This window comes from Humulus lupulus, chromosome 5, assembly GCF_963169125.1.
Source record: "Humulus lupulus chromosome 5, drHumLupu1.1, whole genome shotgun sequence".
NCBI classification, from domain to species: domain Eukaryota; kingdom Viridiplantae; phylum Streptophyta; class Magnoliopsida; order Rosales; family Cannabaceae; genus Humulus; species Humulus lupulus.
Genome location: NC_084797.1, coordinates 191,794,632 through 191,866,720, shown reverse-complemented (window position 1 = coordinate 191,866,720; position 72,089 = coordinate 191,794,632). Strand labels below are relative to the sequence as shown.

Below are 72,089 nucleotides of genomic sequence, written 5' to 3'. Positions count from 1 at the left end.
CATAGGTTTGATAGTGGGCTCGGGAAGTATGACACCATGTATACTTCGGACAAGGTGTGGAACGAGATAGCTGTCCAATACGGAACCAACGATTATAGGGACCTTTCGAGGTTGACACCCACCTATAGGGAAGGTACTCCCCCCGCTTCTTCTGAAGATGGGGGAATTTCATGGTCCCCGAGCACTAGTTCGAGGAAGAGTTCCAGTTAGGTCTTTTCTTTACTTGGTTTTTTTTTTCTTTTTCTTTCCAAGCTTATTATCATTATGTCTAACTTAGATTGGAACTGCGCAGGTGCCATGGATCCCGATCTCGACGTTGTGCTTTTTAGTGATGAGGGAGCTGGAGCTCAGAAGAGTAAACGTCCGAGAATCCCGCGGAGGTCCGACCGACCGTCCAAGATCCCCAGACGCCACAAGAAGACCCCGAGGGCCCAGACTACTATGAGCACAACCGAGGAACCGATTGTCCAGGTTGATGCGTCTGGCTCAACCGCGCCCATCTCGCTTCCTCCGACCGACACTCAAATAACAGTCGGTCGGCCCCCGAATAAACCTTCTGTCTCCAAGGTTCAGCTGCCGACGGCCCGACCTCATATTGAGGAGTTCGTGCTTGATGGCGCCGCTGGGACCCAAGGGGCTGTGCTCAGCTCGGATGTCCTCTCTCGAGTGGGTCAGAGTTTTTCAGGCTTCGGCGCCGACCATTGGGACCTTGTGCACAAGGCCTCGGACTGCAATACTCTTTATGATAAGAGTATCGAACTCACTGCTACGGTAGCCTTCGCAACTCTCCTTTAAATGTTTGTGTCTCAGCTCGCGATCTAATTCATTCTTTGTATTTCAGGCCCTTGTCATTTCAGCACAGCTTAACTATAAGCTGACCAACGAGGTGCACATGAGCATGTCTCTGGCCCAAAAGTCGAAGGATCTCCAGCTTAAGATGGCTGACGAACTCAAGGACTCGAAGACCGATCTTGAAAAAATGAAGACCCGTCTCGAGGAGCTGGAGAAGACGAAAGCCGAGCTTGAACAGGCAAAGACTCGTCTTGAGAAGGCTAATGCTAAGCTCGAAGAGGAGAAATCTGCTACCTTCGACATCATGGAGAGCGAGAAGGCCCACCTCCTGGACGAGTTTAAAGAGCAGAAGGAGAAAGCGGTCGACCAGGCCATGTACAAGATTTGGGTTGATAATGCCGACCTTGATACCAGCTTCCTGGGTCCTCTCGAGGCCAAGTATGTTGAGCGGTGGAATGCCCGTCTTGAGGCAAGTGAAGCTGCTCGAGAGGCTGCTCAGAAGGATAGTCATGCTATTCGTCTTGGGGGGTCCGGTACTACTGATGCTGAGAAGGCCAAGGAGACTCCTCCTTCTTAAATTTGATCTCGGGGAAATCATTTATTGGGGCTGCGTCCCCTTATTTTTGTAATTATTTTAATTTATGCCCACGGGGCTGATACAATTTCTTTTATGCTTTACATTTCTCAGCTCGAAATATTTTGCACATTTTATATTGATGAATCATTTATGTTTATTTATTCATACAAACATAGTGTGGATTTAGGCTCGAAACTCGATGCATTCATGCATAGTTTGTTCAAATTATCCGCTCCCGACCTCGTTATTCATCAAAATCGGATATTACTTTAACCATGAACCCGAAGGTACTTGTATGGTATGTAACGTGAATGGTTTGGTTATATCTTTTTTGCTTAGTCACTTTTCCTCGTCCTCGGTCTTTTTCCAAGGTTAAGAGTTCGAAACTATTTTTCTTTAAGATATTCCAGCCTTGATCTCGACTTACCCCGAAGTAGGTTTAGGTTCCTTCTTATCGTCGATTAATTTTTTTTTTGCTGGTTTGTTCCAAACCTGTTAAGTTTGCACATCTGGTTAACTCCAAACGTTTTCTGTTTTTTGATAATTCGGTTATGTCCGAACTATCTAAGCTCGTGTATCTGGTTATATCCATATACTTTATGTTTTTGATCATTCGGTTATGTCCGAACTATCTAAGCTCGCATATCTGGTTATATCCAAATACTTTATGTTTTTGATAATTCGGTTATGTCCGAACTATCTAAGCTCGCATATCTGGTTATATCCAAATACTTTTATATATTTTTTATTTTTCAAGCTGATGGTATATATACCAATGATGCCCCCTTAATATCTTATGAGTGTGACCATAGGTTATTAAATTAAGAGAGATTGCAAAAATAAAAAGAGATAGCATACTGAACGAAATAGATCTTTTATTTGATGGAATTCAAAAGCAAACAAACTAATACAAATAGAAAATCATGGTTACAGGCAACACTTTTCCTACACTACTGATAGTAAGGTCTAAGGTGTTCACCATTCCATGCTCGCGGTACCAGGCTCCCATCCAATCTCACAAGTTTGTACACACCGGGACGGATGACTGACTCTATCTGGTACGGTCCTTCCCAATTCGGCCCGAGCACTCCAACTGCTGGATCTTGAGTTGCCAAGAATACGCGTCTCAACACCAGATCTCCCATTCCGAACTTTCGATCTCGAACCTTCTTGTTGAAATATCTGGTAGTTCGTTGCTGGTAAGAAGCATTTCTCAGCTGAGCCTCTTCTCTTTTTTCTTCAATCAAGTCTAAGGTTTCCTCGAGCTGAGTGTGGTTTGAACTTTGATCGTAAATCTGAGTTCGGATCGTTGGGATTTCCACCTCGATGGGCAACATTGCCTCGCAGCCGTATGCTAGAGAGAACGAGGTATGCCCTGTTGATGTTCGAGCTGTGGTCTTGTATCCCCAAAGGACTTGGGGAAATTCTTCGGGCCACCGTCCCTTTGCTTCCTCCAACTTTTTCTTTAAAGAACTTTTGAGAGTTTTGTTCACAGCTTCGACCTGGCCATTCGCTTGAGGGTGAGCTACTGATGAAAAACTCTTTATTATGCCGTTCTTTTCACAAAAGTTAGTGAACAAGTCGCAATCGAACTGGGTTCCGTTGTTGGATACGATCTTCCTCGGCACCCCATACCGGCACACGATGCTTTTTACTACGAAATCAAGGATCTTTTTCAAAGTTATGGTTGCCAGTGGTTTAGCCTTCGTCCACTTTGTGAAGTAATCCACGGCGACCACAGCATATTTTACTCCGCCCTTACCAGTCGGGAGAGAGCCTATGAGGTCGATGCCCCATACCGCGAAAGGCCGTGGGGAAGTCAACATGGTCAGCTCGGATGGTGGAGCTCGGGGTATCGTGGCGAATCTCTGGCATTTATCGCATTTTTTTACGTACTCGAAAGAATCCATTTTAATGGTTGGCTAGAAATATCCTTGGCGTATGATCTTCTTGGACAGGCTATGCCCCCCGGTGTGATCTCCGCAGAACCCTTCATGAATTTCTTCAATGATTTTCTTAGCTTCGGGAGGGGTTACGCACCTAAGTAACGGCATGGAATATCCCCTTCGGTATAGCTTTCCATCCAAAACTGTGTAACGGGGAAGTTGATACATCAACTTTCGAGCCTGGTTCCGATCTTTTGGAAGGACTCCGTTTTCGAGATAATCAACTATTGGGGTCATCCAGGTTGGCTCTGTTTCGATCATACACACATCTTCCTCTTCTGGCTCGTTAATGCTAGGTGCTGATAGGTGTTCTATGGGTACAACATTCAGTTCTTCATTTTCGGTGGATGTGGCGAGTCGAGCTAAGGCATCTGCATTAGAGTTCTGCTCACGGGGAACCTATTCGATTGTATAGAATTCGAAACACTCTAACGCGGATTTTGCCTTCTCCAAATAAGCTGCCATTCTCGTGCCACGAGCCTGGTACTCTTCCAAGATTTGATTAACCACGAGCTGGGAGTCACTGTAGCAATGTATAGCTCTAGCTTTGATCTCCTTTGCTATACGAAGTCCCGCGAGTAAAGCCTCGTATTCAACCTCATTATTCGACGCTTTGAAGCTAAATCTTAAGGCAGAATGAAATCTGCTCCCTGCGGGGGTAACCAAAATGACCCTTCCCCCGCTCCATTTTCATTTGACGAGTCGTCGACATAAAGTTTCCACAGCTCGTGGGCCGTGGTTATTACCTCGTCGTCGGCTATTCCAGTGCATTCCACTATAAAGTCCGCCAATGCATGTGCCTTTATGGTCATTCTCGTGTGGTAGGTGATCTCGAACTGTCCGAGCTCAACAGCCCATTTAAGAAGTCGACCTGAAGCTTCTGGTTTAGACAAGACTTGCCTAAGTGGTTGATCAGTCAGCACATGGATGGGATGCGCCTGAAAATAGGGGCGAAGCTTGCGAGACGAATGAATTAAACTGAGCGCGAGTTTCTCCATCAATGGGTATCTTGACTCTGCCCCCAGTAATCTTTTACTGATGTAGTAAACGAGTCTTTGCACCTTCTCTTCTTCTCGAACGAGCACTGCGCTTATCGCGTGTTCGGTGGTTGAAAGGGATAGGTACAGTACTTCTCCCATTTCAGGTTTTGACAGGATGGGTGGTTCCGCAAGGTGCTTTTTGAGCTCCTGAAAGGCCAGCTCGCATTCCTCCGCCATTCAAACTTCTTACTTCCTCTCAATAAGTTGAAAAATGGGAGACCACGATCCGTAGATTTCGAGATGAATCTGCTTAGGGCTGCCATCCTGCCAGTCAAACTTTGGACATCTTTGTACCTTCGAGGTGAGGGCATGTCAATTAGGGCCTTGATCTTGTCAGGGTTAGCCTCGATTCCACGAGAGTTCACAATAAAGCCCAGAAATTTTCCTGAAGATACCCCAAAAGTGCACTTCTGAGGATTTAGCTTCATGTTATACTTTCGGAGCACGCCGAAGCACTCTTCGAGGTCATCAACATGGTTCTTGTTGAGTTGAGACTTAACAAGCATGTCATCAACATAAACCTCCATGTTGTTCCCTATCTGCTCCGAAAACAACATGTTTACGAGCCGCTGGTATGTGGCCCCAGCATTCTTGAGTCCGAATGGCATGACATTATAGCAGTATAGCCCCTTATCCGTTATAAAGCTCGTATGTTCTTGGTCGGGGGCATGCATGGGAATCTGGTTGTATCCAGAGTAGGCATCCATGAACGACATCAGGCCGTGCCCCGCCGTGGCATCCACGAGCTGGTCAATCCTCGGTAACGGAAAACAGTCTTTTGGGCAGGCTTTGTTGAGATCTGAGTAGTCAATACAGGTTCGCCACGTCCCATTGGGCTTTGGGACCAAAATCGGATTGGCTACCCAGTCAGGGTAAAAGGCATCCCTAATGAATCGGTTTGCCTTTAACCTGTCAACCTCCTCCTTTAGTGCTTTCTTTCTATCTTCGTCCAGCTATCTTCGCTTTTGTTGCTTCGGAGGGAAGCTTTTGTATATGTTCAGTGCGTGGCTTGCTATATTCGGGCTTATCCCCACCATGTTTGAGTGTGACCACGCGAAGACATCCTGGTTTTTCCTCCAAAAGCAAATTAATTGCTATTTTGTCTCATCTTGGAGGTGTTTTCCAACCTTCACCTTTTTTGAGGGATCAGCTTCCTCGAGCTGAATTTCTTCGAGCTCCTCTAAAGGTTCGAGGTCAACTTTCTCTTCAATTCTTGGATCAATCTCTTCGTCAATCTCTAAGACCGTTCCGTCTTTATTTTGTATGATGACGAGTGCTTGTGCGTTCTTCTGTTTCTTTCCCCTCAAGGAGATGCTGTAGCATTCCCTCCCTGCTAATTGGTCTCCTTTCAATGTCCCGACTCCGCTGGGGGTTGGGAACTTAAGGGCCAGATGCCTTACTGATGAAACTGCCCCCAGCCCGACCAGGACGGGTCTTCCGAGCAGCAAATTGTAGGCAGATGGTAAGTCTACTACCACGAACTCCATTATCTTGGTTACCGAGACTGGGTAGTCTCCCAAGGTCACGAGGAGCTCAATGGATCCCATGCAGGCGGTTCCTTCTCCTGAAAAGCCGTACAACGTAGTTGCACACACTTTCAGGTCGCGAAGGGAGAGTCCCATTTTCTCGAGGGTTGCTTTGTAAAGAATGTTGACTGAGCTCCCATTATCTATGAGAACTCGGTGGACCCTTTTGTTGGCCAGCTGAAGAGTAATGACCAGCGGATCATGGTGAGGAAACTGGACATGAGATGCGTCTTCCTCAGTGAAGGTTATTGGTTGTGTCTCAATCCTCTGGCTTTTTGGAGCCCTAGGTTCGGGTTCATAAGGAGACCCGTCCCCAGTCTTCAGCTCATTAACATATCCCTTTTGGGCATTCATGCCCACTCCTGCGAGATGAGGCCCTCCCGAGATGGTTATTACATCCTCTCCATCTATCGGCGGGGACCTGTCTTCTTCCCGAGCTCGGGAATTATTGTTTTGTGTCGTCGGAGGCGCGACTACTCTCTGGCTCGCGGCCGCCTGACTAGTACTCTGGTTTTTGACATATTGCCGGAAGTAACCTCTCGAGATCAATCCTTCGATCTCGTCTTTCAGTTGTCGACATTCATCAGTTGTATGGTCGGTGTCTCTGTGAAATCGGCAATACTTACTGGAGTCCCTCTTGGATTTTTGATTTCTCATCAGGTCCGGACGCCTAAAGGGGACCTGGTCTTCATTAGCCAGGTATATGTTCTCCCGAGACTCATTGAGGTCGGTGTATACTCTATACACGGAGAAATATCTCTCCCCTTTCTTTTTCTTTCCTCCCTCTGCTTCGGGGTTACTCCCTTCGTTCTTTTTCCTCTTGGAGGGGTTCTCCGTGACAGGCTTTGGAGCTACTGGGTCCGCCGAGGTTGAGGCAGAGTTGACGTTTATCGTTGTAGTTTCGGGCTGGGAAGTCGCATTGAGCGTCGACCTCGCTTCCTCTACATTGACAAACCTCTACGCTCGTCTGTTAAACTCGGTTATAGACCTTACTGGTTTTCTTTGCATGTCATCCCAGAGGGCACTTCCCAGAATTACGCCGGCTCGAATAGCCATTAGGTGCCCACTGTCATCCACATCCTGAGCTCGGGCAACTTCCAGATTAAACCTTGTTAAATAACTTTTTAGTGTTTCGCATGGCTGTTGTCGGACGTTAGTTAAGGTTGATGCCTCTGGTCTGACCCCCATCATTGCTCTGAACTGCTTCTTAAAATCTTTAGACAACTGCTCCCAAGAAGTTATTGAGTGTCTCTTATATTTTTCGAACCAACTTTTGGCAGGTCCTGTCAATGATGCTGGAAACAACATGCACCTGAGCTCGTAACCCACGTTACTGGCTCTCATTATGGTGTTGAACGTGCTCAGATGACTATACGGGTCGGTCTTTCCTTCGAACGTTGGGACGTGAGGGATCCAAAACCCTTGAGGAAATGGAGTATTGGAAATATGGGGAGCAAACGGTTCGAGCTCCTCGTCAGAGTCCTCATATCGACCATTTTCTCGTTCATTCTTCAAAAGCCTAAAGGCTTTTTCAAGCTGATCGATTCTTTCTTGGACTGGGTCCGTAAGAGGTACTGTCTGGAATTGATTGTCATTGATCGCAATCTCAGGTTCGCGCCTCCGCAAGGGATCTCTACGCCTATTCAAACGATCCCTCAAGTCCGGATTTGTTTGGTCTCCATTACCCCGACTCTGATTCAGGTGATTTCGCAGGTCGGGACGATTCCTGCGGCTTCCTGTATTCTTACGACCTCGGTCATGCTTACTGACCGACCTGGTGTCTCCGGAATCATCACTGGTAAAACTCGTTGCTTGGTTATTTCATGATGGATTCTTCCCGCGTCGCCTCGTCTCCGCCGTGCGAGACCGAGACGTTTGAATTTTCTCAGATGGGGCGGCTCTCCGCTCCTGGAAAGCCTCCCCATTTCCTTGTCTTCCCCCCGCACGCCCTGATCTCGAACGGGTTGAGCGTTCCTGCGGGGGGGCGAAGGATATCTTATGGGTGATGGAGGGAACCGTATAGGCGACGGTGGCTGCCACCCATGTCGTGGCCAAGAGGGTCCAGAATTTGCCCGAGATGGGTCGGTCGCATTTGGTGCGTTCCCAGGTACCTGAGTCCGAGCCTCTGCAGGGGTTCGGTTATTCTCAGTTTCTGCAGGCACTTCCACAGGCGGGTTAGCCGGGGCCCGAGCCCGAGTACTCCTCTGGGGCCTAGGTGGAGCGGATGGCTCTGCTGGTGCCGGAGGTTGAGTTGGCCTCCTTGTGGCAGCGTCTTTTCGTGGACGCCCACGGGGTCTACGGGGAGGAACATGCACGTCTCTTGGAGGAGGGGCTTGGTTTTCGCGCGGAGGCGGGGGCTGAGCCACCTGCGCCTCTGCAGCTATCCTTGCCAACTCCTCATTCCGTCTGTTGGCCTCTGCCAACTGTTGCTTCAATTGCCGGTTCTCAAGTTCCACAATAGGAACATACCGCTCAGGATTGTAGTACATATCCTCATCTCTTGGTGGAGGAGGTGGTCCCCGGGAATCAGAAGACCCACTTCTCTCCTCAACATCCGGGTTCTCCATTGGCTATTTTCCAGGACGTCTTGGGTAATTTTCTTCAGGTGTGTTCTGATTGTTAGTGGCCATGACTTTTTCAGGGATGAATGCTTAAGGCTCTCAATGAAAGCACCAAACTGTTGACGCCGTTTTTCGTCAACAGTGAAAGAAGAGCACGTAAACAATTACTAGTAATGACCAATTAAAATATAACAATACAAAACACGATTTTTACGTGGTTCAGCAGTTAAATCTGCCTAGTCCACGAGTCTCTATTATTAAACTCAAGATTATCTCTGAAAATTCTTAAGCATGAATTCTTCAGAGTTTTCTCTCAAGGTTCAGAATTTCGGTCCATTACAATGGTGCATGACCTCTCTATTTATAGAGAAGGATGCAGAATACTATTCCACATATTTTGGGTAGTTACTCTTTTTGTGTAAATAAAATAAATGGCTTTAAATGCCTGCGATCCGATATAAAAGGAAACGTCCCCTGAAGACCAGGGGGCGTATAACTAATCGAATAATATCCCATGATTTTAGGAGATTTACAATAATAAATGCAGAACACGCCCCTTATAAACAACACTTATAGATATTCAAGGTCATCATCATATATCTCCAAGGCCTTAGTCTTCCAGGTTTCTCATCAGCTTTCGAGCTAATGACATCTCCCGAGGTCACATGGCTTCGAGATCGTACGTGTGTCAGGCTCGGCACCCTTGATTCGAGGTCTTCCCTGAGGATAGATACGTCTCGGGAGCTACCCTTCGAGATCATGAATATTTCAAGGCCACCACATTCGAGGTCGTCTCAGTCTTGCAAGCTCGATATTTAGTCCTGGAGCATACTTTGAACTTTATGAGTTCATTCGTTGCGAATCCAGCTTTCGAGGTCACATTTAACATGGCTCGAAATCTGGGTATAACAGAAGGGTCCAAGGCCCAAAGTGCACACAAAGTGGGCTGGAGGGAGGCTGAGGCAGATGGAGCTTTGACCCAGCCGCAACTAATGGGAGAGTGACATGTGGCGCAACTGGGCATGGGAAAAAAGGCAGCAGGTGGGCAGGCGGATTGGACAAGTCAGGCGAGCGGGGCTCCGGGTCAGCACGCGAGTCGAAGGGGGCAGCTAGCCTAGACGCATAGCAGCATGAGGCAACGCCAAGTGGCGCGTTGGGGAACTGCTGGTGAAGCAGGCGGGCCAAATTTGGGCCGCAAGTCTGGGCCTATTTTTGGGCTGAGGGCTTTCAAAAATGACAAATTTTTATTCTTTTTTTCAGCTTTAAATCTTTTTTTTATTCTTTCTTTTTCTTTATGCCAAAATACAACTTTAAATCCTACAAAATAACAATAAATTAAATCATAATCAAATATTTTCATTTATAAAATAAATGATATTAATTCCATGAAAATATTAATTAAACTTAATTTATTTTGACTAATAAAATCAATAAATATGCATTTTTCTCCACTAATCACTAACCTACATCAAAAGTTAAAAAAAAAAAAAAAAAAGTTAAGTTTTTCAAATTTTTCATAGATTTTTTATTATTTAAAGTTTATTATTATTTTATTTATAATAACTTTTAAGGCCATGTTAAATGGGATCTCTTCAAAAGTTTGTATTTTTTTTCAATTTTATAGTACTATTATTTTTTTTTAAAAAGTGTATCTTCATTTTTTTTTTAATAAAAAACATGTTTATGAAGTGTGCATACTTTTGGAACACCAAAAACAACATTAAATTTCCTGCGAGTAGGAGAAAAATAATCAATGTTTTACTAGAAGAAAGACACCCACTTACTCAAATAAGAACAAGACCAATCCAAGCATCAAAATCCCAACAAAGTGGTCACAACGTGAGGGATATATTAAAAATAAACAAATATGAGCATTATATTCCACAACAATCAAAACAATAATCACAATAATACTCATAAAAAACAATCTAAGATCAAAGTATTTATTTAGAGCATTAATGATGATAAGACATACCTCCCATAGCCATATTCTCCATTTGAGTCATATTGCACTATAAATCTCCAAATTGATCAATAGAAACACAAAATTTATGAGTGATTAAATTGAGAGAAACCAATGAAGAGCAACCCCTCTTTCTATCACCACACCATCAATTAAACACCCATTTAATCTTAATATATCACACACCCATCTAACCCTAAGGGATTATTGGGCTTATTGGGCTAATACACATTATTAATGGTGGACCATAATTTAATGGGCCAATTATAGTCATAAGGGTGCTCTCATGTGTCTCTAACACAATTAGTAACTATTAACCATCCCATTATGGTTATTGATATTATTAGGCACTCTTATATTAATGATTGTGGTTATGATATTATACTTATGATTATATTAGTCCACGTAATATTCTAACATTCTCCCACTTGGACAATATAATCTGCCATCATAACATTCTCCAACTCATAAAGCAATCAACTAAATCATACACAATATCATATCGATAGGATACGTATATTACATATGACTTGGCTTTGAATACAATAACAATCATTAATATTTGTCATACCAGACATACATGAGGTATAGTAAATTGAGACTATGCGCATTCATCTCTCTTTATACCTATCACTTCAATAAACAACATATATACAAATATGTCAATAACAATATGAAGTGACTTCAACATCTTTATGCATGTTCAGAACACAAGTCATAAGCATTCCATACAAAATACTAGCATGTTCAATACATAAATAACAAAACTCTAACTGAGCTCAACAAGCTAGGCTCCTGACAATCCCATTCGGGCAACGTGCTCCAAAAATACACATATAGGTAAGCCTTTCGTTAGTGGGTCTACTAACATGCTAGCGGTAGGTGTGTACTCAATAGAAATGAGGGACTCAGGGACTTTCTCTTTAACAAAATAGTAATTTATATCAATATGATTTGAGTGAGAAGTACTCCTAGTGTTCTTAGAGAAAGCTACTGCTACGGAGTTGTCACAATACAATTTCAGCGGCCTCGAAATAGAGTCTACAACACTCAATGCTAAAATGAAATTCCGCAGCCATATTGCTTGACAAGTAGCCTCATAACATGCCATATACTCTGCCTCCATCATAGAAGAAGCTGTGAGTGTCTGTTTGACACTTTTCCATGAAACAGCCCCTCCAGCCATCATATAAATGTAGGCTGAAGTGGACTTTTTATCATCCACGCATCCTGCATAATAAGCATCACTGAACCCAACTATATCAAGAGTGTCAGCTCGCCAGTAAGTCAACATATGATCCTTAGTACCCTGAAGATACCTCATGACTTTCTTAGCCGCTTTCCAATGGCTAAGTCCAGGATCACTCAAGTATCTACCCAACACACCGACAACAAAAGCAATATCAGGGCGTGTGCATACTTGAGCATACATCAAGCTACCAACTAATGATGCATAAGGAACGACTTTCATTTCATCTCTCTCTTTATCATTTTGTGGACATTGAGCCTTTGAGAACTTGTCACCCTTCACTATTGGTGCCTTCCCTGGAGAACATGCATGCATGTTGAACCTTTTCAAGATCTAATCAATGTAAGTCTTCTAAGACAAACGAAGAATACCATTAGCCCTATCCCGAAGAATCTGAATCCCAAACACATAGGAAGCCTCACCAAGATCCTTCATATCAAAATGGCTGAACAAAAGTTGTTTTGTCTCAGACAACAGGTCAAAATTATTAGATGCAAGTAGGATGTCGTCAACATACAATATTAGAAAAATAAAAATGCTCCCACTAACCTTCATGTATATACATTGATCTACTACATTCTCCTTGAAGCCATTTGCAGTGACAATCATATCAAACTTGAGATACCACTGCCTTGATACTTGTTTAAGTCCATAGATAGACTTCTTGAGCTTGCAAACCATGTCTTCTTTGCCAGACATCTCAAACCAATAGGTTGAGTCATGTAAACATCTTCAAATAGATCTCCATTCAAGAAGGCGGTCTTCACATCCATTTGATTGAGTTCTAGTTCAAAATGAGCCACTATAGCCATAATGATTCTCAACAACTCTTTGGTAGAAACAGGCGAAAATGTTTCTTTGAAATCAATACCTTCTCTCTGGCTATAGCCCTTAGCCACAAGCCTAGCCTTATACATTTCCACTTGCCCATTCGAGTCACGTTTGATCTTATACACCCATTTGTATCCAATGGTTTTGCAACCTTTGGGTAGTTCAACCAACTCCCAAACTTCATTTTGTGGCATAGAACTTAATTCTTCTTTCATTACATCCATCCACAACACAGATTTAGGACTACTCATGGCTTCTTGATAAGTGACTGGCTCAGAATTATCTCCCACATCAAACTCATGTTCCTGCAAATAGACAAGGTAGTCATTAGGAATAGCAGGCCTGCGGGCTTTCTGTGATCTTTTCACCATAACTTCATCATCCCCAACATCAAGATTTTCACCTTGTTCTTGATTTTGAGGTTCATCATGAGTTTCTAATGAAATCTGTTCAATCATAGGATCATCAATAGGAGTGGAAGCGACAGGTACAGGGAAAAAAATGCGTTCTTCCCTGAAAACAATTTCTCTTGACCCTTGACTTGAACCAAATTCATCTTCAAAATAGACAGCTCTATCTGATTCTATCACTCTGGTGGTGTGAGAAGGGCAGTAGAACTAGAACCCCTCGATCCAATAGTGTAACCTACAAAGTAGCCACTGATAGTTTTCGGATCAAGTTTCTTAGATTGTGGGTTATAGGGCCTTACTTCAGCTTTACATCCCCAAACATGAAAATGATGCAAACTCGGTTTCTTACCCAACCACAACTCGTATGGTGTCTTTAGGACAGACTTACTAGGAACTTGATTCAAGATATAAGCAGCAGTCCTCAATGCCTCACCCCATAAAAACTCTGGCAAGCTAGAATGAATTAGCATACATCACACCATGTCAAGAAGTGTGCGATTTCTCCTTTCAGTGATTCCATTTTGTTGGGGTGTCCTTGGCATTGTATATCTTGCATCAATACCACATTCCTGTAAGTATTTGGCAAAAGGCCTGGGGTTCCTTCCATTTTCATCATAATGTCCATAATAATCTCCACCTCTATCAGAGTTGACAGCTTTGATCACTTTTCCCTTTTGAAGCTCAACATTCGTCTTGAAAATCTTAAAACCATCCAAAGATTTAGATTTTTCACGAATGAGCTCAACATGTCCATACCAGGAAAAGTCATCAATGAAGGTGATAAAGTATTTATAACCACCCATAGCAGGCGGAACAAAAGGCTCACAAATATCAGTATGAATAAGTTGTAATACATCTGTGCACCTGTCTGACTTGCTCTTTCTAACCTTGACAGTCAACTTCCCTTTTATACAATCAACACAGGCAGTGAAATCGGAGAAATCAAGATCTTGAAGTATGCCATCCTTCACAAATCTCTCCATTCTGTCTCTAGAAATATGGCCTAAACATTAGTGCCAAAGCATAGAAGATTTCAAATCCGATCTTGAATGTTTAGAACCAACAACAGTATTAAGAGAAGAAGAACAAGAAGAAGAAGCAACAGGAACATCATGTAAATCAAGTTTATATAAGTTTCCACGTAAAGTTCCATTTCCAACCAACATAGAGTCATGATACAAAGTCAGTTTTCCAATTCCAAAAAGAAGACTATAACCTAGTCTATCCAAAATAGATACAGAGATCAAATTCCTCCTAATAGAGGGTAAATAAGCAACATCATGCAACTCCAAAAAATGCCTAGTATCCAACTGCAGTCTAACAGTCCAAAAAAATTCAACTCTGAACTTTCGTATCGTCTCCCATGTATACATGCTCCTCCAGCCTACTCGGCCTTCATCGGCTTATCACTGCCTGCAAGGAATTTGTAACATGAATTTTAGCTCCAGTGTCTAACCACCAAGTGTTTGAGGGCACATCAATAATATTTGACTCTAAACAAACCATCACAAGACAATTACCTTTCTTCTCTATGTGAGCTTTGAGCTTTCGACAATCAGCTTTCTTATGCCCGAAGCATTGACAAAAGTTGCACTTCCCTTTGAAAAACTCATTCTTATGACCAGTAGATGATGAGCTTGCATGTCCATTGCCCTTAGGATTTATTGCTTTCTTCTTAGAATATTTTTGGTCACTAGAGTTATTGGAAGTGAACTTTCTCTTGTGAGGATTGTTTGGGTTCGTCACCATGGAGATACTTCTTGCCCTTCCTTTTCTCATGTCCTCTTCTTCCTTGGCAAGAATAGCAGTCATCTCCTCAATAGTTCATTGCTCCTTTTGAGCATTGTAGCTTGATCTGATTGAATCAAACTGGGAAGGAATGGTTTCCATCACATACCACACCATGTAATCCTCACCAAGATCCAACCTCATAGCCTTAAGCTTTTGGTAACAACCCATGAGCTTGTCGATATGAGCTCTAATATCACCCGTATCAGCGTAATTGGTGCGATGGAGCAAGGTTAAGCACTCATTCTTCTCATTCTTTGAGAACTTTTTGTACTTCTCCTTAATGGCAGCAAGAAAATCCTTTGCATTTTCAAACTGAGGAATACTATCACGAATGGATTCATCCATGTGATACCTCATAAGCATCAAACAACAACGATTGGAATGCTCCCAATCCTCATAGGATTTCTTGTCCTTTTCAGTGGCATCATCAGCGGGTTTAGGTGGTGCATCCATTCTCAAGGCCAAGTCCACTCTCATAAGAGTCAAGTTCATCATGAGAGATTCAACCCACTGCTGTGGTTGGTTCCATTCAGTGTCAACATGGCAAAGGTTCTAGGAATGCTTGCAGCTGAATGAGAAATAAGAGCAATAACTATTAAAAACATTGTAACGACCCAAATTTACTAATAAGGCTTAAGGGCCTTGATTAGTGTGCCAGGAGGGCATAATGGGAGTATATGTGATTTAATGATTTAAAGCATGTTATATGGCTATTTGAATATTTGAGATGCATGACTATGTGTATTAGTATGCATGTAGGCCCTGAATAGGTTAGAAGAGCGTAATCGTAATTTTGGCCCATTGTGGGCATAACTGTATATATATGTGATAGTTGTTGAGACCACATTATTATGTGGATATATCTGTGATCTGTGACTCGAGATGATCCTAGTGAGCGGTTTAGCGAAGAAGTCACGGCGGGGATTTATACCCGGCTCGGGGCGAGCCTGGGGGTGTAAATGGGAATTTAGAGAATATAATTGGTGATTAATTAGGTATTGGGAAGTAAGCGGTAAATATTAGAGACACTCGAGGAATTAGCGGGAATTGGGTGAAATGACCAAAATACCCCTAGGTGGATTAAAAAAGTTAGAGTTAAAAGGAAGGGTATTGTGGTCATTTGGCAAATAAGGATAGGCATAACTAAGGATTTATGCTCAGTGGAGTTTGTAGAATAAAATAGAAGTCTGAAAAGAAAGAAAAGAAGGAAAAAGAAGGAAAGAAAAGAAAGAGAAAGAAAGGAAGGAAGGCAAGGTCGGTTTAGGCTTTTTCCACCATTTTCATGAGGCTTCTTGGAGCAAAGTTCAGAGGAGAGCTAGATCAAGTTGAGCCATAAGGTTTCTAAGTTAGGCTTGAAGAATTGGCAAGGGTTTAGCAAGAACAAACCTTCCACTTGAGGTAAAACTTTGAAGTTTCTTCAGTTCTGGTTTTAATTTTTAACTAAGGTATCTAAGCTGAATTGATGGGGAATTCTAGGGAATTGGAGGCAAGGATTTGAGGAGGAGGAAGCCAAGGAAGAGTAGAGGGTATCCTAGCATCAACTCTTCAGTTAAAGGTAAGGAACTTTGGTTTCAACTCTGAGACTTCTATGGTTTCTGCTGAGTTTCTAAGTTTAGGATCAACTATGGTGAATTTTGAGATTAGGGATGCATGTGCTTGGGTTTTGAGTATTTGAGATGCTTGGGATGAGTGGAGTATGTTAATAAGCTTGTTTTTAAGTTTGGTTGGGGATTGGAAGAGTTTTGGTAAGGGTTGGCTCGAGGAAAACGCAGGAAGGAAAAATGCAGTAGTGGCTGTCTGTGACTAGCACTACAACGCTAGCCTTTGGGCACTGTAGCGCTAGGCCAAGCATTCTGGGGGTGTTTTGGTTCTGCTTGTAGCCCTCCTTAGAGCGCTGTAGCGCTACCCTGTCTCCAGAAATGGGTTTTTGAGTTATTTTCAAGGGTTTTTGCCCAGGGGTTTGGGGTTTGATTCCACCACCCCGTTTTGTGGAATTAGAACTTCCCGAGGGCTCGGGATTGGTCCTGAGGCTAGGTTTTAGACTTGAGGTTTGGTGATGATTTTGACCTATGGTTGTGACTAGGTGTGCGCTGGGGCTCAAGGATCACAGTGAACAAGGCTAGCAAATCCAAAGGTAAGAAAACTGCACCCGGTTATATGTTTGTGATGGGACTAAGAGCTCCTGATATCTGTATAATGTCAATGATGGTATTATGTCATGGGGACATGTGATAGTGGCCTAAGGGTGCCGTACACAATATTTGCGAACAGGGCGCAGCTTGGCCACTGTTAGCCAAGGACAACTTTATATTCACTGAGCTCGGTTTAAGCGGGCCGGAGTCAGTGGGATAACGGAGGGTGCGGCCTGAGGGCGCTAACCCTAGTTATCATTTGTGAATTGGTGTATGATATGTTTAGTATGCTGAATACTTGGTTATTCTGAATGTTTATATGGTTGAGAACATGTTTATGCCATATGAGATATTGGATTGTCTGTTGATTGCTTATGCTATGTTATTGTGTTTTCTTGCTGGGCCTTGGCTCACAGGTGCTACGTGGTGCAGGTAAAGGCAAAGGCAAGTTGGACCAATCCTAAGACGGAGAGCTGCAGGGTTGAGTGTACATAGTCAGCTGTTCGGTCGCCATGGCCGAGGAGTGGATCAGGACAGAGATTGCCTAACTGTCTATTTTGCCTTAATATGGCTAATACCGTATTTAATTCTCGAATCTTTTGTAAATGGTTTTAATTCTATTGTTTTTGGGATCCCGTGTAATAAAAAAATGTTATTCGTAAGAAATACAACTTTTGAGACCAAAATCTTTTAACCCTAGTTCCATTATAGTTTCAGTAACACGTTTTTAACTTAACGACTTGATTAGCAAGTCTAGCACTTTTATAAACACACAGTGTAACGGTCTTGGCTATCCAGGGCGTTACATACATGTTATGATAAATCATGTCATTTGTGCTCTTTTCTCATCAATATATGATCGCAAAATAACAAATGATCATCATGTATGCTAGAGTTCTTAGACAAACACACAAAATAGAACTCATACACAGGTAAGAACAATCTATTAAACATTATAATCAAATACATTAATTTACTATCGAAAGGATAGATAAATTGTGATTCATAATGTTTAATAAATTTTCTTCACCATATTAAGCATCCTTACCAAGCAATTATTATCGATATAATAATTAATTACTTATACGGATCTTAATGTAATTTTGGAGGAAGGTACAAAATTTTAATAAATTAATATTTAAATGTTCCTTATCACCAAACAATTTTCCATGCTTAATCTTACGATAGGTAAGAAAAATAAGCACTAATTATTGAAATAAATAAATAATTATGAATTTATGCCACAATAAAATTAATTACTAACATTATGAATAAAATTCATGAATTAATATTGTGCATAAAAAACAAGATGTGGAAATGATAGAATGCTAAAAAATGGAATAAAATGGTGAAAATTGGCCCAAAAAAGGGCCTTGCACGCGCCTTTTTTTTTTTAATAATTTCCGTACGAAATGCAGCAGGCAGAAAACGACCCGTCGTTTGGCGCTGAAGTGAGGCTGAAGCTTCTGTACGAATGACATGTCGCTTTTCGTCGCCCATGTCACCCAAATTGACCCGCAGGTTTGCATCTCAGATCTACGCGACCCAGTCGGATAGGCCATCTCCGGCCACCAAATCTGACTCCGTTTGAGGGGTTTTGTCCCATTTTTAACCCTTTATCAATTTCCAACATCCATTTAACTAAAAACAAAAAACAAAATAATGGCCAAAAAATATGAACCTGAAATGGGTTTTCCTCCATTAATGAGTTTCAAGAAAGCTTGGTATTTAATAATAATGACATGGAAACAATCATCCCAAAATAAAGATAAACCCATCCAAAAAACATAAATCTAATATTATCCATCATCAACACATTAATCCGAAAATTATATCAAAAAATTAGATTTGAATAAATGGGTTTAGATCAAAGAAATTAAGCTCTAAAATCAATAACTTTGGCTCTATATACCAATTGTTAAAAATAAACAAATATGAGCATTATATTCCACAACAATCAAAACAATAATCACAATAATGCTCATAAAAAACAACCCAAGATCAAAGTATTTATTTAGAGCATTAATGATGATAAGACATACCTCCCATAGCCATATTCTCCATTTGAGTCATATTGCACTATGAATCTCCAAATTGATCAATAGAAACACAAAATTTATGAGTGATTAAATTGAGAGGAACCAATGAAGAGCAACCCCTCTTTCTATCACCATACCATCAATTAAACACCCATTTAATCTTAATATATCACACAATCATCTAACCCTAAGGGATTATTGGGCTTATTGGGCTAATACACATTATTAATGGTGGACCATAATTTAATGGGCCAATTATAGTCATAAGGGTGCTCTCATGTGCCTCTAACACAATTAGTAACTATTAACCATCTCATTATGGTTATTGACATTATTAGGCACTCTTATATTAATGATTGTGGTTATGATATCGTACTTATGATTATATTAGTCCACATAATATTTTAACAGGATAAGCTCAGTACTATGCAACTACTAGCGATTGTTTTCCTCGAATGAGAGCAATGCTTGAGCTGGAAAGCAAAATCACTAAAAGATGCATAATCAAAAGAGTTAATTCCCTAGTAACCTCAGAAGATTTTTCGATAGCCAAGTAAATCAATCATTAAAATCGATTGGTCAAACTTTAGCTAAGAATGGGACACTCAAAATATTTTTAGCGGTTGACTATGTGAGTGTGTGAAAGGGGAAAGGGTTCTAACCCTATTGTATATATTTATATATATATAAATAAAAAAACTAAAGAGATTTTCTATTTTGTAGTTTAATTTGCATTTAGTTGTGATTGCAGTTTTATAAGAAACAATCTCATTTATTATGAGAAATTATGTTTGGCTCCATGTTATATATAAATAAAGGTCATATACAAAGTAAATGATGGATTTTTTTTGCATGCCAATATAATAGCATAAATTGTAACATGGAAAATGAGTAATAAAATACTCTTATGAATGTAGGTTAGTTTTTAAGGGCTGAACCATGTAAACTCTTTTATTTTTAAACCTTCTCAATTGTAAACATAAAATCGTTGTTCTTTGACATGTAAATTGTTGTTGACATTTCTTAGTCACAACATCACCCATTTTTAATTTTAAAGTATACAAATATATCAATTGTTGTTGATTTTTTTTTAACAATTGATATTTTTGGAATAAGTTGATGTTCAATTTTCCCATGAAACAGTTAATGTTTTTTTACTTTTTTTTTTAGAAACAATTTTGATGTTGCAAGGAAACAATTAATGGGTTAATTTTTACAAAAATGTATAATGTTGTACACAAATAAAAACTACTCAATGAAATTTGGGTAGCACATGAACCTGAGCGTAACATCAACTAAAATAAAATTATTAAAAGCATAAGAACAATATAATAAATAAATCAAACCAATAAAACTCTTAACAACAACTAAAAAGAGTAACAACAACCAAAATCTCTAGTTAGCTAAAAAAAAAGTATGCAACAACAAATATTGTTTCATAAGTAAAAGCAACTAAAATCTCTTGAACATATACCAAATATATACTAGCATATATAGCATTTTCAAAGTAATTGCAATCGAAATTTTATAGATCACATTTGGTATCTTGAGTAAATGTGTTAGAGAAAATATCCACATAGAAAGTAAGTATAAACAATAATTTATAAGAGCATGAGTTATTCCACTCATCACCAATTGGTTTTGAGATGGAATCTCATACTTCTTATCATGTACCTCATTCTACTTCTAGACCAATTTCCACTTTCTAACATGGTATAATGAGCCAAAGAAAACTTTAACGAGTAAACACGATCCAAATCCAAAACCGATCCAAAAAGAGAGCCAAGAAGAGCCCCGAACAAAAAGAGCGCCAAGAAGAGCTCTTGTGATTCGGGGATAGTGAGCTAAAAAGAGCCACTTACGATAGAGCCGTCCAAAATTGGTGAGCAAAAATAGCTACCATCTTGAGGGGGATGTTAGAGAATATATCACACATGGAAAGTATGTGAGTATATTCAATAATTTATAAAAGCATGAGTTACTCCACTCATCACCAATTGATTTTGAGAAGGAACCCCATACTTTTTACCATGGATCTCATTCTACTTCTAAACCACTTTCCACTTTCTAACAAAATGCAACTAAAATATCTTAAACATATACAAAATATATATAATTTTTTGAGAATTCGCTACCAAATTTTAGTAGATATAATAAAATATACAATAAGGGTGACAACCTCTAAACCTCATCATCAACTAGTTAGTTGATTATTATGACAATATACTCAATTTCTTCAAACAAACAACTTAGTTTTGAAGAAAAAAAATTGTATAAACTTTAAAGTTCTCACAAGATAATATTTGATAGTTGTAATTTTGGTACTTAAAAAATAATAATATATTTAAGCTTTATTATGATTATTTCAAAATATCATTATATTTAAACTTATTTTTTTCTTAAAAAATAACACCTAATATTGTAAATACACAACATAGAACTCAAAACAAGCAATATTCAAATTCAAACAATAATACTAAAATTAACAAACAAAAAACAAGTAAAAGAAATAAATAACTAAAATTTATACTGGCTCAACTAACAATGTGTTAGCCTAATTCAGTTCCTCCATGAATGAGGTTCCACTATGGCAAGTTTTCTGTTACAACACTCTATGATCAACAAAGTTCAGAGCTATACAAGTCACTAATGGTGAATCACTTGTGTGAAGAGCAGATAAAACTTTTACATAAGAGTTCTTGAAGAAAAACAACTCCAAGAATCAAAACTCTGTCTCACACAACCCTTACAAGTTCTCTCTAAGTGTTTCTCAAAACTCCAAAACTCATAATGAAAAAATAATACCTCTAAAGATCTTTCTAAAGCTATATATATGAGTTTAATTTTAGAACTTTTGACAATGCTATAAAGACTCCTACTTGGTTGTAATAGTTGTAACAATAGAATCTTTCAAAACACCAAATGTAACTACTAAAAAATGATGAAAGATAATTTTTAGTGGGTTTTAAGTTAGTAGGTGGGAATTATAATAACACATTTCGGATAAGTGGTATTTCAAAAATATAACTTTAAGACTTAAGTCCCAACCTAAGATGCATGAGAGTAGTTACGCCATGATTATCGACCATGGCTGCCAATTATCGAGCGAAAGTGCCCTCCATTAATGTCAAGCACCATATGATCGTACTTACCAATACTCCACTAATCATTCCATATCTATCGCCTCAAGAGCAAAAAACATGAAAATTGTTGACCCCTTCTACAACTTTGTGGGTGACATCACCCTCCTCCAACACCAGCTTCAAAACAACATTATATGCTCATACAACAATCCAATAACACATTTTATTTAGAGCATTGATTTAAATATATAGAGATAAAACATACCTGACATTGAGTCTCCAATGTTCATCTTTGAATCTCTCACAATCTACACAAACAAAATTAGAAAATCGCAATACAAGAGAGAACTTATGGAGAGCAACCCTTACCAAAACCACATGCTTGCTTTCACCCAACAACATATATGTTCTATATATATGTCTCGTATGCCTTCTTACCCTAAGGGGTATATTGGGCCTATTGAGCTTATATTATTAGATATGGTGCACTATGGTTTAATGGGCCATCCTATAGTCTTTAGGGTGCTACCATGTGCCTCAAATGCAATTAGATTAATATTACTTATCCCATTATGGTCTTTAACTATTCGTAGGCACTCTAAAAAATGATTGTGATAATGGAATTATGTTTGTTATATTAGTCTATATCAAATTCTAACAGGTGGGAATTATAATAACACATTTCGGATAAGTGGTATTTCAAAAATATAACTTTAAGACTTAAGTCCCAACCTAAGATGCACGAGAGTAGTTACGCCATGATTATCGACCATGGCTACCAATTATCGAGCGAAAGTGCCCTCCATTAATGTCAAGCACCATATGATCGTACTTACCAATACTCCACTGATCATTCCATATCTATCGCCTCAAGAGCAAAAAACATGACAATTGTTGACCCCTTCTACAACTTTGTGGGTGACATCACCCTCCTCCTGTAACGACCCGGATTTTCAAGACTCGATAATGCGGAAATATAAATGTTTTCATTTAACAAAATGTCTCAAAAACCCATAGAAAAAAAAAACTTTTTAAAAAGTCGTATGGCCATACTTAACATTTAGTAACAAACATGTTTTATAAAGATTAGAGTGAGCCTAGTTTAGGAAAATTACACAATATTTCCAAAAATAAAAAGGCTTCCCAAAAGGTCGGTCCACATGTACATTTGCAAGGAAGACTCCAGCGCTCACTGCTCTGCCCTGCCCTTGCCCTTACCTACAACATGAAACAACTAGGTAAGCGAAAACGCTTAGTAAGATCAACTTTCAAACAAAGCAGATAGAGAAATAGGGATCTGGACCCATCCGGACCCTACACAATCAATTTCAAGAACGCTAAAGCGTCCTGGCAAACTTATGGTCATGCCTGATAACCAAGGATAAATTAATTCATATCTAGATAAAAATCCTGCACTCAGAAAAATCCCAGAACAAGAAGATATATTATATCACAACTATATCTTATCAACAATTATATCCCTGCACTCAGAAAATCCCAGAGCAAGCAGATATATTATATCACAACATAATTCGAGACCAACGCTCGACAATTTCTAACAATTCATGCGTAACGCGCCCTCCAACATAATTGCTAATCTGTAAAAGAGAACCGAGTCTCCACACTAAGATCTAGCCAATAAATATTCTCATCAAGGGTAACTATCGTGTTACCTAGGGCATCGCTACTTATCCAAGAGCGTAATCCAATTTACACGGTTTTACGGAGACTTCTATGTTAATCAGTGGTGCTGGTGAGCAGCTGCCCCTAGGGTGTTCAACCTCACTCTATCTTGGCAACCCCTAGTATCTCTAGGCACTCTCACGGAATGGCCAATATTCACGGCTGCTATCCGGGAATAACTTATCAGAGCACTTGCTCGGATTCTAACCGTCCAATGATTAAGTAAGCATGAGGGCCCCTAGGTCCCATTTATCTTGGCGCCCCTAGGTTTAACCAGCTTATCCTCATCTCATGGCCACTCGTCGCGGTAATGAACCGGACATAAATAAAATCAAGCAGTGTGACGGGGATCAACCGTCTAGGATATGACGGACTTCTACCGTTCATATTTTCTAAATCAGCACTCACTAGACTAACGTCTCTAAGCAACTTTCTATGACAGCCTATATATGTGCATGTATCCCTATACTAACATACAAGACAATAATCATTTCATGTTGCAGCCATACAATATAAGTTGACTTACTTGGAGTCCTTAGCGCTCAGCAAGTTTTCACCCTCCAACGTTCAGTCCAGTTACGCTTAGCCAATACTGTAGTTATCCATACAGTATACTCGGATTAATTATGGCACTAATAATTCGTTATTATTATTTTGGGCAGTTTGGTCATTTTAATAAAAGTCATTTGTAAGGATTTATAATCATTATTTGGGTTTTAAACCTATTAAGGAAAGTTATACAAAATATTCGAGACTAAACCCTAAGTCTCGGGGAGACCTATCCTAAGGTCTCGATACCTAGGCTCGGGTATCACAATGGTATTTCCCCACAACCCGCTAAAAATCTTACTCTTTCAAGGTATCGCTATTAACCCGCACTTTCGACTAGTCGGTTAAAATATGTAAGATTTTAGCCGGTATTATATCCAGAAAATACAAATAAATTCCTTAATTATTTTTAAAGAAAATAAACTCTTTAAATTTTCCTTTTATTTTTCTTAAGGTTTTAATATCTAAAAACCGTTTTAAGAAAATTGCCTAATTTGTCTTAATTAGGAAAACCGTTATAAATTTCTCATATTGACTAATTAATTTTCTAAAAGAAATTAATCAATTTTACTTACTAGAAAAATCATTCATTTAATTATTTTCTCAAAATATAGGGTTTTAAACCCTCTTTTAATTTATTAACTATTAATAAATTAAATCTCTTATTTTTAGAAAGAATAAAAACTCTTTAATAAAAATAATTCATTTAAACTCAAAGGGTAAATTTTAGTGAAAATATGATTTCAAGACTTACCATTTTATATCTTGAAATAAACAAAATTTTACCTTTTTACCTTATGTTCCAAAATATCATTTTTACACTAAGTGTGAAAAACATATTTTTCACATTTTTAACTACATACTTCGTTAGTTCATATCTTGAAATTTACTTACCCAATTGTTACCAAAATTTCCCAATTCCATTTTTGTTATGCCATTTAGGTCTTTGTAAAATCTTAGGTCAAAATGAGCATTTTTGATTGGTGAAATCATTTTCCAACAATGAGGTAAAAATTACCTTATTTTCAAGTCCTTATTTTTTCCAAACTTTGACAGCTAATAACTTTCAAACCGTTTAATATTTTCTTACCAAATTTTACAGTGGACTAATAGGTTATGCCAGAAATGTGTCCACAAAATTTTAGAAAAAACTGGGTTCATTTGCCCTATACAGTGGCTGTCCAAACTTGGTTCCGAAAATGAGAATACGAAAAAACAGTTTTTTACCTAAACTTTGAAATAGCATAACTTACTCATTTCTAAACATTTTTTAGTGTTTCAAAAGCTCAATTTTATGTACTCAATCTCAACAACATAACAGTACAATTTAATTTTACAAAAACAATATACAGTGGCTGCTTGACCCCTTGGAAGTCACAGCTTAAAACATGTTTTGTTTTAGGGTATCCTACAAAACCCTTGGGGGTTTTGGTTCCCATTTTCAAAAACCAATACACATGCATCATAAAAATTATTAAACAACTACCATAACCTTATTACATCATCAACAAGAAACTCTAAGCATTAGATATACAAAAAAATGCTTAAAACTAAAAACCCTACAACAAACTCATCAAAAGTAAACTTTTTACCTCTTTGGTGTTCTTGCTTAAGGTTTGGACCTTCCTATAAGCTTTGACTCCTTCAAAACCTTTCAAAAACCCTAACAAACTTCCCCCAACAACATAGTCAATTAGCTATTTGAAACTCTATGCTTAAAACTTTACAAAAACCTAGATTAGTGAAAGTTTACCTTAGGGAAAATACTTCCTAGACCAAGACTTAGCCTCAAAGTTTCCTTGGTGTTCTTGGGCTTGAAAAATGGAGAGAACACTTTGAGAGGTCTTCAAAAAATCAGATGATTGAATGTGAGAGAGTGGTGTGGTCGGTTGGGGAGGGATGGAAGAGATATATACTATCTAATTTACCCTAAAAACACTCAAGTGTTTTGCCCACTTGCTTTTATCCCTAACCTTTAATTAAATGGGATTTAAATCTTATAAAAGTGGGTTCACACAACTCTAAAAGACCACATGGCCGGCCACCCTTTGCCATATATGATCATTTCATTTTTTTTTTTTTTTTTTAAGGGTTAATAAATGTTTCATAAGAAGAAAAGTCCAAATTGACTTTTGACACCTTTTTCACTCTTATTAAGTTTTAATTACCAAACTTAACATTAATTAATTAAATTAAATGTCTCTCACATTTAATTTAATTAATCACATAATAAAATTTAACCTAAGGTCCATTCATGGAATAAAATTCCCCATTTCGGCAAAATTAGGCATTTAGCACAAAATGCCTTAAAATTTCCATTTTCTTTTAGGTTTATTATTTTTGACCAAACTTTAACTTTTATGAATGTATTTTATGCCCAAAATATAATTGCCATGATTTTTCGTTTTATTTTCCGAGATTTTTACCCGATCAGGGTTTTTGTGTCGGTCCAGGACCGAAAGTCTTATCTTGACTTTTAAAATCACAAAATTCATATTTTGGCTAGCAATAACTCATGGAATACTTACAAACAAAATATAATATTATTTAAAATAATATTCTTAACCCGGGGGAAAAATTCCGACCCGAGTCGTTTAAAGGTACCCAAAAACGTAGGACGTTACACCTCCAACACCAGCTTCAGTAGCTTCGGATGCACCTTGGTTGCACCAAAATTCGACCTCTCCAAGTCCCAGAAGCTTGAGTCGGGTACTAACAATGGTGGTGCCACCGTAGAAATGAATAATAATAATAATAGAAGTTTGGGCAAAATCTTGTACCTCATGTAATTAATAATCCCAATTTTAAATAGGAATCGTATGACAAATGAAACATTTAACTTTTAGCTATGCTTTATCCAAAACTAACATGCTTGTGTTTTTAAATAAAAATAATAATATTTAACTAGCATTTTATCCGAAACTATCATTTAACTTCAATTACTATTCTAACTTTTAAATAAAAAATATCTCAGTTTTTAAATTAAGATCTGTGTAGTACATGTGGTGCTCATTAGTGTTTTTTTTTTCTTTTTTCCATAAGCGCCTAAATTTCTATTAGTGTAATGATGAATGTGAGTGAGTAATGTGTGTAAAATGACTTTTCACAATATTTTAGTATAAATTATGTTTATGTGTATATATCATTAGTTATTTTTAGAGTTCAAAAACAGTATTATGCATATTTAAATTTCGTTTTTTCTTTGACTAAATATAATCATTTCGTTGAACATGATAATAATGACACAAGTGATCGTTCTCATTCTATGGTCTTTTGATGAAGGCGTTATTGGTTTAATCTATATTTGTATTAAAAAAAAACACACACATCAAACCCTATCTTTTAAGAGAAAATATATTTAAATTGAAAAATTGTTAGCTTTGGAGTTGGACAGGAATAAGTAATAGTTCCAATCCTCACCGACCCCGTATGTCATTACTTCTAGTTATCCTTCTTTATTATATGAGAAAGAAAGGAAAAGAAAAAAATAAATAAAAGCAGAGAAATATTATAGAGCCAGCCAGCTTGCCTGCCCTAATTGCATGCTTCACTGTATAATGACACTAGTGCCCCCACCTAAACAAAGAGAACATTGCGAGACAGTGCATTCATAAGGGCATTTATGTCATTCCGAACAGTTATGTTCGCATTCCAAGAGCGTGGAGCGCTCCGATCAAAATGCCAACTGGACGGTCACCGTAGTGCAGAAAAGAAAATAGGACTCGAGGAGGTGGTTCTATTACACCTCTCAATTTCCTCTTTCGTCTCTCTCTCTCTCTCTCTCTCTCTCTCCTCTCCCGATTTTTCTCCGAAAAATTTTAGACCAAACAATAAAAAAAAACAACGATAAAAAACTTCAGAATTTGATAAACCCTCGGGATCGCAGCTTCTAATCGTAAGTCTTCATCTTTTTATCTTTTATTTAATTTGCTTTTAAATTTTTGATATTTTTTTATACAAAACGATTGTAGATAGATTTTTTGAGATAATAAATTGGCGGTTTTAATTATCAATTATTTTGAAATGACTTGAATAGTTGAATTTGGTTTTTTGTATATAAATCGGTGTTTGTATATATATGTATTTTGAGTCATTTAATTGCTGGTTGGAAAATCTGAGCGGATTAGAGCTCGAAATTAGATCAATTCTTATGTAAGTTTGAATAGAGGGTTTTTCTCGAAGTACGTCTGAATGATTTTATATATATATATATATTTATTAATTTTATATTATGGAGCAATGGGTTGATTTTTTTTTATGTGTGTGGATGTTTTTTAATTTGGAATTTTTTTGTAAGTTTAAATGTATTTATATGATTTGTTTATTGATCCTTTGGGTAAATGTGGGGTTTTTGTTTGGTGGATGATGATTGAAAGAAGGCACATTGATGAAATAGAAGAGAACAATTTGAATTGATTGGTAGGTACGAAGGATAGGAGAATTTGTAAAGGATGGCTTGCAGAGGATGCTTGGAATGCCTGTTGAAGCTTTTGAACTTCTTGATGACCCTTTCGGGTTTGGCTATGGTGGGTTATGGAATCTACTTGCTAGTTGAGTACAAAAGGTCTACTGATGACACCCAAATGCTATCACCTGTTGGAGGCGATAATAGTTTGATACAATTTGGCAGACCATTGCTGGCTGTGTCGCTCTCCGCTAACATTTTTGATAACTTGCCCATAGCTTGGTATGGCTGCTGACCCTTGTCCTTATTAAATACACGTTTGTTTGAAATTTCTCAAGATTTTGCTTGCTAGGCACTTTGTTTCTTGAGAACGATATATTTTCCTGTGATTTGCCTATATAGTTCAATTTGATTTTTCTTAAGGTTTTCCAGCCGTCTTAATGCTTGGGGACAAGGATTTTGATCTTGCTGCTTCAGTCTCTATTAGTATACAAGTATTTCCATGTCTACACACGTTTCCACATGCTAGGTTTTTGTTGTTTTCTTGAATTATCTCCTTGTACTAGAAAAACTTCATATTTTTAGAAATTCTCATTTTTATGTGCTGTGATAATTTTGTTTGTCTTGTAATTTGCTATATACCAAGATCATATGTGGAGAGTAGGATTGGATTAATAAATATAAAAGAAAAAAAAAATGGAAGAATGAATGAGCTGATCATTCGCCTATAATAAATTATGAGAAAACTAATTGGATACAAAATTGTATATTTTTTTTCTTACTATTGAAATACATGAAGATGGGGATTAGAAGTGATAAAGTTTTCTCTAGTTTTTCAATGGGGTCAAGTTATCCTATTATAGGTGAGTTAAGAGGATGTTGAATTATTAATTTTTTTTTGTTTATATTCTTTCCTATTGCATAATAAAACCACATAATAACAATTATTGAATCCTATCTAATCCAATCATGCTTTCCAAACATGACACAAGTGTACTATATTTTACTTTGATAGGACATGAATTATCCACAATTCATTTTAAAGTGAACCTAATTGGGGAGACATATCTTCTGTGGAAGCAACGTTATTATTAATGATATTTTCATAATTTAAGATTAGAGTCACCAATATAAAACCCATCTTTGAAACTAGTGTGTTATGGTGTTGGAATGATTATCCTTTTGTCCCATTTATTGTGCATGATGAAAGTAGACGTCTCTGTATATTAGTGGATTAAGCAAAAAAAAAAAACTTATCTTTTGAGGGTTGTAGAGTTTGTAAGGATAGAATTATAGTGCCTCATTAGCAACCCAGTGATGATACATTGTCCAGCTTGGCTTCAGTTTTAGGTGGATATTCCCTCTATTAAGTCATCCAATATGGTGTATATATTGTACATTCTTCCCTTTTCATAATAAGACAATGAATCTTTGATTTTACTCCGCTATGTTCTTTTAAAAAATGTTCTAGTTTTTTGTAGTAAACAATTATTAAGATAAACTATAAAAGAAATATTAGCCTTATCTATCTTCAGGTCTTAAACATAGTTTTACTGTTAAATTGATATTGCTGCTTCCATTGTCATATTTGAGCTTCTTGATGATTTGGCATGTCTTGATGTTCAGGTTCATTTACTTATTTATTGGAATTGGGGCAATTCTCTTTGTCATCTCCTGTTTTGGCTGTGTTGGAGCTGTAACTCGGAATGGCTGCTGCTTGAGTTGTGTATCCTAATAATTCAGTCTGGTATTCTTTACATCTGATATCCAAATATGAATGCCTTCCTATAATATTGGGATGACTAGCTTTTTTTTAAAAAAGAATAAATTCAATAACAATGTCATACCAATAACATTTGCTTTTTGTGACCTGCTACTTTTTCCATTTATTGTTGATAAGTGGTTTCCTTAAGTTGATCTAGTATTCAGTCTTGGTGGTTCTATTGATCTTGGCAGAGCTTGGATGTGCAGGCTTCATTTTCTTTGACAAAAGCTGGGAAGAAGTAAGTATTGTTTTGTTGTTTTCAAATCTAAGATTGTCATAGTGGATATCACTTGGATATGTGATCAGTGTCATAAGTTACTTTTAGGAAATCCCAACTGACAAAACTGGAGACTTCGACAAAATATATGCTTTTCTGAAAGAGAATTGGAAAATTGCCAGATGGGTTGCTCTTGGGGCTGTTGTTTTTGAGGTAAGTGTGAACTATTTTATATTTCATGCATACATGAAATTCTCTCTCTAATAAGTGTGAGCTCACTTGAAAGAAATAACAAGGAGGTCCCAGTTATGAACCAGAGATTTACTCCTTCCCTCCCTCACCACTGAGCTAGCTTAGTGCTCTCCCTCCTTTTGAACTGTGAGAGAGTAATAAACTATAATTCATACAACCTCATTGTTCTGTAGCTGCACTCGTACTCTATTGTGAATTTGATCTCCATGAAAATTTCATATTGTACTAGCTTTCCTAGAGACCACAAATTGATATTTTAGTCATTTGTGGAGTCTTGATTGAATAGTTTCATTTCCATTGAGGGCCTATTTCGTGTTAAGTTTTCATATGAATGGTAAAACTATTTTTCTTAAGGTGTAGGAAAAAAAAAGTAATATGAGATTATTTCTTTAACTCAACCTAGAATAAAAAAATTCATGCAAACAAGTTGGATGGACAAAAATAATTAGTGGTATGGTTGGAATTCTGATGAATCACATGTATCATCATTCTGATATCTTTACATTAATTAGGATTTATAGTATTATTTATTTATAGATTAATGCAAGCAGCAAATGTTAGTTTACTCGCTAGTGCAGTAATTTGTTCAAGATTCTTTGAATTTCTAAAATGATGATCTTTCTATCCAGAGCCAGTCGCTGGTTATTCCTGGATAGACATATTAATGATACTTAAAATTTCAGGCTGTGCTTTTCATGTTAGCCCTTATCGTGAGGGCAGCAAACAGGCCAGTTGAGTATGACAGTGATGATGAACTCATTGCCCCAAGGCAACAAATCCGACAACCGTTGATCGGTAGACCACCAGTTCCAGTGACAGGGGTACCTGTTTCTGGTAACCTCGATCAGCGTCCAAGCAGAAATGATGCTTGGAGTACTCGCATGAGGGAAAAGGTGACTTGTGTTAATATATAATTTTTTGGTTTGTCTTGAAAAATAAGCAGTATATGCACTATCTTTTGGATTGTCTTTAAGCTCGCCTTGCACAAGAGCAGTTATGTCAGTAGGAGCATATAGATTTTCTTTGTTTTATAGATACCTGAATTTCTAAGAAGTAATTGGAACTCTGTCTGCAAAAATTTAATTGTGACTACTATGATTTTTATTTTTGTCAGTTGTTTTTCTCATTTTCGCAAGGTTTGTTTTGATGATGTAATTTTCTGTTTAAATGTGTCCTTTGGCTCTAATACGGTTCTGTACATTTTTCTTATTGCATTTAAAACAGTATGGGCTTGATACTACTGAGTTTACATACAATCCAAATGACTCAAGTAGATTCCAGCAAGCTACCAATCAACCAACAGAAGAAAGGAGTCGCTGTGCCATCATGTGAGAGCTTTAGATTTCAACCAAAAGTCGGATCAATGCGACCATGGTGTGTAACCTCAAGCTTCTCAGAATTCCCAGAATTCCCTTCATCGAGTTTGTGTAGAACAGAAAACTCTCGAGTCTTTTTAATGTATCGGTGTGTATAATTGTGTTGTTACTTTGCTGGAGTCAGTTTGAGTATAGTTTGTTATTCAAGTGGATTCCACTTTGAGCATAGTTTTATTGACCGAGCTATAAAATATCAGGTGCATTTATGAGACATAAAACCGATTTGAGAACGTGTTTAATTGAACATCATTTGTTTTTTGTGTTGGTTTTTTCTCTCTAAATTTCAAGTGTCACACTTACAGGGCAGAATAACATTTTTGGGTTGATCTCCATCGTGATCAGTAAATGTAACGAGTCAACTGCAATGCTATTTTTGTCTTCTTCTTTGTTGTGAAATATTCTAGCCTCGTAACAAATCTATTGGTTTCTTATTGATTTAGATCTAATGTCTCTACGATGTCTGATATATATTATAGGATTTTCTCTGGTGCACTCGTGAAGTATTTTTGTTACAACGGTGTATATTATATAAAAAATTTAAAATAATTTATAGTATAAAAAATTAAGTTTAAATATATTATTTTTCATGAGCATAAAAAAATGTGTTACGCGTGGAACACATTTTTTATCCTGGTTTTTTATATTGTAAATAATTCGAAATTTTCAAAAATTTTGGAGATGTTTTAAATAATTACAAGATTCATAATTTAAAAAAAAATCGTGTCAAAACTACTTCATGAGCCAAAATCAGCGCCAAATACATAAGAGTATGCGGCACATACTTTTTTAGGGTACGCACTGGAGAAGTATTCTTATATATATACAGTTTACATAGTGATTTATCTCTAGAAATGTTTGACACAATTCATTTGTGCATAAAAGTGCTAAAATTTAAGTGCTTTGGTAGGATCTAAGTTGGTGTGAATCAATTTAAAGAGCATGCAAAAATAATGAACAAAGTTGAGTTTTTACATGGTTTGGTATTTAGAAAAATACTTAGTCTAGTACAGACGAGAATCAATCCACTTAGAATCAGAATCAATGTTTATAGAAGTTAATTTCAATACTTTCTAAAACCAAATACAAAATGTAAAAACATTCCACATTTGAATCTTGATTCCTTCTTAGACTTCTCTTGTTGAGCATTCCACTCAACTTTTGTGCTTTGAAATCCCTTCAGATTTGTCAAGAATAAGTCCACTCATATCGAGTTCAAGAACACTATTGATGTTTAGCTCACCACGAGCAATCTTCAATACAAGCTCCACTCTTTTCAATTTGAAAAATAGACAAAAAATGAAATACAAAGAAAGATGTATAAAATTTTCTATATGAAAAAATTAGTCTTTGTTAAAGCAAAGTTGTAATGTCCAAAACTCCCTAATGTGGCTTAGTGCCTGGATTAGGAGGCCAGGAATGCCATAATTGATTTAATATGTGATTATGTGATTATATGCATGATTATGTGAATTATATTATTATATGATGATAATTACATGCATGTGGGCCCAGTTCTTATAAGAAGGGCATTTTCGTAATTTCTGCTGTTGATGGCGTATTTGTATATTTATGTGCATGTATGTGGTATATGGGTGAGACTACATTATTATGTGGATATGCTTGAGCTATTCGGCATGAGACGATCCTAGGATGCAAGTTAGCGGTTTGGTCATAATGAGGTTAAATACCGGGCTCGGGGTGAGCCTAGGGGTAAATTTGTATCTAGTACATTACCGGGAATGAGCGGGTAACGGGGTATGATTTAATAATTATTTGAGAATATTGGGAATGACGAGAATTGGAGGACGTTAATTATGATTAACGGGTAGGTGAAAACGACAATTATGCCCTTGCTTAGCTTTGAAGGCTTTAGATGGCCCTATGGGTAATTTGGTCATTTAGACCATTGGATATATTTAGCCAAGGAAGGCTGTGGAATACACAGGAAGCAGAACAGAGGTTCTCTTCTCATCGCTCGCGATCACTTTTCTCTCTCTCGGTTTGGAATTTTGAAGCAAGCTAGAAGATTAAGCTTGGGGATTTGAGGCTTGAGAGTTTAGGATTGTGTTGCAGCAATTGAAAGGTGTTAATTCTGGGTTTGAGGTAATGTTTTCAGCTTGAACTTTAAGGTTTTGCTCTGTTTTGATGTTGCTTGAAGGCTTGAGATTTTTGATCTTAAAAGTGAGTGTTTGATGGTGTTTTATGTGTTGAGAGGCTTGGGTTTTGTAGCTAGATTGGTGGCTATGTTGTATTTATGATTGGTTGTGAGATTGGGGATTTGTTTGATAAGTTTTGGCTGAGTTAGAATTGAAGAAAATGTAGGGGAGCTGGGTTCGCGGTGTAACGCCCTGGATAGCTAAGATCGCTACACTGTGTACTTATAAAGGTGCAAGACTTGCTAATCAAGTCATTATTTCAAAAACGTGTCATTAAACATGTAAGAGCTACGGTTTAAAAAGGTTTTGGTATCAAAAGACTCATTTTATATGATTAAACTGTTACATACACGAGATCCCAAAAGAAATAGTGTTAAAGTTAATTTACAGACTCTCAAAAACACATAAGCAAAGGTTAGCCATACTAAGGCAAAATAGACAATCTCTGGGTCTCGCGTCCCTGTCTAAACCTCAACCGTGGCGGCTGAGCAGCTGGCTATGTACATTTCGCTCGCAGAGCTCTCCAATCAAGGCTGGTCAAGTTTACCCTTGCCTTTATTTGCACCATGTAGCACCTGTGAGCCAAGGCCCAGCAAGAAAACATCGTATGTAACACAATCAATGATATCAGACAGTTAATTCATTAAGCATGAACTCTCATCAAATAATCCACAATAGACATTCAGCACATATATTTAGATTTAAGATGCAATCAATCACTTATATCACTCATATCACATAATATTTAGGGCCGACGACTTAGGCCGCACCCTCTGTTTATCCCATTGACTCCGGCCCGCTTAAACCGAGCTCAGTGCATAATAAGCTGTCCTCGGCTACCAGTGGCCGAGCCACGCCCTGTGCGCTAGTGTAACCCTTGGCACCCTTAGGCTGTTGGTTCACTAAATAGCTTGCATGGCATAATACCATCGCTTCAAGCATTACAATAGGGAACTCTTAGTCCCGTCACATATATTCAACCAGGTGCAGTTTTCTTACCTTCAGTCTTTACGGTTATTGATTATGAGCGACACTCCTCAAGCACGATCTGTTCCCGAGCCTAAGCTTTTATCACCTAGTCACAACCAAAGTATAGGATTCCATTAATATCCAAATATAGGTTTCCGGTTACAAAACTAACTCCCGAGAATCCAAATTCCACCAAGCACGGTGGTGAAACCAATCCCGAGCATACTAGATCACATTCCCATTTCTAAAATCCCTAAAAGTTCAAGTGCATAACTAAGGGCTGCGACCCTTGAAGCTTAGCCGCGGCCCTAGTCTCAAAACAGAACCAAGGACCACCCTAGGGAAAGACACTTGCCGCGACCCTTGCTTTGGGCGCCGCGGCGCCCACCCTTGGCCGAGCCTCCTTGGCTTTTCTTCATCCTAGGGCCGCAGCGCTCTAGAACAGAGCTGTGGCCCTTCCCTTTGTGCCCAGGAAACCCACCATTTCTAACATCCAAACCTCACCTTAAACCATCCCAAAGCTCCCTAACTCATAACCAATTAATCCCAACACCTTTGTCATGACTTAAACAACATAATTCCACATAAAACTCAGCATAACACACGCTAATCTTCTCTTTTCAATTTCTGAAACTCAAGAGCTATAAACACTCAAACCAGCCATTCAAGTCCAAATTAAAACTTCTAAACCATGAATTGAAACTTACCTCTTCTGCTGAACCACTTCACCAAGCCAAAACCAAGCAAATTCCCAAGCTTTCGTCCTTAATTCTGTCTTTAAACATCAAAACCATATTTACCTCAAAACCCAACCAAAACCCAGAATTTCTAACCACAGAAAAGGAAATTAAATGCTTACCTTAGCCCTAATTTAGTTCTTGATTAACTCTTGAGCTAAGCCTCCAAATCCCCACCTTAATTCTCAGAAATTCCAGCTTGATTCCCTTAAGATTTATGTGTTCCTTTCTTTCCTTGTGTTTCCTTGAGAGAGAGTAGAGAGTAGAGCAGAGAAAGAGTTGGTTTATTTTCTTCTAAGGGTTTCCTTAAGTTTATCTTACCCGCTAAGTTAATTCCCCAAGGCTCGGGGTGCCGGAACCGTCCCCGAGGGAAAAATGGTAAAATCCCCCAATATTCCCGCCTAGACTTCCTAACCTCAAATATATCTCCATATATTTATTTTCATAACCCGATAGTCTAAATAACTACCCGATACTTAAGATACCCCTGGCTTATCCAAAGTCAGCTGTTAAGCCCTGTTGTGACTTTTCCCTGCTAACTAGCCCTAGGATCGCCTCGAGTCGTGCTCTGCAAACCTACCCACATAATAATGTGGTTCTCACATTTATCACAAATATATATCATATTATCATCTATTATCATGCAAACATTATTAAACATATAATTACACATTTAAATCACATTTAATCCAGTAATGCCCTCCTGACACACTAATCAAGGCCCTTAAGCCTCGTTAGCGAATTTGGGGTCGTTACACGCGGGGTCAAGTTGCGACTGAGTTCATGCAAGTCGCGACTTGAGTGAACCCTAGGGCCTTCATTGAGCTCTGCCTGGAAGGGGTGTCGCGACCCTTAAGGGCAAGTCGTGGTCCACCCTTGGCACCCAAACAGGGGGCTCTCTGTCTTGGGGGCGCGTCGTGGCCCTTGGGGGCAGGTCGCGGCCCGCCTATCCTCTTTGAGCCAAGTTGGGTTTTAGTCAGTTTTGAGTGCGAGTTTTCGAATCTCAAGGCTCAGGATCGAATTTACTAATCGTTTTAGTAGGATTCGAGGTCTCGGGAGTTGGGTTTTCGTCCATGAACCTTTTATTACTCATTTTATTGATGGGATTTCATATTTGGTTATGATTAGGTGACCGCTAAGGGCCTAAGGACAAGATTGTTCTCAAGGGTCGTTCTTTATTTATTTTACGCTCGAACTTGAGGTAAGAAAACTGCACCCAGTATGTGACATATATGATTATTGATGAGGCATGTTGAGTGCTCTATATTTGGACATTGGTTGCATTGTAAATGCCTGGTAGCATTGTTTACTTATGAATAACACTGGCTTATTAGTCAGAAACAACAATGGTGTTTAGTACTAGTACCGAAACTCTGACTTATTAGTCATGATCGACAATAGTACTGAGCACTAGTCGTATGGAACTGACTTATGAGTCAAGAGCGTCAATAGCATATTAACGCGGGTCGAAATGATTAGATCTAATCAACATGAGCATTAAATGCTTGACCGACCTATTGGTCAAAGAAAACTAAAGTGCTTGGCTAGTCTAAGGCTAGTTACTCAGAGCAGGGGCCCAGAAGGACTTATTAGTCATCTATTAAGAGCCTAGGACCCCATAATGACTCATTAGTCATCTATTTAGGGCGCAGGACCCCAGGATGACTTACTAGTCATCTATTCAGGGCGCAGGACCCCTGAATGACTTAATGTCATCATCTGATTAGAGCTGCAAGCCCAAAACTGATCATTTATTTATATTGTATACATGTAGTAATAAGTTTTCTTAGTGAGACTTGGCTCACGGGTGCTATATGGTGTAGGTAAAGGGAAAGAAAATCTTACATGGCGAGGCATGCATGGGTGCGTGACCCTCGGGTGCATGGCAAGGAATGCATGGGTGTGAGAATCTCGGGTGCATGGCAAGGCATGCATGGGGCGAGACCCTCAGGTGCATGGCGAGGCATGCATGGGTGCGAGGGTGCGAGACCCTCGGATACATGGCGAGGCATGCATGGGTGCGTGACCCTCGGGTGCATGGCGAGGCATGCATGGGTGCGAGACCCTAGGGTGCATGTCGATGCATGCATGGGTACGAGACCCTCGGGTGCATGGTGAAGCATGCATGGGTGAGAGACCCTCAGGTGCATGGCGAGGCATGCATGGGTACGTGACCCTCGGGTGCATGGCGAGGCATGCATGGGTGCGTGACCCTCAGGTGCATGTCGAGGCATGCATGGGTGCAAGACCCTCAGGTGCATGGCGAGGCATGCATGGGTGCAAGACCCTCGGGTGCATGGCGAGGCATGCATGGGTGCAAGACCCTCAGGTGCATGGCGAGGCATGCATGGGTGCAAGACCCTCGGGTGCATGGCGAGGCATGCATGGGTGCGTGACCCTCGGGTGCATGGCGAGGCATGCATGGGTACGAGACCCTCGGGTGCATGGCGAAGCATGCATGGGTGCGAGACCCTCGGGTGCATGGCGAGGCATGCATGGGTGCATGACCCTCGGGTGCATGGCGAGGCATGCATGGGTGCGAGACCCTCGGGTGCATGGCAAGGCATGCATGGGTACAAGACCCTCGGGTGCATGGCGAGGCATGCATGGGTGCATGACCCTCGGGTGCATGGCGAGGCATGCATGGGTGCAAGACCCTCGGGTGCATGGCATGGAGCGCCTCGCTGTGCAAGGCTGGGAGAGGCCTGGTGTGCCTCGATGTGCGAGGCTGGCCGAGGCAAGAAGCGCCTCGCTGTGCGAGGCTGGGCAAGGCTGGTTGAGGCAGGGAGCGCCTTGCTGTGCAAGGCTGGGCGAGGCTGGGCGAGGTAAGGAACGCCTCGCTGTGCGAGGCTGGGCGAGGCCTAGAGTGTCTCACTGTGCAAGGCTGGCCGAGGCAAGGAGCGCCTCGCTGCGCGAGGCTGGACGAGGCCTATGGTGGCTCGCTGTGCGAGGCTAGGCGTGGCATGGTGCGAGGCACCCTTCTAGGCATGAGGCCCATCTGAGGCGCGAATCGCCCTGATGGCGCGAGGCCATTAGCCTAGGGAAATGTTCACCTATAATTTACATACTTCCATAGAGGAAAGCTCTAAGGGAAATTACTCCACATTCCCAAGACCCACATGTCCGAGCCCAAAAGCATGAATACCAGACCTTTAGCCATGTGGTCTAACTAGGGACCAAAGATTTTTTCCTTGGTCAATTTTTTGCATTCACATCATAATTAACATCCTCCAATTCCCGTTATTACAAATATTCTCAAATAATTAATAAATCATATCCCATTACCCTATAATTTCTGGTAATGTACTAATCATCAAATTACCCCGAGACTCACCCCGAGCTCAGAAATTAACCCCGTTATGACAAAACCGCTAACTTGCATTCAAAGATCGTCTCATGTCGAATAGCTCGAACAAACCCACATTATAATGTCACCTCATTCATAATTCACCAACATGCATGAAAATATACAAATATGCCCTCAACGGGCAAAATGCCCTTAAAATGAAAAGTGGACCCATATGCATGCATTTATCATCATATAATAATATAACTCACACAATCATGCATATAGTCATTTAATGGCATAATAAATCAATTATGGCCCTCCCGACCTCCTAATTAAGGTCCTAAGCCTTATTAGGAAATTTTGGTCATTACAACTATCCCCTCCTTACAGAAATTTCGTCCTCGAAATTTATCTGAACCGCCCGGAATATAAATTTCGCATATCTGATTCCAGTTCCCAGGTCGCTCCCTTGACCTCACTATTTTTGTATCATACTTTAACTAAAAGTATATCTTTGCTTCTCAGAACCTTGTTCTTTCTATTAAAATCTGAACTGGCTATTCCTCATAGGATAACTTAGCCTCAATCTCCAGATTCTCATAACTCAACACATGAGTCTCATCTAACACATGTTTCCTCAACATGAAAATACAAAATACATTGTATACTTCTGACAGTGCTAAAGATAAGGCCAATCCAAAGGCAAATTGACCGATCCTATCCAGGATTCAAACAGTCTTACTAATCTAGGGCTCAACTTGTCCTTATTTCCTCACCCCTTTTTCCTTGGTGATATTTTAAGGAAGATACAGTCTTCCACCTGGAACTCCATGTTCCTGCATTTCATATTATCAGAACTTTTCCATTTACTCTGAGAAGCGAGCATCCAAGCTCTAATCTTTTCATTAACCTCAATGTTCCTTGAACTACCCCAGGATCCAAATAACGTCTCACCCATCTCATTCCAATGAATGATAATGTACATTCTCTACCATACAACATCTCATTAAGTGCCCTTCCCATACTGGATAACTCTCTCTGATTTACCATAAGTATGAGGATAATGAACTGTACTAAACTCCAACTATATACTCATCGCCTTCTGCAACCTTTCCCAAGACTTGGAAGTAATAACAGGGTCCTCATCTAATAAGATAGATCTTGAATTCCATGAAGGCGTGCTACATCTCTCATGTAGAGGTCTGAATACTGATCAGCTGTGTTACTTGTCCTTACTGATAGAAGTGAACTCACTTTAAATACTGGTCCATAATGACCCAATCCAAATCATGCCGGCCCACTATCCTGGGCAGCCCCACCGTGAAACCCATCGCGATGTTTTCTTACTTCCACTATGGACTACACAAAGGCTATAATGGCCCTACTGGTTTCTGATATTCTTTTGTGACCTGCTAACAGGTTAAGAACTTTGTCATGTATTCCATTATGTCCCTCTCCATCCCAGGCCACCACTATAACGCTTTCATATCCTAATACATCTTTCATGATGTCTGGATGAAGAGAATAAGAGAGTAGTATGAGATTCATCCAGAATCTCCCATTTAATTCCAGTGTCCATCAGATTCCAAATCCGATCCATATACCACAATAAACCCATACATGACACTATATAATCCTTAGCTAATCCAACTAAGACATTCCTCTCAATTCTCCCTTCTGTGGTTCACTTAAGTGTTTTCCTTTAATCCTTTCTACAAGAGTAACTCAAACATAATGTTGGCCATCTGGCCCACCAGTAACTCTTCTCTAGTTCTGGTCATATCCTTCAAATAACATGATGCATAGGCAATCACTTTTTCCTATCATTGAGGTGTCATAACAGCCTACAACTAGTTCTGATCTGTAAGAAGACTCATAGCTCTTCCACAAAGTACATGTAATATCCTGCCCGTCCAAGGAAACTCCTGCCTTCTAAGGCGTTCCTTGACCTTGGAAATTCTCCAACTGAGAATAACCACAATACCATCGATCAAGACGATCATAAATCCAATTCAGATAATCTTGAATACTCTGTTCATCTAATCCATCAGAACATAACTTAGCACTCCCAGTGCCCATATCTGATAAAAAAAACAATCTTTTGTCTATCCTTCTCCCTGATCTTTAGCTGATAATAATTAGATCGAAGATCCACCATCTTACTCAATAGCTGAGTCCTTTAGTTCTTACAGCTTTGCTGAAGCTGTTCAATACAGTGCCCTAGACCTGATTCCTTCTCTGGCACTATTCCAATCACCATTTATCTCTTTGCGTGAATGTAATCCGGACAAATCCCTTGGAGACACATCCAGAAATTAACAAACTAATCCAGTCTGTCCTGATCCCACTGGCACAACCTAAGTGGTATCCACCACACTAGCTAAGAGTTCTACGCATCCTCCTGCAATAGATCTCTAGCTCTAAATACAAATTTCAAGTATACAAAATCCATGCACAGTGCCGACAACCACCAGGGTTTTCCACTCTCAAACCCAAGAGTTACTATCCTTTCCTTTCAATCTAGCATTGCCCCACACTTGGTTAACCAATCCATAACTAGGATCATACTAAAATCAGTCATAACCAACTTTATCAAAAAAACTGATGAGTCCTTTCCACCATAATCTAACTCATCACAACATAACCATGTAATCGGTATAATAAGTCTATGCTTCTCTAGATGCAACAAACAAAGAACATCATGGCACCAAAACTAGTCAGCATAATACAAAAATCAGAACTAGAAAGCTGACTTTCCACCACTGAGGAACCAGCCTCAGTCTCAGTCTTAGTCTTCGAATCTGACTGCATCGGAACGGACACTTGAGCTAGAGTCGAGCCGTCCACCCCCTTTTGCTCATCTAACCCTTTCCTTGGGCAATCCCTCATGAAATTCCCAACTATTCCACATAAGAAACATGCCTTTGCTCGGCATTCTCCCAGGTGACGCCTCTTGCACCATGCGCATTTTGGATAAGTCCTCTAGTTCTTATTCTTGCTTGAACCAATTAATGGAGGTGTCACTGTCTGAGCTCCGTGCTCTTCGGCACTCTCCTTCTCAATTTAATTTCCTGTGCTCTCAACATCAAGAGCCTTCCCTACCACCTGAGCATAGGTAGAGATTTCATGCACCAGGCTAACTGTAATGCCCTGAGTTATTCTGGGATTCAATCCATGGATAAAACTTTCCTTCCGAGCTACATCTGTGGGTACCATATCAAAAGAAAACTTGGCCAACCCATCAAATCTATTAACATACTCGGTTACTGTTGCATTTTCCTAAACCAGGTTCAGAAACTCATTCATCTTAGCAGTCTTGGCTGCATCATACTAATATCTTTCATTAAACAATCGTCTAAATTCTTTCCAATCCATCACAGTTGTATCTCGTGTCTGGGATACTACTTCCCACCACATTCGGGCATCATTCCGCAATACATATGTAGCACAAATCACCCTATCGTGACCTACCACCCCCATACTATCGAGAATGGAATTGATCATGCCCATCCATTGATCAGCTCTGAATGGATCTAGGCCTTCCTCAATGACTGGAGGGTAATACTCTTGGAATCTTCCACAAAGAAATTCCCACCTGTTCTTAACCCTAGGCTGAGCCAAAACTGATGCCACTCCTGGCATAACAAAGGAAGAGGTGTTCCCTAACAGATTCTGCTGTTGCTTCAAACACCTAATCTCTTCCTCTTGCCTCTGCAATCTTAATTGCATATCTGTAAACACCAACTAGAAATTCTGAGGGGCAGGTAAAGAACTCAAACCCTGGCTGTAATCCCCAACCCCAGAATAACCACCCCTAGGTCTCATTAACTGCCTTGGATACATACCTGCTGATTGAATCTGCAGTCAATAACTTGACCCATTAAACATGATGAGCATATCAAAAGCCTTCCCCATGGGAACAATCATACCACACTACATTCACAACCACTGTAGTGCTAAAAACATGCCTATGACATTCATACATCAATCCATAACCCCTGTTCTTCCAACATACACACCATGCTTCCAACTCCAGCAAGTAAATATCACATTTATATAATCACGGAGCAAGTAATAACATAATCATATCAATAGTCATGAGCCAGGCTCTATTAGAATCTCATGCTTCCTAATATAGTATGCATGTAAAGCATTTACATTCTATTTAAGCAGTTAAGATCATAACCACATAAATAGTTACCATACCCTGAGTGAAGCCATCTTTAGTGACGAGTGTACATGCCCAGCTTGTCTTCAGGAACCCTTAACCTTGGCTCGCTCTGATATCAAGTTATAACACCCTACTATCCAGGGACCGTTACGGTGTGCATTTTAAACAATGCTAAACTCGATAACTGAGTCATTTGGCCATAATCGTGTAACTAAATGTGATTAACGGTTTAGGGTTAAATTTTTTGGTTAAAGATACAACGTTTCACTAAAACGTTTACTGTATACATTGGGATCCCAAAAATATATTTTAAAGGTTAATTACAATAAAATATTTACAACCAGCCGACCTAAGCGGCAAAATAGGGTTTAACCTTAGTTTCTCTTTAAACCCTCGATCGTGGTAGTCAAGCAGCCGCATATGTACACATCGCCACCTAAGCTCTCCAACTCAAGGATGGTCCAGCTTTATTTTGCCTTTAGCTGCACCACATAGCACCTGTGAGCCGAGGCTCAGCAAGAAAACTCAATATGCTCATTAATAGGTAATAACATGTTGCTGAATTATAATAGGCATGCCTAGCAGTAATAACCCTACTCATGCATGCAAGCAGGTACAACTAAATGTTTGTGGAGTCCTGCGCTCTGAGTAGATGACTAATAAGTCTCTTGCTCTGAGGTATATGACTAATAAGTCTCTCTGTATAGATGAGTAATAAGTTTATCTCTGTATAGATGACTGATAAGTCTATCTCTATATAGATGACTGATAAGTCTATCTCTATATAGATGACTGATAAGTCTATCTCTGTGTAGATGACTGATAAGTCTATCTCTGAGGTCCCATACCCTCCTAGCCATTTGATGTGTAGGTCACCTTAGCCTTTTGGCTCTGGCTCTAAATAACTAGCCTTTAGACTAGACAAGTGCTTTTGTTTTTCATCGAACTTAAGGTCGGTCAAGCATTTCATGCTTCTGTTGATAATGCTTATGTCGATTAGTTCTAATCTTTTTGGCTTGCGTTAAACACGCTAATAACGTTCTTGACTCATAAGTCAATTCCATACGACCAGTGCTCAATACTACTGTCGAACTTGACTAATAAGTCACAACTTCACAATCAATACTGACACCATTGCCATTTCCTGACTCATAGGTCAGTGCCATACACATAAAAAATCTGATAAGCATTTAACATGCATTCCATATATACAGATAGAGCACTCAACATGCCTCATCGATGACCATGCATGTCACATACTGGGTGCAGTTTTCTTACCTCTAGTTCGAGCATGAAATAATAAAAGAAAAGCCTTTGAGAACGATCAATTCTTTGGCCCCTTAGCGGTCACCTAGTCATAACCAAATATGGAATCCCATCAATAAAATAACTCAATAAAAGGTTCATGATCTAAAACCTCGCTCCCAGGACCTCGAATCGTACAAAAGTAGTTAGTAGATTCGATCCCGAGCCTTAAGAATTGAACCCCCAAGCTTAAGCCCTTGAAAACTCCTCCCTGGCACAAAAGGAAGGGGCAAGTTGCGACTTGGCCTAGCAAGTCACGGCACGCCCCAAGTCAGAGAGCACACTCAGCCTGAGCACTAGGGCGGGTCGCGACTTGCCTGGCCAAGTCATGACTTGACCCACGAACAGAGCCCCCTTGCCATTTTCTCCATTAAAACCAGTTTAACCACAAAACTCAAGATTTAAACCAATTAAAATCACCTTAAACAACAACTTCTATAATCAAAACTTCTAGCTCAAAAACTAACTTAAAACAGAGTAAAAACCAGCAAAATCAAGCTGAAACCTCACATTAAACTCAAGTTTGCATCCCCTTCAATGGCTGAACAAAAGCCTAGAACCTCAAGCCTTAATCACCTAGCTTGAACTCTCAATCTCAGCTTCAAAAATTCGAAGGAAAGAGAGGAAGAAAGATGATCAGGAGGGAGAAAGAAAACGAGTCTCTATTTTGCTTCAGCCTTATTTCTTCTACATCCATCTATTAAGTTTAAATATATCCTAAGGTTAAATGACCAAAATGCCCCCAATGCCTAATTATTTCCTTAACAGCCACCAAGGGAAAAAGTGTCATTTCTCCTCTAATTCCGTTAATCATAATTAACGTCCTCCAATTCCCTTTATTTCCAATATTATTCTCAAATAATTAATAAATCATATCCCATTACCCTATAATTCCCAGTGATGTACTAATCATCAAATTACCCCGAGACTCACCCCGAGCCAAGAAAGTAACCTCGTTATGACAAAACTGCTAACTTGCATTCAAAGTTCGTCTCATGCCGAATAGCTCAAACAAATCCACATTATAATGTGGCCTCATTCATAATTCACCAACATGCATGAAAATATACAAATATGCCATCAACGGGCCAAATTACCAAAATTCCCTTCAAATGAAAAGTGGACCCATATGCATGCATTTATCATCATATAATAATATAACTCACACAATCATGCATATAATCATTTAATGGCATACTAAATTAATTATGGCCCTCCCGGCCCCCTAATCAAGGTCCTAAGTCTTATTAGGAAATTTGGGTCATTACAGTAACTTCCGAGTAGCCTTGTCCTTGGGCCAACTCACCGTAGACGAGGTATTTAATTATTGGCTCCATCCACCCATCTTGGGGTTGTACTATTTCTACCTCGTCTTAAGCCATGATACTCAGAGAATCCAAGTAGTTGATGGGGACCACGCTGATTAATTCAGCGTCTTTGGTGGTAGCCAGCTTTGCCAGGGCATCCGCATTGGAAATTTTCTCCCTCGGCACTTGGTGAATAGTGAATTTTTGGAAGTTGTGCAAAATTTCTTGAGCCTTTTCCAAGTATGCTGCCATTTTGTGCCCCAGGCCTGGTATTCTCCGAGAATTTGGTTTACCATGAGTTGGGAATCGCTAAATATCTCGAGTCCTTCAGCCTTGAGTTCTAGCGCCACGCGAAGTCTAGCGATTAAGGCTTCATATTCTACTTCGTTATTAGAGGTACTAAATCCGAAGCAGAGAGAACTATGCACTCTATGCCCCTCGGGGGAGACCAAAATAAGTCTCGCCCCTGCACCATTCTTGTTTGAAGATCCATCTACAAACAACTTCCACACTGGTCCAACCACCGGGGTGTACTCGGTTCTCTCCTGATTCCCAGTACACTTGGTGATGAAATCGACGAGTGCTTGTTCTTTTATGGCAGTCCTCAGGAGGTAGGTAATGTTGAATTGACTTAACTCCACCGACCATTTCAAGAGCCTCCCGACGACTTAGGCTTCTGAAGGACTTTTTTGAGCAGGTGGTTGGTTAGGACCTTAATTGGGTGTGCCTGGAAGTAAGGTCTTAGCTTCCGAGAGGCCACCATCAAGCAGAAGGTTAACTTATCCATCAACAGATACATAGACTCTGGAGCCTATTGCTGATGTAATAGACGGGGTGCTGAACGCGGCTTTCCTCCCTAACTTGCGTGACACTAACGACATCCTCCGACACGGCCATGTATAGTAGGAGGGGTTCTCCGTCCACTGGCTTGGACAGTATCAGATGAAGCCTTGATTTTTTCGGGGTTCGCCTCAATCCCCCGAGCGTTTACGATGAAGCCTAAAAATTTGCCAGAAGCTACCCCAAATGTGCACTTCTAGGGATTGAGCTTCACACTACAAGAAAAAATAGTATTCATAACACTTAAAAACTGCTAACCGGGAGTATTGATAACACTTCTGAAAACGCTAACATATCCCCTGTTATTAAAAGTCCTATTTTTTCTATAACAGTATTCAAATGTTATGTTCGATGTTATCTTAAACTATTCAATAACACATTTTTAGTTGCTATAATATTCAAATAATAACATTTAGTTAGAGTATTTGGTTATAAATTTGACGTTTAATCTTATACTTTTTGCATAACACTTTTCAACTGTTACATTTGATTATTTTGATAGCGTTTTTAATTTGTTATATTATATAAATCATAACGATTTGTTACGCTTATAATATGATTATAAATCATAACATATTAAAAGTCTAGCAATAACATTTTGTTACTTTAGTGTGGATAATATATTTTAAATTTTATTTTGATAAGTATACTTATAAGGTTTTTTTTTAATTAAATTTTCATTATTGTATTTTGATAAAAAAAAAATCAAAATTAATCATAAAATATAATTCTCCATAGATGGATAAACCATAAATATTACATTAAAAAATAACTAATTCAAACCATGAATGTGTCTACTTCATGAGATCTTAGTTCTAACTTAAGTTTGAAAGCATAACAAAATAAAGTTTTATAATCTTGAACATTTTTACTTCAAAAATGAAAAACAGAAACATTACAAGATACACAAAAGTAAACCATGCATGAAACTTGCTCCATCCTTCAATTCATCATCCTTTGTGCACTTGTCTTTGTTGTGATTCCATTTACTTATCTACAACAAAATTTAAATAATTAATGCTTCAACTTAAAGTTAATAGTAAACGAAAAGACAAAAAAAAGTTGATTCATTATGCTCTTGTTTCCATTATGACATCAGCTTGCTCAACTACATAAGAAATTAAATGATTAATACTCAAACTCATACTTGATAGTGAACTATAAAATAGAACAAACAGAACTACTAAAAAAATGAATCAACAATTGTCATGGATGGTTTCCCTTGATTGCATGATAATTATCGTGAGTGCCTAATCTCATAGAGAATATGAAAAGATTCGAAGACTTAAAGTTGCCAATATGCAGTGGTTTTGAAATCTATGGCATTTCAATAGAGATGTCTACTTGATAAAAATGATAGAACGATTACAAATTATGCACTTAGATACCAAAGTAGAAATATCTATTTCCAATAAGATACTAGTGATGAAAACCTATATTTCTCGATAGTTGTGCTTTGGTAAATTATCATAAGATAAATTTGATCAAAAAAATAGAATCTTATATTTTTAATATTTATATACTAACTGAAGTATAATTTGGTTGTGATAATCTCACCTATATTCCACCAGCAAGCATTTCAAGGGAAGGATTCATTATCAAATTCTTAAATGTGACTCCATGAGTAGTGGCAACTAGTTGAATACCACATTGGGTAATCATGCTAGCAGCCATAGCTTCAAGTTTTGTGCCAATTTCATCAATTACAAAAACTTGACACATGATTTTCAACGACTTCAATTAGTGCCTGAACAAATCAATATATGGAAATGAGCATCTATAAGATGCAAAAATAATTATATAAATATGACTCATTGAGATTCATCCATACTTATTAAGATATATAGTAGGGATTTTGATTCCAAATAAGAACAAACAGTGACTATTTAAGAAAAATGCTCAACCTGAAGCTAATAACACACATGTATGTACATATAAATCACCCAACTAATCCCCAACAACCCATAAACCATTTACTTGTATTAAAGCTGTTTGTTGAAGTAAGAACTAAATAAATTGATAAGATGAGTATATTTGTTCAAGTAAAAGTTAAATAATCCCAAAAAATTCAAACACCAACTCTAATGAATGAAAGCCAAGGAAGAAAGTTCACAAAAATACTTAATATAGATGATAGGAAATTACCAAAAAAGAGCAAACTACTTTATAAACGTCATATATGCTTCAGAAAAGACATTTAAGCAAGCTCTTTAATCTATAGGGGAGGATATTTTTCAGACATCAATAAGAAAAGTGAAAGAGGAAACTGGAGTAAGTCATCATTTGTGTTCATTTATTTTGTTAATAAATTCTATCTATTTAAGCCACTGCCAAATTGGTAAATATATATTTTAGTTAGTTCCTTGTAATCTCATAAAGACTGGTGGTTTTCATTTCACTTCTTCAGATTGATACATAATTTTTGGAGATATTAGCATTCATGTGATGAAGTTTATATTATCTAAAGTAATTGAAATTTTGACTGGAAATGAAGTTGTTGTTTCCATATGATAGATGGAGTAGGTGAAGACTGGAAATGGAGTTGTTTTTATAATGGAAATAGGCAGTTAGAATTGCAATAATATGAGATTCTCTAATGCAAAGAAATGAAGATGGACTTTATACAGAGTGGTCTAACTCCTGAGATACAAAAAAATTGTATAACCACTTGTGCATGGCATGCACTTGGCCAAAATTTATATTTCACTAGTTGACTTGGCCAATTTCATTAGTTGACTTGGCAGTTAGAATTGCAATAATATGAGATTCTCATTCTAAAAAATGTGAAAGCTTTCACTTCAGTGTTTTTCAAAATCTAAAGCCGCGTTCTCTTTTCTTCCATAAATTGTTAAGTTCAATTTTTTTTTTAATTTTCTATTTGTTTGGTTTCAAGTTTCAGCAAGATGTTTGGTTCCATTGCTACCAACTATCAACTGCACATAACAAACAAAGGGAAGACGCCTTTCAAGTACATTCTTCTATTGGATTTACTAAAGAAGTAGCAATAATTCAAAAATTCCAAATGAAGTGAAAAAAATTATCTAATAAACCAAATCAATTGGTCTAAAAAAGAACGAAGAGAACACCCTTTGAATAATCAAGAAATAACAATCATAGAATCACGTTGGCCACACCCACTTGAAAGCCAAAGTGCAAAGCGATATGAAAACCAGCTCGAAAAGCCAACACTTCAGCCACAAAAACACTAAATTGACCTGAGATACTCGATCATTCACACGAGACATGTAAAACAACCCCAGGTGAGTGTATAAGAACACCCCGACACCATGAATTTTACATGTACAACAAGTATTTTATAGGTACTTGAAAATCACAAGTATACGAGACATGTAAAATCAAATACAAAAAGTCTTTCTTATTATTATTGAAAACACAAGAATTCCCTCACAATTTGATGTATATGGGGAAAAACCTAGTGTTTATCAAACTATAGTTTGAAGGGAAAAAAATCGAATTATATCAATAATAATTAAGGATAATATTTATATAATTAAAATATGGCGGGGTTAACTTTAGGTAGATGCACAGTTTGCTAGCTAAACACGAATCTCAAGTATCTATAATGAAATCTATTTTTATTTTTTTTAGAAATTGTGGGCAAGTAGATCAAGCTAAAGAAGTATTGTGACTATGAATCCAAAAGAGTAATTATAAATTAATTATTGATTGTAATGTACAAGCTTTTAAAAAATTAATACAATTTTTCATGTAATGGCTAAGAAAGCAAGCCAAATAATCTACCAAAAACAACACCTTTATTTTGATGAGAACAGAAGGGATAATGCAATCATATTCAAATAAACACAGTTATATCAACAGAATTAAAGTTCAAAAGAATCAGATACCAAGAATAAAAAAAGGGTAAATTATTGAGCTATATTGACTACTGAACCATAGAAATAGAAAATCATGAGAGAAACATGTTGAGATTATACATTTCATAAATAGCTAACAGAAAATCATCTGGAAACTTATTTTAAGTACAAATCTAAGCACACACAAAATGAAACACAACTAATGAAGTGACTATCCTCTTATTCCTAGTTTTGGTTTCTTTTCTCACTTCTCCCAAATTTCAATTTATTTTCATTTCTTTCGACTTTTTAAGCCAACTCACTTATCTGATAGGTTCAAAAGTTTGTGTTTGAGACTTTTCTTCCCAAATCTACATAAAACCATGCACCGACCATTTTTTTTCTTCACGAGAAGACTCTTACATCAATATTATGGCCTACACATCATTGATATCTTTACTTTGTTTGTGGCTGCTTAGCTTAAGTACACATGGGAAGATTTTCCTCTTAAATTCATATTTCAAAAGTAGGGTAGCTCTCCACTAAAGAAATAATGCTTTGTATGTTTAATATTAGATACTTAAGAGAACTCAAGAAAGATAGCTCTGAAAGTCACTCATGTGATTTGCTTCCACAGTTCCACATAGTATGAGGTTTAGTTTCTTTTAAGTACTTAATAATTGTTGTTTGTAAAAAAATATATTGGGTAATTAGGTATTAATCAAAATATTTTGTACAATTTCGTTATGTTATATTACCTTCCTGTCACATTCACTTTTGACATTTCATTGTCACCAAGGTGCTGAGTGAGGTTTTAATGGTACCTCTTTTTTTCTTCCAAAATTTGTTTTGTTTTGATAAATTTTGGATTAAATTTTTTTGCAATACTATATGAATTTTAGGGTTTAAAAGACTCGACTTAGGACTAAAATACTATACCTGCGTTTCGCCTCAGTTGAGGAAAACGCCTCAGTTCTATATAAAATCAGAAAACATTCTATCCATATTTATTAACCAACCATTTATCATTATCAATTCAAAATATTCAAAAAACACGCAAGTTTTCTTCCTTATCTCGCCGCAACACACAAATTTCTCAAAACCTACTTCACTAAGACACACAAGTTCTCAACCTTCCGTTATCACCGCAACACACAATAATAATAATCTCAGGACCTACTTCACTATGGATGAATATCTAAGATATTCAAACTCCTCTAACATTTGCAAAATATTTTAACAAAAATAAAAGAGAACATACCTCTTGAAAACTATTGTAAATAAAGTTTTCTTCCAATTTGAAATCCAATGAAGCCACTAAAATGAAAGCAAAATTACATACCAATTAATAAACTATCAACATCATTCGACCTTTAATTAGGAGTCATCATTAAAAAAAATTACAACTCTTACAACCAAGAAACTATCCAAACCCACTACAGAGACCTTGGAAACTAGAGCTCACAAAAGAAAAAGAACAACAAAACTCTTAAATACAACGACAAGAGGCAACAAAAGCAGCAAAAAAACTAATAGCAAAGGCCAACAATAATGCAACAGTTTGAAATAAAACCAACAATAAAAAGAAAAGCAAACACAACACACATAGAAAGAACAAAAAACCAAAAACAGTTTGTATTCCAATTTAAAAGGATGAAAAAAAACAGATTTATTATCAATACAAATAAGGGAAATGATAAATCCATGAAAGTTTGTTCTATCTTGAGCATATTCTCTATAATAATGAATACCATGAAAGTGAAAAAATAGCCAAACGAACCAAATCTAGCTGAGATGAAAATATGAGATCCCTTTATAAATGCCTCAGTTCCCTAAAGTTTCTTGTCTTCTTTTCTGAATTTCTGCAAGAGTCCTAAAGAAATTTAAAAACTTGTGTAGAGAACCCAACAAATAAAAAATTCATGTCACAATTATCTCATATTGAAAGAACAACATGCTTATAAGATCAAAATAAAAATTACATGAATAGAGACAGAATGAGTTTCATGGATTAACATGTGTGTTTTACTTGCAATTTTTATCAAACATGTGGTATACCATATAGTTATTATTATGCTCAAACTTATTTATTTATTTATACAATCTAGCCATGAATTATTTAATTTATATAGAGAAAGAGTATAGAGAAAACACAACCAACTAGCTCTAAGATTTTCTTGTTAGAATCTTATAAAAATGTCTCCCAGAATTGAATTGTACATAACTGTAACTGTAAAATGATAGTTTTAGAAAAGACACTTAGTTATGATTATGAACCCACACAATACTAACATAAGAAGCACTTTGAACAATCCTAAAAAACCAAGAAAAGAAAATGTTACAGTGAGTGAGAAACTGAGAAAAAAATAAAAACAAACTACTTTAATGAATTGACATAATGACACACTTGCTAAAATTGTAAGAGTTTTTGAACAAAGCATAATAAATTGGAGAGACAACTACAATGTGTCTCATTATTTTCAGCTTTAGACTTCAATTTTCAACCAAGAGATGATATGAATAAAAAACATAGCATACAAAAAAAAGGGGGCTAACTTGTCTAATGCTACAATATTTTATTGATAATAATTGCATTAAATTGAGTAACATCTAGGATCAGTATAGATGATAGAGATATAGCTAAGATGTGACCAATAAAAATATTTAGTGCCACTATAATAAATAAGAGTTCAAGCAAGAATTAATACTGAAAATTTCTTAGGATCGCCACCATAGACCACCTATCTTAGCTAGCTAGTCTACTAATGACATGAACAGGCTTAGACAGACCTAAAACTCCAACAATATTGATATTCACTCAAATAACCTTACAAAGAAATAAAGAAAGCTTAATACTACCTAATCAATTAAGCATACTCTTATGTAGAACTATAATCCCTTTTCCAACATCCTAAGGACAACCTTAGAATCTCAATAATGCTAAAATTCAAAATTATATAACAATCAATCGACAATAGTTTAGCCTACATACAAACATTCATTCCTAATTTATTCTTATTCGAAAAGACACTAAATCTAAACATTAAAACAGAGAAAGACCCATCATTGTTAAATATATCTAAATGGAATGACTCAAAGAAATTCACAATCTTAGTGACCTGAATGAAGACCTCATTCAACAATAATATATATTCACATATGCAAGTATATATATATATATATGAATGTAATTGTTTTACCAGGAGATTACGATGAAAATAGGTGAAGAAAAAGTGACCTTGATGAAGACCTCATTCAAAAATACAAGGAAAAATATGAACCTCAAAACTGAAAAAAAAAAATTAAAATGCCTAAGTTTTGCAAGCTCAGAACACTACTGTCGACGTCGCCTGTTATTTGCAAGATAGAATGAGAAAGAGAGAAAGAAAACAAAAGAGAGTGAAGGAGAGAGTAAATGCAGGGAGGGACATCACAAAACTATCAAACACATTATAAATACATATACACATAAATATATATATTTATATATTGATTATATGAAATCTGTATAATAAAAAAAATCACCTCACAAAGATGTTCTTGCTTCCAGCAGGGGAGAATCCTCGTGAATCAAACAACGTGACTTACTAGAGATAGACAAGACGAGAGGAGAGTGTGTGACTCAAGCCCTGTTGTGTGCTAAGTGGTTGTTGTGTGCTCCAGAAGCTCGCACCGACGTCGTGTGCTCTAGCGACTCGTGTGAGGCAGAGATAGACGAGATGAGAGGAGAGTGTGTGTGAGAGAGAGAGAGAGTGAGTGTAAGAAAGAGAGGCAGAGAGGCGGCAATGTAAACTTGTTTGGGTATCTTAGGTTTAGGGATTCAATGGACGCTGAGAGAAATTAGACCCATAATTTTTTCATTTGGCGCTTACTTATATTTCATATGGCGCTAAATTATTTTCATCCGTGTGTCTTCTGTAAAAAATGACTCTTGATCGTGTTTTTTTTAATTATCTATTAATAACACTTTTAAATATGTGTCATTTTTGCTGTAATATATACTACAAATTGTTGTGGTGTCATCCTGAACTGACGGAGCACCGCAAAGACCTTAGCCAGGCCACTTACATGATCTCGGGCGGTCCGGGACTTAACCAACATATCATCCACATAGACCTCCATGTTCCACCCCAACTAGTTCTTGAACATTCTATTGACCAGCCTTTGGTAAGTGGCACCGATGTTCTTCAACCCGAAAGGCATTACGATGTAACAATATACACCCTTGTCAGTTCGAAATCTAGTGTGCTCCTTATTAGTGACATGCATGGATATTTGGTTGTATCCCAAGTATGTGTCCATAAATGACAGTAACTCGTAACCGGAGGTGGCATCGACCATCTGATCTATCTTGGGGAGTGGAAAACAGTCCTTTGAGCAGACCTTGTTAAGGTCCGAAAAGTCTATGCATGTTCTCCAAGTGCCATTTGACTTTGGCACAAGGACAGGATTGGACAACCACCTGGGGTATTGGGCTTCTTGGATAAAGCCATTGGAGAGGAGCTTGTCTACCTCGGCCTTGAGGGCTTCCTTTTGGGTCTGATTGAATGCCTGTTGCTTCTGCTAGACGGGACCAAAGCTAGGGTCAGCATTCAAGGCATGGCATATGAAATTTGGATAAATGCCAGTCATGTCAGAATGTGACCATGAAAACACATCTTGGTTCTCCCGGAGGAAGACCACTAACGCTTCTCGGACCTCCGTTTTCAAGTCACCCCTTAATTTTACCTTCTTATTGGGGGGGCTGGAGGTATCTAGAACCACCTCCTTTATTTCCTCTATTGGTTTGATGGACCTCTCCTCTTGAACCCTTGGGTCTAACTTGTCAGGCCCCGAGTCCTACATAGCTTGTACCTCCGGGGTCTTGAAGCTCTCGGGAACTTCTTCCCTTACATCATTACGGGAGCCTTGATGAAGACATTATAGCATTGTCTCACCTCCTTTTGGTCACTGCGAACTATGCCGATTCTCGCATCCATGGGGAGTTTCATGCACAGATGGCAGATTGAAGTGACTACTCTGAACTCCACTAGTGCTGGCCGTCCCAAAATGGCATTGTATGCCGAGAGACAATCCACCACCACGAATGTGCAGTACTTAAAGGCCTAGTGAAGTACCTCTTCGAGCATTACTAAGAGCTTTATCTGCCCCATTGGGATGAGGACCTCTCCCGAAAACCCACAAAGTGCCGAGGCGCACAAGGACAGGTATGCCGTAGTCAGTCCTATCTTCTCGAAGGCTGATTTAAACAGGATATTCACCGAACTCCCATTGTCTACCAGAATCCAAGCCACCATCTTGTTGGAGATTGGATTTCAATCACCAATGGATCGTGATGCGGGAAATGCACTCTCCAAGCATCGTCTTCGGAGAACGTTATGACTTGGTCAGTCATTCGCGACATTTGGGCAGGTAATTGGGTCAAAGCCATTACCTCATTGTCATGGTTCAAAGCTCACACATATCTATTCTGCGAGCTTCCTGAGGTGCCCCCTAGATGAGGCCCTCCTGATATGGTTTTGACCTGCCCATTTACTAGAGGATGTGCTTGGGCTGCTGGATCCGGGGGACCTACAGGAGTCATGGTCGGGACTTGATGCGCGATAGGTGGGACCTAAGGTGCGGCAGGTGGGACCGTGGATCTGGCCAAGAGTGGTTGTGTTGGACGTGGCCCACCCTTAGCATACTGATGGAGGTGTCCCAGCTTGGTGATATTCTCAATCTCCTCCTTGAGCTTGCGACACTCATTAGTGTGATGCCCTATGTCATTGTGGAAATGACAAAATTTTCCAGGGTCCCGTCTATCCCTATCTCTCCAGATGGGCTGCGACTTCCTGTAGTGCACATGCTATGTCGTGGCCACGAAGATATTAACTCGGGAGTCCACCATGTCAGTATATTTGGAATACTATGAGACATACTTATTGCCTGATGCAACTCCCTTCTTGGGCTGTATGATCCTGCTTCCCCTGGGTTTACGACCCTTTCCCTTCCCTCCCTGCCTTGTGCCATTGGGAGCTCGACTGGATTCAGCCGGCTGGGATGGGGCGACAACTCCAGCACTATATGCCGGCTAAAAAGTGTTGTATCTGGTGGGCGTTTCCCCGCACCCTGCCAGAGATATACCAAATCCAGGAGCAGACATGGTGCTATAACCGGAAAGGGAGGTGTTTTGGCCAGGTTCAGCTCCCAACGACCCCTGCTGAAGGTGAACATAGGGGAATATTGGATCCCTGAGGCCAGGAAAAGGGCGGACGCTCCGAACGCCCCGATCTGGGCATCTTCCCAGCTAATGTATTCTTGAGCCTGATGAATGAAGTCATCGAGATGCCGACATCCCCTTCGCCGGAGGTCATCCCAGAGTGGGGATCCCGCGCGGATGCCAGCCTGCAACACCATCAGCTGCTGGCCATCATTGACCTTCTTAGTTCTTGCCGCTTCTTCTTTGAAGCTTTGATATAGGCCTTGAGGGTCTCGAATGACCCTTGATTGATATTGGCCAAGGCGTTGACCTCAAAGCTCACCTTCCGGACCCCTATGAACTGTCTTTGGAAGGCGGATGACAAATGTTGCCACGTCTGAATGGACCCAGGCTGGAGCTTCGTAAACCATTCATCTACTGGTCCTGTTAGGGTGAGGGGGAACACGTGACATTTTGCATCGTCAGAGACATGATGCACTGACATTAGCCTATTATATTTGGACAAATGGTCCGTGGGATCCCAACCACCATCATAAGCTGGTATGGATGGCATCTTGAATCCCAGAGGTAGTGGGGCCTCGACGAGGTGAGGAGCACATGGCTCCACCTCCTCATCTTCTGAGTCAGACTCATGGCCTTGTTGCCTGGCCATTCAAAGCATTATTCACTTTAGACGTTCTAATTTGGCTCATAGAGGGTCGCGATCCCTATTGATGCTCTGCGCTGGGCAATCCTTTCTCCGAGCATTGAGATTGTCTTAGAGATATGATGGGCCTCTACCAGCAGGCTCCCCTACTCTGACCTTATTACACCTCCGAGCATTGAGGTTGTCTCGTAGGTCGGCTTGTCCTCGGAATGCACCGTTATCTTCCGGGTGGGCAACCTCTGTTTCTCCCTCAAACTTGTTTTCGTTTACCGAAATGCTGATTCCCCATTTATGATTCTGTGGGGCGTTCCTCAGGCGATTATTTCTGTGGGGCTGGTTAGGTCCCGAAGGGATACTAGCTCCGGGCCTCGCGTGGTCCATATGAGCGCGTCGGGGCGGAGGGCCCTGAGCTCCACGGGCGCTGTCTGCCTGGCGATGTCCTCGGGACCTTGTCTCATTACCCTTATCAGTTTTCTGCAGTGCCGGGTGGCCCTCTTATGCTTCGAAGCAGGTTCATCATTGGCCTTCCCTTTACCACGATCCTGCAGTGGCGCTGAGGCTCCAACTCCTGCTGGGTTCCCGTTGGGCACCCCAACTGGCAGATCCTGCGTCTCAACAGTAGGGTGTTCGGGAGGCACCTCAGCTGTGTCGATAGGCGGTACTCCAACAGGGTGCACAGGTGGCACACCTGTTAGGTGCCCAGTTGGTGCATTGCTATGGGGGTCCACTCAAAACCCTTGGGCTGCAAGAGTGGCCTTCATGGAAAGTACCATCTTCTGAAGAGCAGCGACGTTACCCTCTTAAGTGTCAAGCTTCTGTTGTTGGTTAGCCACCTGCTCGCAAAGCACCACCACTTCTGGCGTCTCTTTTGCCTCCATGGGCTGGGGATATTCATCCTCATAATACTCCTGGTCGATGTCATTATCCTCGCTGTCGAACTTAGCATACTCAACGTAGTCCTCCGCCATCTCGGGTATGTTCTGAGGCGGTTGCCTACTGGGCTCTCCCCCTTCAACTCTGGTAGGAGGGGGCATTTCATCTGTAACGTTTCTTTGTGTAGTCACCATTTTCAAATGCTTTCTTCAAGCTCTCAAAGAGAGCACCAAAATGTTGACTGCCTTTTTTTTCTATCAACATTTATAAAAGAGGTTAAAGAAATAGCTATATGGACACAGGTTTTTACGTGGTTCAGGTTATAAAAGAACCCTAGTCCATGAGTCTTTAGTATTAGGGAGATTGCAAGCTTGTGGTTGCAAGCTTCTACAATATCTTCTTAGGCAGCGTTTAGATTGCTCTGAGTACAAGTATTTCTCTCAACAAAAAATTGAACCCCTTACAATGAGACTCCCAGCCCTATTTATAGTGGCTGGGGTCATTAATGTTAATCTTAAACAACTAATGCACATTCTTCCCACAATTGGGGGATTAATGCACTTCAATGCATTGGCCTGTAATGAATAGGCCATGGCCCAGGCGAGACTTGCGGGGCCCACTACATAAATGTAACCACTTTACGGGGAACATGCCTCTGGGACTGTCAAGGCATACTGTATGTATTTTCGTGTCAGGTGGCATAGTGGGCATGCAAATTGTCGAGTCGTACCTTGACAACACTGTTGACGGATAGCCCACAAAGGTTGTCAAACAATCTTCTGACTTTGAGAACCCGTACCCTTTGACACATTGCTCCACCTCCTAGGTCCAAGAACTAGAACCTCGAGCCTGGGAGGCGATCGAGACACAACACTCCTTTCCTTAACTGTCCGAGCTGGAGAAACTCTGTCTCCGAGACCGAAACTCGGCGAGTAACTCACCAAGGCACCTACTATAGCGTCCCAAATTTGCTAATAAGGCTTAGGGCCTTGATTAGTGTACCGGGAGGGCAATAATTGATTTAACTGTGATATTGTATGAACTTGTTAATTATGTGATTGGACATGCATGATGGTGTGTATGAAATATGCATGTGGACCCATTTCTGTGAATAGGGGCGTGTTTGTAATTTTGGCCCGTTGGGGGGCATAAATGTGGATATGCATGTGTCGTGAGTGAGACCCCAGTGTTATGGGGATATATTTGAGATGTGTGATCCGAGACGATCCTAGGGAGCAGTTTAGCTAGAAAGTCATAACGGGGTTGGATACGCGGCTCGGGAGGAGCCTAGGGGTATTTTAGGGATATAATATGAGTTTGAGATTTATTGAGTAATGGTTGGTAATTTTTCAATGATTTAGTATGTTGGGATTAAACAGGAATTTATGCGAATATTCGGGGATTTAACGGGATTTGGGAAATGACAAAATTGCCCTTAGAGACACTTGAGGATTTAAGATAAGCTTAGGGGAAGGTTGGTCTTTTTGATAAGTGGATATACATTGGGCTAGGGAATGTACTGGAACAGAAAAAGAAAGAAAGGAATAGAAGGGATACTTAGCTTCTTTGGCTCTCTCTCTCTGCCGATTCTCTCTCTTGGGGTGTTGGAACTTTAGAGGAAATATTGAAGAATTTGGACTGGTGAATTGGAGGATTGAGGAGCTTGGAACTCAGGGAGTTCGTTCAGAGGAGTAATCAAACTCAGAGGTAAGACTTCTACTTGATCACTTAGGTTGCATCTAACTGTTGAATTACTCTGATTGTGTTAAGGTCTTAAGCATGCATTTGAGGTGTGGTTTGGTTAGCTGTACTTGGTTTGAATTTTGGTGTTGGTGAGGATTAGAGGGTTGTTCTTAAGTGGATATGATGCCTAGGTTGTGCAGACAAGGAATCTATGTTTAATTCTGAGTTCAAGTGGTGTTTGAATTGTGAGAATTGGGGTTAGGCTTGAAGAAAACAAAGGAAAATGGTGGGGTTTCTAAGTTTAGAGGTGCGAGCCGCGGCCCAAGGCTGGGCATGCCGCGACCCGTGTGTGCGTGAGGCCTGGGGAGGCCTCTGTTCTGAAGGCGAGCCGCGACGCTTGGCTAAGCATGCTGCAGCTCGTGTCTCTTTCCAGGGAGGTGTTTTGTCTCTGTGTTGAGGCATGCCGCGACCCTTAAGGGGTTGGGCTGCGATCCTAGTTCAAAATATTGTGTGTTTTGTGGGTTTTTGGCTTGGGAACCTAATTGTTAAGGCTCGGGATGGATTTTATCACCCATATTAATAGAATTCAAGGTTCCGGGGATTAGAATGGTAACTCAAAGTTATTTACTAGAATAGAACTTGATCGATGGCTATTGTTGATGTGTTGTGGCTAGGTCTTACCGCTCAGGCTCAGGATTAGGATCGTGCTCGGGATTACTTTAAATTGTCAGCTCGGGGCACCAGGTAAGAGAATTGTTTGTACTCGTATACCTATGTGGTGTATTGTACTGTATGTATTGTTTGTATCTGTTATGTCATATATGTGAATATGACTGTTCGGCAAGAGCCGAGAGTGGCAAGAGCTGGGAGGGGCAAGAGCCGAGAGTGGCAGAAGTCGGGAGAGGCAAGAGCCGAGTACGGCAAGGGGCCGAGAGCAGCGTTAGCACGCGGAGTGCGAGTTTCCAGGGTAAGACCCTAAAGGATACCTGGGATATCCTCACGGTGTGGACTGCGAACCCAAGGCTTGGTAACGCGCTTGGGACAACATGGCCGCTATGTGTTTAGCCTGTTGGCTGCTTTATTATATGTGTGTTTGTATTGAGCTGCTGCGTGTATATACTGTTGTATTACTATATTGTCCGGTTATAGTGCTAATGTGTTAATGCACTGCTGTATTAATAGGCTGTTATGCTATTGTGCTTTTGAGCTGGTCTAGATGCTGAGTCTTTGAGCATGCTAGTAGGATCTGGTATCTGTTTGTTGCTCTGATTGAGTATGGTTTATTGCATGATATATTCTAATTGCATGATATGCTTGAAGTTCTCTTGCTGGGCCTCGGCTGACGGGTGCTCTGTGGTGCAGGTGAGAGGTAGGAAGCTGGGTCTTACAACCATGAGTTGGAGGGCATGGAGCGGTATGTCATGTTTGGCCTGCCTGGCCGAGAGCAGCGTTAGTAGTAGTAGTAGTATGATAGTTACTGGGGATAAGAATATTAATTATAACATAAGGTTTGATTAATATAGCTGATTATAAAGATATTATTTATTATATTATAAGGATAGATAGAATTAATAAGATCATGACACTTGTCGTGTGCATGTTTATTTAAGGATTTAATTATATTTTAAATAAAAGAAAGTTCAAGAAAGCTCTAGAATCTTCCAAGAGCACTAGGAGCATGACATTTGTCACAATCTTGTTTATTTGAGGATTTAAGCATTTTAAGTGGATAATTCAAAAATAGAAGTTTCTAGCAGCTCTAGACTCTTCCAGAACTTGCTGGAGTCTCGTATTACTCAGTCAAACCTGATTAATCAATTCAAATTATGCTGAAAAAGTGCAATTACGTGATTAATATATTCACGTATGCCGATATATTGCAGCATAGGAGCCGATGTATCGCCACACGGGGAATAAGAAAAACACGTCAACTTCGCACAAACGAAACGACGAGCACTCAGGACATAAGGCCAGGCGATATATCGCCTATGATGGGCGATATATCGGCCCTAGGGCCATATTTTCAAACGATGTTGAAACCGAGCTTGATTCATTTCCTAACCTCTTGACTAGCCTCTGAACGTTTTAACCGAATCTCCCGCACCTGCTGAACGAATATTCAAATATTTTTCAATTAATACTCATTATTTTTATTCAAGCTAAAAGGAGATAGTTCAATCCTTGAACTCTATAAATATGACCTAGTACCTAACCATTTTTCTCGTTCTTCAAGCTGTGTTCAGAGCCTTCAAGCTGCTAGGGTTACTATAGAGTGATAAACACTTGGGTTGGGATAAAAGCTTTATCATCTTAAGCTTTATAAACACTTGGGAAGTGAGATAAATAGTGTGTTTTCAATATCAAGGTGTAGTTAGGTTCTAGTACATTCAAAGATATTCCTAATCTTAAGTTCATTTCTGTATGGTTCCTTAGTTTCCTTTAGTTATCTTTACTCAAATCCTAACTCGTTGTTTCCATTCTTGGTTAGGTATTTAAGTTCTTTGAACTTAAGGTTTCTTGTTGGTAAGTTTCATCTTGGTGGTTTAGTTCATTTCTTTATCATCTCTTTATTTAGAATTACTCACATTCTTATTGTTGGTTTTAGGAGTGTTCCAAATCCCGTCCTTGTTCTCATAAATCCCGGTATTGGTAAGGAAAATAGGATATATTTTGTATGCTTTTATGTTTTAATATATGTTTATGTTATGTGTATGATATGTTTTTAGTTGTTTTAGTATATGAATTATTTAGATAGCAATCACATAATTTGTTTAGATAACAAATATATAACTTGTTTAGATAACAAGTCCCAACAATTTATTCCTTGGGCATATGATTGTTTAGATAACAAGCCCCATAGATTTATATGACTTGTATAGATAACTAAGCCCCGTAAATTTATGGGCATATGATTGCTTAGCTAGCAAGCCCCAAGAAGTATGATGGCCATTATAATGCATGTTTTATAGTCATATGTTTTGTAGTCTTATGTTTATGTTTTATGATATATGTGCTAGTAGATTTTCCTTGCTGGGTATTAGGCTCATTCCTTTATTTTTATGTATGCAGGAAAATAGTTATGGCGGTGGAAGGATTATTGGCAGCTTGGTTTGTGTATTAAGGATGAAGGGATTCGATGGACTGCATGAACGATTCGAGAACGTAATTTTAGTCTCTTTAAATTATGTTTTTATGTATTTTCTGCATTTAGTTTTGTAAAAAATTTCCTTTAGTTTAAAGTTATGTTTTATTTTAAAACAATGGGATCTCATACCTCGCATTTATGTATTTCAATATTTACTTTGGAGTTTTCAATAAAGTTGCGAATATTTCTTATGTATGTTTTCTTCAAAAGTAGTAGCTAAGTCTAGTAGTTTTTAATGGTCCAAGGTCTTAGAATTAGTTGGGTCATTACACGGCATTGGGGTCAATAGTGACACATTTTAACTGTCGGCATTGGTGTCAATAGCGACACATTTTAACTGTCGGCATTGCTCTCGAATTAACTATCGGCGTTGGGGTGAATAGCGACAGTCAAAAGTAACGGTGACAGTTATTAGCTGTCGGCGTTGGTCTCTATGCCTACAGTTTTTAACTGTCGGCGTAGAGTCCCGCTAAGCAATTACAACAGTCAACAGAGTTGACTGTCGTTGTTGGGTGTCGAGAAAGTCCAGTTTTGTAGTAGTGACTAGACACATCAACACACAAATTGTTTAATAAATTGTCTTCAAATAATAATGATGTTCCTACAGAGATTCGAAGCCTTTGTGGGAAAAAATTTGTTTACAAGCTGAGGTTGAATGAATATAATTTGAAAGATGGACTTGATAATTTTACTATATCAAAGGTTTTCATGCCAGATGAGAAATTGGAACGAGAAAATGAATTGAAGGAATGAAAAAAAATAAGGTAATGTTTACTTATGCTAATTTCAATTTGTAGGCAAAATATGTAATGAAAATAAACTAATTATTTGTTTAATAAATTTTTAATAGGATCCTCACAATGTCAATGATTTGGAAGCATCTGATGGAGATTATCATATTGTTAATTATGTTGTCAAGAAAAGAAAGAGAAGAAACTAAATTGTTGATGATTATGATGAAGTTAGTGATGATGGAAATACTCAATAGAGAAAAAAGGTGTCTTTAGTGTTATTGTTTTTTTAGATACAATGTTTAGTGTTATTTCTAATTCTTTTTTTTATCATTCAAAATTTTAACATTTTATTAATAATATGGATTAATTAAAAAGTATACATATAATGATAAAAGTAGCCAAACTTTTTTTTGGTGGTAAAAGTACCAAAAGTTATATTTTAGTTGCATTCCGTTTGTACCAAATGTTAACTCTGATTTTTGACCATCAATGACCATATATCACCAAACGAGTGGTCCACATGTAAAAAGTTTAAAAAAAAAATCAATTTCTTATTTTTTAAATCCATTTAAAGTAATTTTAAATAACCAAATAAAAACAATATCTTATTAATTAAGATTTTTTGAAGTAACCGTATTAATTAACATTGATTTACATAAATAAAGTTTTTTAATTAGTAATTAACACATTAAAATAATTGAAACAAAAAAAGTAATTTCTCTTTCGTCAACCAGGGTCGGTCTTGAGTTGTGGGAGTTCCTATAAAAAAAATTACTATTTTTATAAAATTTATATATAAAATGAAAATTTTTAAAATTTTGAGGCCTTTATATATGTCAAAAAATGACATTTTCCCAAATATTAGGCCTCATTGTGTGGGGGCCCTAGGAACAGGCCTGGCCCGCCTGTGCCTAAGCCCAGGCCTGTCGTCTTCTTTCTTCTTCTCCTTCGATTTCTTCTTACAGAACTTGTTTAGATGAAATCAAATCCTAAACAAACTCTCAAATTTATATGTTTTATATTTCATAATTTTCATAACTTATTATTCATTCCTGCCAATGCTTAAGGTTATTGACAAGACACACACTGAATTTTTTATTTTTTTATTTTATTTGATTATGTGATTGGTTATTTTTATTTTTTTATTTAAGTGTTAAGTGTTAGTTGTTTGAATTGATTATTAATTATTTTATTTATTCAATTATTTTGTGCTTGGTTGTGCATGTGTTTTGATTGTGTGTGTGTGTGTGAGTGCATGGTAAGTAGAGAGGAGCATGCATGGTTGTGTGTGTGCAAGTGCATGACATTCTTGGTGAGCATGAAAGAGAAATGTCATGAACCTAGACAAGATTAAGGCAAGGAGGGTGTTTCCCTAAATTATGGAATCCTAGCTACAAGAGAAGATTCTAGAGTACTCTTGTTCACACTAAGAGAAAGCAAACAAAAATGGTAATGTAAAACGTCCTTTTCTAATATCTTTTTGCAAATAACTTCTAATCGTTACTTATTTAGAAAAATACCACAATTGTTCAAAAGGTTCAGCGGAGCCTTATTAAAACATGCATTATGGGCCCATTTGTTAAAAATGAAAATATAAAGTCTTTCATGCAATTTTTAAAATAAAATAGTAAGGTCCTAGTGAAAGTATAATTAATATAATAAACTCATAAAATGTTCATTGACATTTTTAGATCGTTTTCCATTCATCCGCGCCCCGCGACATACATACATAGACTATAGAACGCCCCACATCACAATGCGTGCCAATTAGAGAACCTAACGTCTACCTGAAAAGGAATGTAAGGAGGTGAGTGAAAAGCCCAGTAAGGAATTACAAATATAGAAGGAACAAAAAAAAACGATAAAAGCATAAGCGACATAACTCATAAATTCTTAAAATATTTTCCTTATAACAATCATTATCAACATAAGTCATATGAAAACATAACCATAATAACATAAGTCATAATCATAATGATAACCATAAGATTATATAAAACATAAGCATTAATATGTTCATGGCACCCCTATTGTCACATCATGTGAAAACATAACCATAACAACGTAAGTCATAATCATAAACATAAGCGTAATCATACAACATAAGATCATGACACCCCTATTATCCATGTCACATCATGTTAAAATATAATCATAACAACGTAAGTCATAATTGTTGACGCTGTTTTTCGTTAATTTAATTATGAAGAGTACTAAACAAAAATGTAGAAAAAAAAAAGAAGAATTCAGAGGTTTTCTACGTGGTTCAGCAGTTAAAATCTGCCTAGTCCATGAGTCACTGTTATAATCACTACTCTCTCAAAACTTTGAATGAAAGCAATTTGGCAGAGTTTTCTCCAGTGCAATTTGTGCGTGAATACAAATGACCATGCTATTTATAGACCTAGTCGTGAGAATATCTTCCTCCAATTAAGGGAAGTTACAATCAAGCATTCAAATTCAAATATCTGCATTATTAATATTAATCAAATGAACTAATTAAGTAATATCCCATGATAAAAGGGATTTAATCCACGGTAATAACGAATCCCTACGAAATATGGATCTCCTAACATCCTTTCCGTGTGACAAACACATGATTGAGCTCGATCATTGTTCTGACATGCTTTCGAGACTAGCCAAGCTTCGAGCTCATAATTCCAGTCGTAGCCTCCTCCTCATCCACTGATTCGATCAAACTCATTCCTCGGGAGAAGGTTGATGTCTTCAAGCCTGCAACTCAGGCTCGAACATTTTGACTCTTTCTTGAGTTCTAATAACAAACCTAGAACCATTTGAAAATTTGTATAAGTGTACTGCTAACACCTGTAGGTCCCTAGCTTAACCTTTTTGAGCCTACGTTTTGACGCTGTCTAGTTAATATCGAAATTTTAGTGTAACATTTTTCCCTCTCAAAAGTGTTGGTTTGAATCCTCAGAGAAGAAAACTTTTGAACTTCACTTTCGAAAAACGTGCCCACCTACCACACTCGAGTATGGACATGTGTCACTAGGGGATTTCTTAACAAGAGTACTCGAGTACCCTTTTACCTACGCACGTCTTTTCCCATTCTCTTTTTGCCACCATCTCTATGAAATCAAACGTGATCTTTTAGATCACTTTTTAACTCAGATCAAGGGCTCAAACTCGTTTTCCTTTTACAATTCTTCCTGCCTATATATATATATACGTCTTCTCTTCTCCCCTCTTTTCACCTTTGTCTTATAGCTTTCAAAAAAGAAAACACTAACCAGAGGAAAACACGAACTAGAGCTTTTCTCTTTGCATGTTCTTCAAAACCGAAGAAGCAACACAATATCACCACCTTCAGCTTTGTGGTATCGTTCCTACTTCCCCTTTTCCAGTCGACGATCTCTTCATTCCCACAAACAACTTTGTGTAAGTTTTCTGATCTTTTTGAAACATCATTCATACATTTTTTTCCTTTCTCTGCATGTAGAGAAACCTTTCTGGTTATTACTACACTCTTGAAACCTTCTTTGCTAGAAGTACCTTTTTGGTTTGTGTAGGCTTATATAGATCAGAAACATGTTTTAGGAAAAAAGTTTTGGTAAAAGTAGATAAAAAGGGAACCTTCTTTAGGTTATGGGGTATTAGGTTATAGTTTTTGTGTTGCCTAAGAAAAAGGGTTTTGGATTAGGGTTTTAACGCACGTATCCCAATAGTATCTCCTTTTTGGGCAACTGCCCACTTTTTACTAGAAACTTGGGATACTCTAAACTGACACTAACCGCCCCACTCTCGCGTGGGTACACTCTCGATGCCCCGAACTTTTCAATAGTTTGGTGTTGGAATTTGAGTTAATCTCGCTATTTCGAGCCTTTAGGCTCGATTAAGGCGATCTTGTTATCTCGAGCTTATAACCTTGAGTTATCAAGATTTAATATTTTCCATTCTTTTAAATAATGGGAACTCACCTTTTTCCTTCTGGTTAGATGTCCCAGTCTTTAGAGAATCGGTGGGGGCCCGTGCTTGCTATCCCTTACCACCCACCATCTCCTCAACCTAAGTCGCTATTTACACAAAACCAACGGTTGATCCGAGAGCACAAGGAACAACTCAAACGGGAAGACATCCGAGCAAACTTTCAACGCCAGATTGACGAGGTCGAAGAGAGAAAAAGGAAAAGGCTTCGATTTGCCATGTATCCAGACCCTGATCCCAAGATCCGACCAATTCCTCTAGATCTCCAGTCACTACAAGAAATTTGACATTTACCTACCAATATTAATCGTAGGTAAAGATAGCGTATTGGTAGGTAAATCCCTTTCCTACATATTTTGACCAATAATGTATTGGTAGGTAATAGTTAGTCGAGAAAAGCACCATGCCTACGATTTACATATTGGTAGGTGTTATCCCCATTTCCTGCCTTGGGCCCGAGACGGTGGTCCAGGCCCATACTCTGGGCAATTGGATTTGGGCCCAGTCCAGGTCCACTTAGTAGAGGAATGACCGAGTACGACGGTCCAAGTGTTGTCCAGACCCGGACAGTGTCCAGGATGGATGATCCAGGACGATAGTCCGGGAGACGTATGGCCAGTTGGGTTTACGGCCGAGTTGTACGCAAAACGGCCCCGGAGCCTGGTAAACAGTTCGGGCCTGTAGTAAACGAAGAGGGACAAAGGTAAACGAACTTGGGTTAAGTCCTCCCGATAGGCAAGAAAAGGCATCCGTGACCCTGAAGCCGCCCCACGACGCGTGGTGGTTGTCCCCACTTTTCACCTGCAGAAAAGGCCACCTCGGGATTGCACGCTGCTGTTTCAGACCTGCGCTGCTAGTGCACTGACTGGCTTTGTCCCCTGAATCTTCCTTGTAACTCGGAGTGCCCAGACCAAAAGCCCCATTTTGTCATGTGAAATATAGTTCTTGGGCCGCCCCATTGGGCCTTAATAATTCTTGGACTTGTGTATTTTTATCCTTTGTATTGGGCTTCCGCTAGAGAAGCCAAGGGTATCCATATCTTTGATGGGCCCGGGTCATGCCTGGCCTAGACCCAGTGTTCCTACAAGCCTATAAATACAGGCGATAAAGCACTGGAGAGGGGACTCTCCCTTCAACTTATATACAATTACTCTGTCAAAACATAGAGAAAAACGCCATTGTAAAAGACTTTCCAAGCTCTAATATAACTGCCTCGTGGACTAAGGCTCATTAATGCCCCAACCACGTAAAAACCCTATTTTTATCTTTCATATTCCATATCATTAATCTTAGTTAATATTCATTAATATAGTTGCCGAAAATCTCGGTTAACATTTTGGTGCTTTCATTGAGAGCTGAAGAAAGCTAGCGCTAACGTCAAACCTATACTACAATGGTGAATACAAGACACACCACTTTCGACCCTGCTAACCCAGAGCAGGGCAGTGGAGAGCCGTTGCCTTCCCAGCCTCTTCCTCCGATTCCTCCTGAGAACGCTCCTCCTCAAACATCTCACCTTGACGAGTCACAAGACTATGAGGGTGGAACAGAGTACGAAGAGGAGAACGAGGAGGAATATTATGAAGAGGAGGAGAATGAGGGGGAATACCACGACGAAGCTATGGATCCCGAGATCCTAGGAGAAAATCCCAACCAGCAAGACCTGGAGGTAACTAGGCTCAGGCAGCAAGTCCTGGACCAGGAGGCCAAGATTGTTGAGCAGGCAGAAGTGCATCGGCGGATGCAGGAATCCCTCCAGGCCCTGCAGGCATTCATAGCTGCGTAGGGTCCAGCGACCAGTCTCCCAGCTAGCCCTCTTTCAGGATCGCAACAGCCCGCTCCGCAAGCCAGAGATGGAGTCCCCGAATGTGTGATGCCGACCCCTCCCCCGGAACAAGTTCCTGAGCCAGCTCCAGGAAACCTGGACAGGGAGAAAAAGAAGATCGGTGGAAAGACCCGAGAGAAAAACACCCTCGTCACGAAAACTAGGACATGTTCCCGCCCGCTCCCTAGAAGAGAGAAGGTGCGCCCCGTCCCAGGACGGGGCCACCCGACCAATCTGCAAGGGACGCGGCCGCGGGATGCATGGCCCCGGCACACCCCAGGGCGAGACGGACGGGAAAGGTCCTTGCATCCAAGCACCTCGGTAAACAAAAACCGTCAAGAACGCCCACGCAATGAGGAGCATCATGCCCTTAGTTTGGGGGACGACACGTCCCGAGTAGACCTACGCGACGGGCTGAACGCTCGGAAAGAGCAGGCCCGTAAGGAAAAGATCCTCCCCCAAGGTTGCGACCTCAGGAACAACATCAACGATAGGAGGAACGAAAGACTCCCCCTGGAGGATGGCACGGCTAGGCAGCTCATGGAGCTGCTGGCTGCTTTGAAAAAGGTCACGGACCGTTTGGTCCGCAAGCAGGAAGGAGCGGATACCGACTCTGATGAAGAGGACAAAGAACCCTCCGCGAGGCACATCTTGGATGCTGTACTCCCCAAGGGGTTCAAAATGCCAAGCCTCACCGCCTATACCAGAAACATCGACACCAGGGATCATCTGTCCCGGTACAACTAGCTTATGACCGTGGCCCATGTCAGTGATGACGGTAAGTGCCTCTGTTTCTCGATCACTCTAGGTGGTCCCGTCGAGGAGTGGTGGAAAAGACTTAAGCTGAGATCCATCCAATCCTGGTTAGGAGTGCAGTCAGCATTTCACAAGCAGTTCGTGGCTGCCATGAGGATGGACATGCAAATCAGTGCCCTCAAAAATATCAAACAGCTCCCTGCGGAGACACTGAGGGCCTACATCCAACGCTTCACTGAAGAAGCCTCCAAGACAAAGGTGGACGACGGACAGCGCCTGGTAGCATTGTAGTCCGGAATCCGGGCCGGGTCCTCTCTCTGGGTTGACATGCAGCGCAGCAAGGCGGCCACCCTGGAAGAATTCATAAGGAGGGCCCAAGGATTTATCAATTGGGAAGAGGCTCAAATCCAGGCTTTTGGATGGCCTCCGACACCATAGCCCAGTGCCCAAGCGTTCCCGGGGTACGGGGTGCAGTTTTCGGCACAATCCTACGTCACGCCCCCGTTCACCCCGGGATCGGCCATCACGCCTGGAGTCACCTATACCCCTACGGTGTACGGTCCTGCCTCTTCAGGGTATGCCCCGGTCCAGTCCGCCCACTTTTCTGGATATGGAGCCGCGTCAGCGGGTCACAGCGTTGCCCCGGTCGGGGCCCAACAGTCGCAGGCGGGAGTGACAGAGGCAAGCATAAACCCCTCCCAGGGGAAGCGATCTGGCAAAGGCCAAAATCGGCCTGAGCCGGCCAAGAAAGGAAAAAGGGGCTACGAGCCCCAATATTCAGAATACACTAGTCTAGTGGACACCAGGGAGAACATCTTCCTGGCCACAAAGAGGGCGGTTCACTACCGGAAGCCTAGCCCCATGTTCAAGGGGGGAAGAAATCCGAGGGATACCAACAAACAGTGTGCCTACCATAAGGATGTGGGCCACACTACCGAAGAAGGCCGGCAGCTCAAGGATGAGATTGAGAATCTCATCAAGATGGGGCATCTCCACCAGTGGGTCATGATGCCCGTGGGAGTCCCAGGCTTGTCAGCAGGTCCTGGGCGGCCCGCGGTCCAGGGTGCGCCCAGGGCATATCCACTTTTGGGGGGATATGCGCAGGGTCCAACGGTGCAAACCCCTCAGGGGGCCCCCGTCGCGCAAGCACCCGGCCTTGGAATGCCTTATCCATCCGGGACAGCACCCCCTCGAGTGGATGGACATGTGGCCACCATCTCGGGCGGACCTCACCTGGGTGGACCGTCCAGGAACGACCAAAAGCGATACCTAAGCGAGCTGGACCACGACCAGGAGATGTGCGCCCTAGTCCAGGCCCCAGCTCAGCGCCCGAAGTTGATGAACCTCCCTATCACCTTCACGGAGGATGACGCCCGCAACGTCCATTTTTCGCACCATGACCCGCTGGTCATAGATGCACAGATCGTCAACAAGTTGGTGTCTCGCGTGCTGGTAGATGACGGGAGCTTCGTCAACATCTTGTTCAAGTCTACCTTCACTGTGA

The 72,089-nt window shown here is 39.5% G+C and overlaps 1 protein-coding gene across 3 annotated transcripts; it reads left to right on the top strand.

Annotated features, from left to right (window-relative positions):
* Positions 1 to 27,909: 27,909 nt before the first annotated feature.
* Positions 27,910 to 32,445, top strand: LOC133777974 (tobamovirus multiplication protein 2A). 3 transcript variants are annotated; one of them, XM_062217766.1, is made up of 7 exons: positions 27,910 to 28,067; positions 28,596 to 28,859; positions 30,204 to 30,303; positions 30,500 to 30,580; positions 30,668 to 30,772; positions 31,495 to 31,704; positions 32,036 to 32,445. In XM_062217766.1, exons 2-7 carry the CDS (start codon positions 28,624 to 28,626, stop codon positions 32,141 to 32,143), a joined length of 840 nt encoding a protein of 279 aa, XP_062073750.1. In that variant the 5' UTR covers positions 27,910 to 28,067; positions 28,596 to 28,623; the 3' UTR covers positions 32,144 to 32,445. The 3 variants fall into 3 exon arrangements, with proteins under 3 accessions (XP_062073750.1, XP_062073752.1, XP_062073751.1); XM_062217768.1 differs by having other exon boundaries at positions 28,552 to 28,859; XM_062217767.1 differs by having other exon boundaries at positions 28,549 to 28,859.
* Positions 32,446 to 72,089: the final 39,644 nt, after the last annotated feature.

Excerpts from the sequence above, each read along its gene's own strand:
- LOC133777974 (XM_062217766.1), top strand. The coding sequence starts at position 28,624 with ATGGCTTGCAGAGGATGCTTGGAATGCCTGTTGAAGCTTTTGAACTTC. Across the intron at positions 28,860-30,203 it reads GATAACTTGCCCATAGCTTG|GTTCATTTACTTATTTATTG; the intron begins GTATGGCTGCTG and ends CTTGATGTTCAG. Across the intron at positions 31,705-32,035 it reads GTACTCGCATGAGGGAAAAG|TATGGGCTTGATACTACTGA; the intron begins GTGACTTGTGTT and ends CATTTAAAACAG.